This window comes from Vitis riparia, chromosome 3 (genome assembly GCF_004353265.1).
Source record: "Vitis riparia cultivar Riparia Gloire de Montpellier isolate 1030 chromosome 3, EGFV_Vit.rip_1.0, whole genome shotgun sequence".
Lineage (NCBI taxonomy): Eukaryota > Viridiplantae > Streptophyta > Magnoliopsida > Vitales > Vitaceae > Vitis > Vitis riparia.
In genome coordinates this window covers 8,378,318-8,450,406 of record NC_048433.1, presented here as the reverse complement: position 1 = coordinate 8,450,406, position 72,089 = coordinate 8,378,318, and the positions used below count along the sequence as shown (strand labels likewise).

General features: G+C 33.8%; 6 protein-coding genes and 1 pseudogene across 7 annotated transcripts; 6 read left to right on the top strand and 1 right to left on the bottom strand.

The window, feature by feature from the left end:
- The first annotated feature begins 9,301 nt into the window (after window positions 1-9,301).
- On the top strand, window positions 9,302-9,979 carry LOC117911512 (pathogenesis-related protein 1C-like). The gene has a single exon (XM_034825915.1). The coding sequence runs from the start codon at window positions 9,370-9,372 to the stop codon at window positions 9,898-9,900; it is 531 nt and encodes a 176-aa protein (XP_034681806.1). The 5' UTR covers window positions 9,302-9,369; the 3' UTR covers window positions 9,901-9,979.
- A 17,514-nt stretch (window positions 9,980-27,493) lies between these two features.
- Window positions 27,494-27,985, top strand: LOC117910916 (pathogenesis-related leaf protein 4-like). The gene has a single exon (XM_034825104.1). It carries the CDS (start codon window positions 27,494-27,496, stop codon window positions 27,983-27,985), a length of 492 nt encoding a protein of 163 aa, XP_034680995.1.
- A 5,997-nt stretch (window positions 27,986-33,982) lies between these two features.
- Window positions 33,983-34,693, top strand: LOC117911564 (basic form of pathogenesis-related protein 1-like). Its single transcript, XM_034825972.1, has one exon. The coding sequence runs from the start codon at window positions 33,991-33,993 to the stop codon at window positions 34,474-34,476; it is 486 nt and encodes a 161-aa protein (XP_034681863.1). The 5' UTR covers window positions 33,983-33,990; the 3' UTR covers window positions 34,477-34,693.
- Window positions 34,694-39,145: 4,452 nt separating this feature from the next.
- Window positions 39,146-39,881, top strand: LOC117911490 (pathogenesis-related leaf protein 6-like). Its single transcript, XM_034825890.1, has one exon. The coding sequence runs from the start codon at window positions 39,163-39,165 to the stop codon at window positions 39,646-39,648; it is 486 nt and encodes a 161-aa protein (XP_034681781.1). The 5' UTR covers window positions 39,146-39,162; the 3' UTR covers window positions 39,649-39,881.
- A 16,690-nt stretch (window positions 39,882-56,571) lies between these two features.
- LOC117910893 lies at window positions 56,572-57,057 on the top strand (annotated as a pseudogene).
- A 5,976-nt stretch (window positions 57,058-63,033) lies between these two features.
- On the top strand, window positions 63,034-63,777 carry LOC117911801 (pathogenesis-related protein PRB1-2-like). The gene has a single exon (XM_034826218.1). It carries the CDS (start codon window positions 63,088-63,090, stop codon window positions 63,577-63,579), a length of 492 nt encoding a protein of 163 aa, XP_034682109.1. The 5' UTR covers window positions 63,034-63,087; the 3' UTR covers window positions 63,580-63,777.
- A 4,256-nt stretch (window positions 63,778-68,033) lies between these two features.
- LOC117911754 lies at window positions 68,034-69,428 on the bottom strand. 2 transcript variants are annotated; one of them, XM_034826178.1, is made up of 4 exons: window positions 69,222-69,428; window positions 69,001-69,071; window positions 68,843-68,908; window positions 68,034-68,726 (listed from the first exon to the last, which is right to left on the bottom strand). In XM_034826178.1, the coding sequence occupies exons 1-4, from the start codon at window positions 69,262-69,264 to the stop codon at window positions 68,403-68,405; spliced, it is 504 nt and encodes a 167-aa protein (XP_034682069.1). In that variant the 5' UTR covers window positions 69,265-69,428; the 3' UTR covers window positions 68,034-68,402. The 2 variants fall into 2 exon arrangements, with proteins under 2 accessions (XP_034682069.1, XP_034682070.1); XM_034826179.1 differs by having other exon boundaries at window positions 69,240-69,427.
- Window positions 69,429-72,089: the final 2,661 nt, after the last annotated feature.

Sequence of the window (72,089 nt, the reverse complement as noted above, 5' to 3'; positions counted from 1 at the left end):
GAGCAGAGGTTCATTTTGATCAGATGATGTATGATTGATTGCACTCCTCTCATTGATGTTTGATTCGGAGATGCTTACACTGGGGCATAGCCCACTCATCGATGATGATTTTGGTGAGATGACAGTTTATGCCGGACACTTACTTTCCAGAGATCATCCTACATTGCGAGCTTACCCATTTTGAGATGATGCATTCATACTGGGGCATACCCACCTTGCTGACTTTGACATTGAGACTCCCTTTCGTGTTTATGATTGCTGCTTACGATGGATCATGGAGTCATTGACACCTTGGGCTCAGTCTCCTTAGCGTACCTAGTTTGATTTGGATATTCACTTATCTTTGTTACGCACCCATACATCCTCCATTGGACACCGTTACACCTGCTCCCATCTTATCAGAGCCTTACATCTTTTGAGCTTACATATTTCATCATCTTACCTGACTTTATCCCTTTCTCTTGATCCGAGGAAGATGTGGACCAGTCTTGAGCTTTCTGGTTGAGTTTTCACATGCCTTTGGACTTTAGGTTCAACATCTCCCATGATGATATGGCCTGTTATATTGTTGATGCATTTGTGATGATGTGCTCATATTGATAGTTGACATGTCGTGTCTTGATTTGCTTACATTTCAAACCTAGAGTTTTGGTCAGCATTTGTTTGATCCATTATTTTGGTTTTGCTTCGTCAGCATAGTTTCAGTGATGCTTGGACTTGTTTTAGCATTTGTTCATTGAGGCTTTGTATATGTTTTTTTTCATTACATCATCATTGAGCATATCCCAGAGTGTCTTGTTTGGTGACATTCTGTATCTTATGTTGGTTACTATCTTACACTGGGGCATACCCCCATCCTTGAGTTCATCAGATCTTGCGGATTTTCTCACTGCTTGATCTATTTCTTAATCTTTATGGGTTGTCATACTGGGGCATACCCCCATCCTTGAGTTCATTGATGTTTTGCAGATCTTTTCTCATTATTCGATCCACTTCTTAATCTTTGCGAGTCGTCACACTGGGGCATACCCCCTTTAGTGCTTTTCTACTGGGGCATACCCCCTCTCTTTGGGTTTACCGTGTCTCGTTTTGATTTCATGGTTGTCAGACCCATTTGTCGATCTTTACGAGTTATCACCTAGGGCATCCCCCTACCATCAGCTTGTTTAGGGCATCCCCTATTGTCATCTTATTTAGGGCATCCCCCTCTGTTTCAGATTCACCACCATGGATCAGACATCTATGGGCTTTGATTAGTTTTTCACCATCATAGATTTTCATCTATGAGCATTTGCTTCAGATTCACCACCATAGATCGGACATCTATGGGCTTTGATCAGTTTTTCACCATCATAGATTTTCATCTATGAGCATTTGCTTCAGATTCACCACCATAGATCGGACATCTATGGGCTTTGATCAGTTTTTCACCATCATAGATTTTCATCTATGAGCATTTGTTTCAAGATTATCACCACCATAGATCAGGCATCTATGGGCCTTTCAGATTTCACCACCATGGATTTTCATCCTTGGGTTTTCGAGATTATCACCACCATGGATTTTCATCTTTGGGCTTTTGAGATTATCACCACCATAGATCGGACATCTATGGGCATTTCAGTTATTTCACCACCATAGATCGTACATCTATGGGCATTTCAGTTATTTCACCACCATGGATTTTCATCCTTGGGCTTTCGAGATTATCACCACCATAGATCGGACATCTGTGGGCATTTCAGTTATTTCACCACCATAGATTTTTATCTGTGGGCGTTTGAGAGATTCACCACCATGGATTTTCATCCTTGGGCTTTCGAGATTATCACCACCATAGGTCTTCACCTATGGGCCTTCTAGTTTAGTGTTTAGAGTTAGCTTTTTGGTTTGGCTTCCAGAGCCATTATTTTTTCTCAGTTTAGCGTTTAGAGTCAGTCCTGTCATTCAGAGTCACAACTCTTGGCGTTCATATTCATTGGCTTTGCACATCTTACCTTCATGGTTTTGCATTCATCCTCGGTTTTCCTCACTTCGTTGCCCTGTGCTTATCGCATATTCATCTCGTAGTCCGCATAGGACGGTCTCTTTTGAGCGTGTTTTTGTCCGTACTCCAGGGTGGTTCGACCGTTACTCATCTTTGACATCGATCTTCGAGTCACTTTTGGAGACGTCTTAGAGGGGGTCTGGATCCTTAGTGTAGCTTCCGAGGCTCTCTGAGATATGTTTTTCTTTTAGGATTAGAGCCTTTGTGTTTGTCTGCTAGCCTGAGTTACTTTGCGTTTCATTAGCATCCCTATGGGGGTCTCCTTGGTTCTTCGGTAGAGTTCACTTCATTCCACTCACTATTCACACTTGCTTTTCACTCCAGCGTTCATGTTCCTTGCACTCGTGATCTCTACCGAAGAGGGGCATATTTGTAGACCCCCATTTGGGACTTTTTCTTTTGTATTTCTGCAGGTTACTCTTTTTTGACAGGTGTAAAGCTCTTAAGATGACAAGTGGAGAGTTCTCTATGAGCCAAATGCTGCCTCCTGATTGGTCATTGTGGAATCAGATATTGCTTTTTGAAGAGCTATCAGGAGGCGACACCTGGGGGAGGAGATGTAGAGGACGTTGAGAGTTTGTTAGAGGGGAGCGTCTTCTGCAGGTGAGAGGGTGCTTTTTCAAGGGGTGGCTGGCAGTTGCAGGGGGGCAAAGAGTGTTGCTTTTCAGAGGCTGCTTTTGAGGGGGAAAAAGAGAAAATTTTTGGGGAGCTTGAGGAAGCTACCGGGGAGAAACAGAGAGAGTGGGAAGACATTAGAGATTGAGGGGGGTTTTCACTGGAGAGAAACTTGCTGAAGATGAGATTTTGGCTATAGAGAGACGGTAAGGTTCCAGCAGGAAGCTTGTCAGGTATGAACCCTTTTCATTCTCTTCTCCATCTTGTTTCTGGATTATTGTTTGTCTTGGGGATGAGCATCAGATTGAATGTTTAGTTTTCACTAATCTCTGGTATGATTGTGGGTTTGTTGTCATTGTTTTATCCTTCTCTTCTTCTTGGCTTTGCTGAAGAGTAACTTGAATTTGTTTTTAGCTTCATTGTGAGATATTTTAGAATTTAATCCCCCTGTTTTTATATGAACCCGTAGTCTTTCAACAGTCCACCCTCTTGCAAGCCCATGGATGGAAAAATGAAATAGGGCTTCACTCATTGATTTTATGTCTTTACACTCTGTTTTTGTAAATGATCCTTTCACGTTTTCCTCTGTTCTTAATTGAATGGGTCATGAGAGTGGATCCAAACCTAGCTGTGAAGTCCTACAAAGATGCGCATTCTCAAAGTTAAGATGATACTGAATAAAGGAATGGGTCAGAGTTCAAGTAATTCAGCAACTTCAGCCTTGTCAATGACACCTCGAAATCATCCGTGGATGCTTCATCCTTGTTCTGTGGTTCCTGTTGCGATATGTGCTGAGGATAACTACTTTCCTGGGCTGTATGGTTCAAGCATCCTTGTATGTAGCAATCCAATAGACACTCCTGAAATGAAGTATGGTTGGTTTGCTGAGAAGATAACTGTGAGTGATTCACGGAGTTGGCTAGATGTTTCAAGTCCCATTCTCAGATGCTCTGAGAAGATTAGATCCCTGCTCTCATCTCCTCAATTCAGCACAATGAAGATTCCGGTCAAGGATGTTTCTGGTTGCCTCATAAAAGCTTCTCGCAAACCTTTTTTTTGAAGGTATATTTGTATCTTCCAACCCTAGAAGATGATGAGGATACTGGAGCATCATGTGGTCTCGACATCTTATCACATAATTCTTTCATGCCCATCATCAACGAATCACCCTCACTTCTAACCCTCTTCAGAATATATAAATCCGTCACCATACCATTAAACCCATTTCCACCTCTACACCCTTCTTCATGCCCACTCCCTCATACCCATTTCATAGTTCCTATCCACCATATTACCATGAAGACATCTCATCATTTTCCATCACCTTCATACCCACTGCCAACTATCTATTCCGTTCTCATACCCATATCTCATTCATTCTGCTATTCAAAACCTCTCTCACTATACCCCCATGTACCATTATCACACCTCATACACACCTTCCATACCCATTTTCCAATTCCACCATTCCACCCGTTCCTCTCACGATTTCACCATCTTTCTTATTTGCCCTCGTCATGCATAAATCCATACGTACCTATCTCCATAAGCCATCTCACCCACTGTTCTTTGTACCCACTTCTCTCTCTATGTTATCATCATTCCCACATCCGTTTCCTATCATCTCTACACCCTCACATTATCCCACTTACCCATGTTCAAAAGAATGCATGGCTGTAACACTGAGGATGTTAAGGAGTCCTGGAGAATGCCAAGATATCGGCGTAGACATTTCCATGCAGTGAACAGCCTGTAAGATGCCCATGAACGCAATGGTACATCCGTTTCAACAGTTTTGAAGTGGAGATGAGCCTCCACGATGTGAGCTTACTGCTTGGGCAAGGAAACATAATGGGGTGAAGTTTATGGGCTTGAATATCGCGTTCCTTTGTTGATGTGCCATTAGAAAGTGAAGTCCAAGAAGCCCATGAAGCCCAAAGTCTCTGTTGGTGACACGGCACCGAAGATAGATATTGATGTTCTCACTGTTGCTCTAACCTCCAATGAGGATAGCCAAGCTGGGTCTCCTTGTTACATCAGATAGAGAATCTTTCAGCATGCTATGGTCAAGGTTAAGGCCGTTTTGGTAATCAATCAGAAATCCTATTGATTGGTCCAGACTGGGAAATAAACATCGAGCTATGTGGAATTATTAACATGGGGTTCTGGGCAAGCAAAGGATGTCTTGAAGATATTTAAGGAGCTTTTGGGGAAATCTAAGGGAAGATATCTCTAGTACTATGCTGCAAATCCATACGGACGAACCAAGCTTGTTATTGAAGATATATGCCGTGATATTTACCGTTCAGATTCTGAATGGAAAATAGTGTCGCTGAGATACTTCAACCCGGCTGGTGCACATCCTAGTGGCCATATTGTTGAGGATCTTCGTGGCATCCCGAACAACCTTATACCCCTTTGCGCAGCAAGTTGCTGTTGGCAGGTGACCTGCACTTACAGTTTTTGGAAGTTCGTTCAGTGCATCGATGCTCTTGTAACTGCTGAGAGACACATGCCAGATTTTCAAGAAAGCCGAGGCTGCCAAGAGATGGGAAAGAAGCATGAGTAAGGTATGACTGCTGAACTTTCTAAGAATGATCAAGTGAATTTGCTGGAATTCTTTGAGGCTGCTGTTGATCAAGTGTCAAGTTGGAAAAGTAGTTGAGGTATGATTGATGAGGCGGACATCGACCATAACTGTTCTGGAGTAACTTGCACCTACCGCCAAATTGGAGATGTATTTATTTGTGAGAAGACCGGACGTGTTCATGTATGTGATGATACATGCAAAGTAGTTGTTACGTATACAGCCAACGATATTGTGGTTCGTACACTTTCTGGGCCAAGGATGAGACAATCATCGAGGCGCTGACGGACGACGATCTCCGGGTTATTGCAGATGGGTTCGGTTGTTTGCGCGTGTTTGGCTTGCAGCATTGCAGGGAAAGCTAACAGACAAGGGGTTGTCAGCAATTGCTGAGAGCTGTTGCGACCTAAGAAGCCTGCATCTTGCTGGCTGCAGGTCTGTCAATGAGAAAGTATTAGAAGCTCTTTCCCAGAACTGTCACAATCTGGAAGAGTTGGGTCTGCAAGGATGCACCTACATAATTGACTCAGGGCTTACATTTCTTGTTAAGGGATGTCAGTGAATGAAGTTCTTAGACATCAATAAATGCAGCAATATTAGCGATATTGGGGTTTGCAGTGTTTCAATCGCTTGTTCGTGTTCTCTTAAGACACTAAAGTTATTGGATTGCTACAAAGTCGGGGATGAATTGGTATTGTCCTTGGCCCAATTATGTAAAAATCTGGAGACTCTCATCATTGGTGGTTGCCGGGACATTTCTGATGAATCAATAAAATCATTGGCCATTGCTGCTTGTAGTCACAGCCTGAAGAACCTGCAAATGGACTGGTGTTTAAATATATCTGACCTGTCATTAAATTGCGTCTTCTGTAATTGTAAGAATCTAGAGGCTCTTGACATTGGATGCTGTGAGGGGGTGACAGATGTTGCTTTTCAAGGACTAAACAAAGGTGGAAGTAAATTGGGATAGAAAGTTTTGAAAGCCAGCAACTGTCTGAAAATAACAGTGGCAAGGATAGGCATGCTTTTGGACTCATGCAACTCTCTAGAATACCTTGATGTGAGGTCATGCCCGCATGTTACAAAGGCAGGTTGTGATCAAGCTGGATTACAGTTTCCTGAGTATTGTAAAGTGAGGGTAATTCCGCCAAAGTGTCATTGTGTGGAATTTAGGGGAAATGACTTGAGTCAATACCTGGGCAACTTACTGTTAATCCACCCTCACCCTATGCAAGTCTGGGCTCGTTTTTTAATGCTGAATATATTTGGGTCAATGGACGCCTCCAGGGTATTTTGATGTACCCATTAATGCGAGCTGATCATTCACTCAGAGTCTCGAGATGGCGGGTCAATTTCTGGAAAAGGTCATTGAAGAGAAAGCTTGTGTATATATGGACGGAATGGGACTCTGTTGCAAGGAAAGTTAATGAGGACGTATACGTTAAGTTCCTGGGGCTCAGAGAATTTGGAAACTTAAAGTTGTGAAGAGATGACACCCCCCATTTGCCAGCATTTTGAGACCAGAGGCACGAAGTCAAAACAGAATTGGAAAGTCTTTTATTGAAGCCCAAGTCAAGGACTGTTGACAGTTATTTGATATTCCGAGAAGCTTGGAATAGGGTTCTTCCCTCATGATCTTGAATGGGTATTTGACAGTAGCATCAGTCTTCAACCCCGAGGCACTCATACCCTGGACCCACTCTTCAAGCCTCTTAGTTGCATGGCCACCTTTGGCATGCAATTTTGGACCACTTGTCATTGCTCCATTCTTTCCCCTTTGATTTTAAAAATAATCTTCCTAGAATCAAATATCATCTTGAAAATATTTTTTCTCAAAATTCTGGTTTTCTAATAATCCCCATTTTCTCATCTTTCATCCTTAGAATTTTCAGGATCACCCAAGAGTCTTCATTTCAATAAAATTTGGCCGCCATTTTCTTTTCGGTGAGCCACTTTTCGAATTTTTCATAATTTTAAAATGATTTAAAATAAACATGAATTTAAATTCCGTAATTTCAAGTAATGGAGTTATTGGAATTAATTCATGCAAAATAAACGGGTTTTGGTGGGGGCCCAACATCAAATGAATTTTCTTTAAAATAAAAGTGAATTTTGAGTGAAGTGTCATGCATGCCTTTGATGATTTCGCATTCAATTTAGTGACATGTGAGCTATGTTATGCTATTTATTGTGCACTAACCTTTTTCCTTGATAGCGCATGATGATTCGTTGCCCAGGTACACGCTCACTCTCACTCTGGTTAATTCACATGCATTTTTCGACTCTCATACGTGCATGATTGATTCGAGTATTCATTGATTTTCACATTGATTGCCACATAAGCTTCATTTTATTAGTAGAGACCCGTCTTTAGGGACTTAGAGGGGTGCTACGGTCTTTACCGTACCTTCCCGATAAGTAACCTGACCCCCGAACCCGATCCGGTTTTTCGTAGATCACCTTTCCCAAAATAAGGAGTCACACTTAGGGTTTTTCTTTCTTATTTTGTTTACCCTTTAAAAAATAAAACAAAAATAAGTGGCGACTCCAAGTCATTTTTCAAACAATAAATAAAATCAATTTTTCAAAATAAAAATCGAGCTCGCCATCGAGTGGGAAACGCATTGAGCCGAAATGCGGGGTCCACAACAATGTAATTGCTATTTCAAGTGGAAAAAATTCTTAAAATTAGAAAATTGAAAATTTTGGAGGGTACGAAGAATATGAACCTCATATTCTTCATACCCTCCCTAATTTTGAAGCATTTTGAGTTTTTAAATTTCTATGTATAATTTCCATAAATTTAAAGTGTAATTAGTATGAATATACAATATCATTACTATTTCAAGTGGAAAAAAAAATCTTAAAATTCAAAAAAGTGAAAATTTTGGAGGGTATGAAGAATGTGAATATTATTTTCCCACATTCTTCTTACCCTCCAAATTTGCACTTGTTTTAATTTTAAGAATTTTTTTCTCTTAGTATTTATTCATACTAATTATACTTAAATTTGATCGAAATTATAAATAAAAAAATTTTAAAAGTAAAAAACTGCCAAATTGGAGAGGGTATGAATACTACAAACAAAAAAAATTTAAAAGTAGAAAAATTACAAAATTGGAGAGGTACAAAAAATGGGAGGAATAAACACTATTATTCCTCACATTCTCTATACTTTTCCCCATATTCTTTGTACCTCCAAATTTTCCATTTGTTTTAATTTTAACCAATTTTTGTCCACTTCAAATAGTACTAATAGTGCTTATTAATATTAATTATACTTACAATTGATAAAAATGATGAATAACACTTCTTCGTACCCTCCTACTTATCAAAAATCCTAATTGAAATTAGTATGAAAAAACAATTTAATTGGCATTTGAAGTTGAAAAAAAAAAATTCTTAAATTAAGTGAGGGTCAGAATTTTAATGTTTTTAATTTTTATTTTTTCCTCATGTTTTTTTATGAATTCTAAGTGAAATTATATGAATTAACAATTTTATTAATATTTAAAATAAAATAAAAAATAAAAAAAATCTATAGATTTTAAATAAATTTTGGAGGGCATTTGTAATTGGATAGTTGTATTTGCACTTTCCTATTATATTGAAGCATTGTAAGATTGATCAAACTATAGTAATAACTTTTACTTAAATATAATAATTGATTGAAATTTACTTTCTAAGATAATATTTGTTATAAATAGATAAAATAAATGTAGAATTAATAATTTAAAATTTTGAAATTGATGTTGACATGTGTGACAAAAATTGAGAGAGGGGAGATAGAGGGGGGCATATTTTCTGGCAACCTTTTGCACCCTTCTTTTGCATTTTTTATTTTAATCCATTTTCCATTTGGATGGTCTTGATTGGAATCTTTTGATCCAACGGCCAGGAATTTTGGAGGTACGTACCCACTTCTTAGAATTCTCCTTTTCTCAACGTCCTTCACACGTAACAGCCCATGGGCCCAGTTTTGGTGGCCTAAAGATTGCTTGTAAGCTTTATTAATGATGCTTTTGACTGACCAAATTGCAAGTTCTTCTCATTCCCTTCAAACCATATGTGCTCATTTCTCAACTCTCACTTTGCATTACACAGATTAAGAAACTAAAAGATGGGGTTGTGTAAGATCTCATCTTCACTAACTGTTGGTTTCATGGGGTTAGCCCTTGCTCACATCTCCTATGCCCAAAACTCTCCACAAGACTTCCTCGATGCTCACAATGCGGCGCGTGCAGAAGTTGGTGTTGAATCTATGACATGGAATGACACTGTAGCTGCCTACGCCCAGAACTATGCTAACCAGAGGATTGGCGATTGCGATTTAGTGCATTCAAGTGGGCCTTATGGTGAGAACATTGCCTGGGGCAGCCCTTCATTGACAGGCACCGATGCGGTGAACTTGTGGGTGGGGGAGAAGCCTAATTATGACTATAACTCCAACTCATGCGTTGCTGGGGAATGCGGGCACTATACTCAGGTTGTTTGGCGCAACTCAGTGCGTCTTGGGTGCGCTAGGGTTCAATGCGACAATGGAGGGTGGTTCGTCACATGCAACTACGATCCACCGGGCAACTATATCGGAGAGCGTCCTTTTCCGGAGAACTCTAACAGCAGTCATAGTTGTATAGTTGCTATTTACTGAGGAGATCGAGTTTTCTGCTAAAATTTCTTTAGAATAGTTTCTGAAAATGCCATATGAGTAATATATTTATTTTGATGCATTTTTCTTTTTTATGAAGAAAAATATCTCATGCCAACTTTTGTTCATACTAGTTTAGATGAATTTTATTTATACCACAGAGATCATTCAGTTGTTTTTGCTACGAGGGAATGTATGGATTTTAACTTACAAGAAATCACAAATTTCCAATTCAAAATGATTCCGTGTTTTAATTGTCCAAAATGATCAATCATCTCTTTATTACAATCATATACCTTTCTTCCTCAGTTTCTCTCCTTCAAAAGATTTTGGTTAAAGAAAAATTATTTTAAAAAATAAAGTTTCTAACTGCTAATTATTTTTTAAAATAATTCTAAAAATTAATTTTTAAAAATTATTATAAAATATTTTAAAAAATAAAAGTTTATTTGGGAACTTAAAATGTTTTTTACCCTATTTTTAATATTTTTAAATATGTTTTAAAAATAATTTTTATATCTAATATTTTATTTTTAATTATTTTATATATTTATATCATTTTTTAAAAATAAAAACAATAAAAAATAACTAATATTTATATTATAAAAATATAAAAATATATCTATGAAAACGATCGAATAAATAAAACTTATTTAATGCTTGTAATATAATATTTTATTTTAAATATAAAAAAAATCACCATGTACTTATTTTGTTCAGATTTATATTTATAATATTTATATTATTTCTCAGTAGACTTGGATTCCAATGTTGACCCAACAAACCGAGTCCATAGTAGTAAACGTGTTGTCCCCGGTCTGATTAGATGGTATACGCGCATTCATTAGAAACAGAGCCAAAAGTCAAGAATGGTGGCTGCGATTCATGCCCAGTTTCTTAGGAGACTGAATCTGTAGACCTTCACGACTTAAATCTGGCAAATGACTCGAGTCTTCGCTAAAAAGGTCTATGTCGTATGTAAAGGGAAAAGAGGATAAGGACAATTCTTTGTTCAGTCTATATTTTAAAAATCGGATCAAACCCGAATCCCGGACCTTAACCTGGTTCGGTTCACCTAATCGGGTGAATCGACGAACCTGCTTAAAAGGCATGGAAGGATGAGGAATGAGGATTTAATTGGGTCTTTATTGGGAAAAAGACAAGGGTGTATATAAATGTATTTAAAATATATGTAATATAATCTCATAACTTAAAAATAAATATAAAGATTTGTAATTTATCAAATATTATAGGATAATAAACATCAAAATAGTATAAATAAACAACTAATAATTTTGAAAATGATAAAATATATAACTATTAAAATTTAAACAGCTTTAAATAATAAAATATTATTTTAAAAAATAATTATTAGTTAAATATGTTTAATAACATTAGAAATACTAAAATTTTAATAAATCTTCATGTTATCCTATCATAATTTAATCTATCAGTATTAATGAGGAAATATGTTTAAAATTTTAATTTTTATATTTTAAAATTTAAAATGATATTTTTAATTCAATGCCGCCTAAAAACATTGAAAAAAAGAAACAAAACTTTATAGTTTGATAACTATTTCTAATTTTTTATTCTATTAAATAGAAATTTTTTTTCAAATTCAAAAAGAAGTTTGATAACTTTTTAATAAAAATTAGTGTTTTGAAAACCAGTTCCAAAAATAAGGTATTTTAAATATATATATATTTTTTAATTATTTTGGATTATTTTTAAAAATAATTGAAAAAATATGGAGAATGATTGAAAATAAGAATATTCTAATTATTTTTTAAAACATATTTTAATTATTTTTAAGAAAAAATTCAAAATACAAAAAACAAATTAAGAATATTTTAAGTTTTGAAATAGACTTTTATTCTAAAAAATATCATAAACATTTTCTGAAAACTATTTTCAATAATCATTTTTTTTCAAAATTGTTTTGAAAAATATTTCCAAATAAATCTAAATCACATTTAAAAAAAAAAAAAATCTTCAATACAAAATTAAAGTCTCATATGTATGCAACCATTTCACACAATCAACTTACCTAGAATACTATGTTCCTTTTGGCCAATCTTAAAATGTTATAGTTGATTGGAATATCAAAGCTTTATTCAAGTTGAAAAAACTTACTTTTGTTAAGTGCTCTTAAAAAGATGGTTTAATATTTAAATGCTCTCACATACTAAATAGGAAAAAAAAAAATCATGCATACATTGTTTGTAAAGAGGCTATAGAATTTAACTTTTTGGTTAAATTAAATCAAACAAGTTACAAAACAATTTTTAAAATGAAAATTTTAAAGTATAAAACATAATGGACCAAATTATTAAAAAAAAAAAAGGAAAAAATATTAAAATATAAGTTAGTTTTGCAGTAATCGATCATGACACGAAATAATAAAAAGTTTTTTTAGAATTTGGTTATGAAAGATCTAAATTATATTATCAAGAATATACAATCTTATTTGTATAAACAAACAAGTTCTTGTACCAAAAGGAAAATTATGAAAATACATCGAATACATATCATGATAACAACAGTAAAGAGAATAGAATCAACACATGCTACATTGAATTGTTTTTTATAATCTTGGTTGAATTGTCGATAAATGTGGTTATTGGTATGATTTGTCAATCATGTTCTTTCGTGAATACTAAGATTATCTTCATTAACACATCGCTCAAGCTAAGTGGGAATGCTAGTGCATGAAGACCCATCTTGCCTATTTCAACAAAACCTTGGTGAACGTTCAATTCAAATTCAAACTCTTTTAAATTGAAACTCAAGTTTTAGTTTCAAATGGCTTTAGCATATCCAAAAGTTTCAGTCATTTGTCACTTGTCCCTTGACTCATTCAAAGACCCTTGGTTGCTACTACCTTTTTACAACATGCAAATGCCCTTTTATCAAGGTCATTTATATATTCATAAGCAAGATAACTTTGTCTTTGCTATCACCGTAGGTGTTAGTTCAAAGGTTCTTCTAATTGAATTTTGGTGATTACAAAATAAGACTAAAGTTACTAATGATTTAGATCAAATTAAGTTTTCAGGTTTACTTACAAAAATTCAAAGAAAACCCAAAGAATACTGGAAGAAGATCAATACCGTGAAGATCAATACCCAAACCTAAACTCAACTTTCAAATGTCTAAATCATTTTCATGCACTTAAAAATTCAATTTCATCATTCCTTAGACTTAAAACAATCATTTTTACCAAAGCATTGGATAAATTTTTGTTTTAAATTAAAACCTTAAGACACATTCATTTTAAACTTATCTTTAAGAAGGTTTATATATTTACACAAGTTTCTAAAGGTTCCATACCTCAAATTGAGTCTCTTAAGCACTTCACATTGCAACCAATTGAGGGCCCAAGGAACTAGTTGAGCCAACTGGGCATTGACTAATCATGACGCACTTTGTGCACCCTTAACATACAATAGTTGTGGTGTAGCTAGTGGAAGTAGAGCCTCAACCAATTGAACCAATTGCTCAACCAGCAGAGGGTTTGAACCCTAAGGGTTTAAACCAATTTCTCTCTTTAGGGTTTCTCCAAAACTCTTATGTATGCCATTTTGAGAGATTTTTCCTTGGAACTCTATGTTTTTGCCTTTTATTTCTTGAATTGTGGTCGTTTTCCACTTTTCCCTTTGTTTTTTATTTTTTCACTTTCTTGGACTTTTCCCCTTATTCCGTGAATGTACTATAGTGTCATGGCTCCCCATAAAGTTACTACAACATCAAAGGTCTAAGCCAAGTGTCCTATATATAGAGAGTTTTAAGGTTGAGGCTAGGAGAAAAGCTTGATTTAACACCTAGAGCTTAGCATCCATGGAGGAGTACTACCAGTGATACACTCATTTGTTTGCAACCTAGATGGTGGTTCCGAGTTGTAATATTTATTTTGGCTAACTATCATATTTTCAATTTGAGGAGTTATTCGATCGTCAAGATGTGATAGCTATCTATGGTGACTTGCTGAGAGTTTTTTTGCCTGACCTTGGTACACATGTTATATTCAAACATGCGGTATGAGATGGGTGGCCCAATCATTTCACTAGTCAAAGGAGTTCATATAGAGCTACATTCTTCCAACCTTTATTAGATTCTAGATATCTAGTGGATAGGCCTTTGTCTCTTTAAGACGAAGGGGTGGTTGAGCCTAGATGACTTTGATGTTGGTAGAGCTATACAAAGGTGTTAGAAAAATTGGGCTAATCTAACCTAAAGTAATCACCTTAGAGGGGGTTTTTTTTTTTTTAAATTTAAATTATGTAAATGCAAGAGATAATTATATGCAAATATATAATAAAATAATATAAAGATAAATTGCATATAAAGTAAAAGAGTAGGGAAAAGAGAATGCAAACACAAGATTTTATAGTGGTTCGATGCAACTCAGTCCTCTACCTTCAATCCTAAGCTTGAGGTTCCACTAATTCAAGGCTTCCAAACCAAGCTTTCAAGCAATACGATTGAATTATGGTTCTAATCCACCCTCTTATACTTAGGCTCCAAGCACCCTTTTTAATCTTCAAGAGATACCTCACTCTTAAATAACCCCTCAAGTAATACCTTATACTTAGATTCTTCATTTCAAAGATTTACAAAGGAAGAAATAATCTCACAAAATCCCAGTACAAAACTTTAGGTTCAAATGTACAAGAAAAATTAGGATTGAATGGTGCACTAATGATATGCAAGTTTTAGAACAATAGTGCACTAAAAAAAACTCTCACAAGACTCAAATATATTAAAAAAATGTTTAGGAATGTTAAACTCTTGAAATAATGAAGATTTGAGCCTTTTTATAGAAGAAAAATGCCAAACTAGTCATTAGGGGTTCGTTTGGTCGAGTTTCGATTCGACCGGTTGACTAGTCATTAGCATTTAATGTTTGGTAGGAGACCGTTGGACCTCGATCGCCCCTTGACCGCCCCTCAATCAGTTGAGGTTCAACCTAAACCAATTAAGGTTCAACTTTGACTGGTTAAACAAGCATTCTGGAATAGAGAGAAGATTTTTTGTATCTCTCGACCGGACCTCGACCAGATAGGTGTAACCGATCTACCGGTACCCTAGCCAGTTGAGTTGATTGGTTAGTACTTCGATCAGTTTACCATTTTTGGCCCGAAAACCTATCTTTTTCTATTATTTTCTCTTCTAACACTTAGTCAAGGTCTTTAAGTAAATTATTATGTCAATTTTGAAATGATTTGCCTAAGGTTCGTTTGGTAAAACTCAGGTTTTGATGGAAATGTAACTTTAATGCAAAAACCGAGTTTTTAAAGATGCGTGAAAAGATATGAAAATCCTAAGTGCACCCATGAATTCATCTTACATATGTTTCTTATGATTAAAGGTCTTCAAATTTCCTTGATCTTGCATCCATTAGGTCATTTGATGAATTTTCAAACTAATACCTAAAATTCTTTATAATTCAAACCAATTAGCAACTTAACCATGGTTTGTTATAATCAAAACATGATTATTAGAATCCTTGGGCTAATAATCTCCCATTTTTTGTGATGAAAAACCTTGGTTATCTATGAAAAAAAGAATTTCCCCTCAAACCAATCATAGATCAACAATCAATATTTAAGAAATTAAAAACACGATGATCAAGACATGTTAGAAAGTATTACAACAAGGAACATCCAATGTAAGTCATCAAATATATAAGCATATCATATATCATGTCAAATGTATCAGTCAGTGCATCATATGTCCAACAAGCTAAAGTAATTAGAGATAAACAATATATGATCCAAACAAAAAATGATATGCATGTATCAGTATGAGTCTTCTATATATTCCCTCCTAGATCTTCCTAGATCCTAAAATATCTCACTCTTTGGCAACATAAAAAAAGAATAAGGGGGTTCCTAACTAGTCATCAAGGTTGAAGAGGGGGATATGGAAACATGATATGCAAGTAGGTCATCATCTCCTTATGCTGACGCTCCATGCGATCAATCCTCTACTAGAGATACTCAAACTGAGAAGTGAACCTAGTATGATACTAGTCCATTATATCCTTCATAAAGTAAAATTGTGTGTCATTGACCATTGCAAGCTCCTCCATACGAGTACTAAGGGAGTTAATCTGAGCCGATAAATCCATCCAAGGGGCATGGTTAGGTGCAGGAGGTGCCTGAGGAGGTGGTATCTCAATATAGGTGGGCTCGGTGAATATTGGTCCAAATAAGGAGGGCTCAGTGTATGATGATTGAGTAGATGGTCCTTCTATAAAATTAGGCTATGTCATCATCGGCTTAAAGAAAGTGGACTCAAATTGAAAACCCTTGGTCTGTGAAAAAATCTCCGTCTGAAGTGGGGGAATATCAAGCTCAGGTCCTCTCTACTGGTGGCCACTCTGAAGGTCTATGCCATCCCGAGGGTTTACTCCACCCTCCATCTATCTAATCTCTACCTCTTTCTCAACTCCAGAGTGTGTCTATTCCTATCCCCGTGATTATGTTCTTTCTTCTTTTCTAATCTAAGAACCATCTGAAGTCTTCTCAAATGTCATCTACCCCATAGACTGATCATCAATGTCTCATATGTATTGCGGACCTTAAAGTTTGTCTAATTCGTCCCCATTGCAGTCATGCCATTTGATTCTGGCTCAAACGGGTGTTATCAACAAAATTTATAAACCTAAATCATCGTACACTAGGGTAGCATAGCTAACATAGTATAGTGGCTCTAGGATCGTCCACAGGGATGGGTTTTCATCGTATAGTTGACTAAAATGAAAGAAATAAAATGATGTTTTTCTTATGAAAGTTAGTTTTTAAAGAAAATGGAATTATGGTTGGAAAGATTTATTTTTAAGTCAAGAAAAAACAATAAGTGAAATTAACTATAAAGAAAAGGTCTCTTGGAGCTTTAGGTCACTAGGATCGGGTTTCTTAGGCAAATGGGGAGATTCTGGATCTTCTCCTCGCGTTGGGGATAATAACATAAAGGATGGTTATCTCCCGAACCGGTTTTATATTTAGCAATTAAGATTTGATCCAAAGGTTTCATGGAAAATGATAGTTGATTCCCATTAATGGCTTCAAACACTAAATATTCTCACCTTGAACCACCTTCCAATGGCTCGTAAATGATAACTAATAGACATCCATGGATCTAGCAATAAGCATCCATGGAATCCGAAAAGCTTACCAAGTATTGGCCCTTCAAGGTGATCCTTACCTTGAACCACCTTCCAATGCCTCGTAAATGATAACTAATGGACATCCATGGATCTAGCAATAAGCATCCTTGGAATCTGAAAAGCTTACCAAGTATTGGTCATTCAAGGTGATTCTAAGGGATTTAAAGCTAAACCTTGAAATAAAAACCATTAATGGTTAACAACTACTTTCATTTAAAGCAAGGAAATCTCCCATCTTTGCATTCGGGTCCTTGCCCTAGCTTCCATCACTCCAAGAAACGTAAAACCTAGTCACTCATCCCTTGAGAAATCATCCTCAAAGGTTATTTGACTAGATAGAAAAGTGAAAACCAAATGAGAAGGAAAGGCAGAGCAAAAGCTCTGTATATTTCTTACTACAGGACTTTTACAAGTGTTTAATGAAAAACATCCATATTCTCTCTTCCTCTGTCTCTCTCCTTATATATGATGCTACCTAAAAGATACATAAAAAGATATAAAAGAAAATATCTAGGTTGGTTACAAGGAGAAACTAGGAAATTACACAAAATATCTTAAGATAAAAATCTAATGGAGTCGGTGCATAGGAAGATTTCGCATACCATACGAAATTTGGCATGGTGTGTGAAATCCTTGGCTACCTCACGTGGTTTTGCATGGAGTACGAAATTTCACACAGCCATGCGAAACTACTCGTTATTGGATTTCTTCTTTTGATTTCATCCCTTGCATCTCTGATTGGCTTGTCAAAAGGTTATGAAGTGCTCCAAAGCTTAAATTCTTCATGTATTTGAGCTTCAACTTGCATTGTCATTGATTTCCCAAAATTCTCCCTCTTCTTGGCTGGTTTCAATGATAAAAAAGCTACCAAAAACATCAAAACTTGCCAAAAACTTATTAGTAACCCTTGCTAGGTTCCTTAATGTGCCAATTGAGTTAAAAGGTATTAACTACTACTCAAAAGTGTTTAAAACAGTTAGTTTCAAGCTATAAAAGAGTACTTTTTGAGTAGTAATCATTGTCTCTCTACTAAGGTCAATGTTTCCATCCTTGAATACTTAAGAAAGGAAACGACCATAAGGGAATACTCGAGTTGTGTTCTCGCAACATGCAATCATGTGCATCATCATCAGATATCCCAAATGGATTTGTCTTCTAGTCAAAATGGAATCTATAAGGAATGCCTTGTAATAGGAGACCTCATCTCGGTGTCCACCCCATGGTAGGAAAATGAAGCATAGCATATGATGTAGCACTCTACTAATGGCTATCAAGTTGTGTGCCGATGGCTTGCCCATCCCATGGGCATTTAACAGTCCACAAGTCAGCTAAATAACCTTTATAGGCTCAAATCCTGGCATAGTGGGCCACATCTTGGACTCGTATACTCTAAGTTCAACATGAGCAGTATCAAAAATACTACAAATGCTCTCCAAGTCCAGACGAATCTCAACTCCTCTAACAGTGGATATGATTAGGCCACCCATGCCGTAAGTCACCCTTGAGTAGAATGCTTGTACTAGTGTCGAAAAAATTGGCTCAAAAATTATAACAGCCAACATCAGCCCATCCTAGTGAACAATCACTCAAATCCAAAGTGTTGAAGCTACAAAAAGTTGTTGTTTCTCCTCGGAACTACTCGTCTCTAAGCAAAATGCTGCTTGTACCGTTGGTACTCCTCCACAGTACTGAACAAAGTGGTTTCAAAACACACCTTTCGGCATGTCTCTGGCTGAGACGGCTCAGCTGGGTGTTTGCCCTGAGCTTTGGAAGCTATGATCTCTCGTTTGGGAGCCATGGAAGATGGAGCTAAAGCAAGGTAAAGAGGAGGAACTAGTAGAAGCTCACACTTGAAACCTTGATGAACAAAAATGGAGAGGAATCGATGCCGAAATTGGTTATGACACTTGAAACCCTAGCCTTCAAAGCCCTCAAATTTTCCCCAAAATCAGGTCAATCGGTTCGAAATGCACCAAAGGTCAATGCCCTTTGACTTTCCACTTTTGCGCACTTTTTCATTTTTTTAATCCTTTTTCAGTTGGGCTCCCCAATTTTTTTATGCCCAATGCCAAGGGAATTTTGATTTTTGGTCAAAAATTGACCATTTTCTAAGTATATGTTTATGTGATGTTTTATATGATGCAAATGTCATGAAATTCAAGTAATCAATAGGCATAGACATCAGGCATTCATAAGCAAACATTAAATCATAATGAAATCACCCCTAATTGTCTTCTAATGTCAACAAATTATTTTTCACTTAGAGGTTTTGTAAAAATATCAGCAAATTGATCTTTAGTGCTTACAATTTCAAGTGTTATGTCACCCTTTTCTGCATGATCTCTAGGAAAATGATGTCTAATCTCTATATGCTTTGTCCTAGAGTGTTGCATGAGATTTTTTGATATACTTATGACACTAATATTATCACATTTAATAAATACATGCTCAAAAGATAAACCAAAATCACTAAGTGTTTATTTCATCCAAAGAATTTGTACACAACATAAATCGACAACTATGTATTCAGCTTTCGCCATTGACAAAGCTATTGAATTTTGCTTCTTACTGTATCATGAAACAAGTGAGTGTCCTAAGAAATGACATGTGCCACTAGTGTTTTTTCTTTCAACCTTACAACTAGAAAAATCAGCATCTAAAAAACCAATTAATTCAAAGTTATCATCCTTAGGATACCATAAGTCTATGTCCATTGTTCCTTTCAAATATTTAAGAATTCTTTTTACAACACTTAAGTGAGACTCTTTAGGACAAGATTGAAATTTAGCACACAAGCATACACTATACATAATATCGGGTCTACTAGCGATCAAGTATAGAAAAGAACCCATCATGCCTTTATACATAGTAGAGTCAATGGATTTACTTTTCTCATCCTTATCAAGCTTGATGGATAAACTCATTGGAGTCTTCATTGTCTTGGCTTCCTCCATGTTGAACCTTTTGAGAAGATCTCTTATATACTTTGCTTGATTGATGAAGGTTCCTTCCTTTAGTTGTTTGATTTGAAGTTCAAGAAAGAAGATGAGTTTTCCCATCATGCTCATTTAAAACTCACTATGCATGCACTTAGCAAATTCTTCACAAAGAGAGACATTAGTAGAACAAAAAATGACATCATCAACATATATTTGAACTAAGAGCATATCATTTTCTTTGGTTTTTATGAAAAGGGTTATGTCCATTTTACCCATTTTAAAACCGTTTTTTAAAAAGAAATTTGCTCAATCTTTCATACCATGCTCTAGGTGCTTGTTTCAAACCATAAAGTGTCTTTTTAAGTTTAAAAACATGGTTAGGAAAATTAAAACTTTCAAATCCGGGGAGTTGTTCAACATACACTTCTTCATTTATAAAACCATTTAAAAATGCACTTTTTGACATCTATTTGATATAAAACAAAGTCTTTAAAACATGCAAAGACAAGTAGCATCCTAATGGCTTCCAACCTAGCTATAGGGACAAAGGTTTCTTCATGATCTATTCCTTCTTCTTGATTATAACCTTAGGCTAATAACCTTGCTTTGTTTCTAACAATTATGCCATTTTCATCAATTTTATTTCTAAAGACTCATCTAATTCTAATAACACTTTGATTTGAAGGTCTTGGTACTAATTCTCTTACTTTACTTCTTTCAAATTGATTTAATTTTTCTTGCATAGCAATCATCAAATTTTCATCATCTAAAACATCATTTATATTGTTAGGTTCAATTTAAAAGATAAAAGGTAGATTATTGAAAATATTTCTAAGAGAGGATCAAGTTCTTACCCCACTAGATGGATTACCTATGATTTAATCTTGTGGGTGATTGATGACAAACTTCCATTCTTTAGGAAGGTCTTGGTTTGATTCCCCTTACACTTGTTGAGGAGATGGTAGTGTCAATGGTAATCTTTCTTCCTTAGGATCCACTTCATTTTCTTCTTGTTTTCTTCTATCTTCAATTTCCAATCTTTCCATGTAAGTCTCCAAATCTAAATCATCATCAACACTATCTCTTTCTTAGAGAGAATTGTTAGATTCATAAAAAATAACATGAATGGACTCCTCTACAACTAGGGTTCTTTTGTTGAAAACTTTAAAAGTTTTACTTGAAGTTGAGTAACCAAGAAAAATTCCAACATTCGATTTTGCATCAAATTTTCCAAGATTATCTTTGGTGTTTAATATAAAACATTTGCATTCAAAAACTTTGAAATAGTTAATGTTGGGTTTCTTGTTTTTCCAAAGCTCATAGGAAGTTTTCTTAAGTATGAGCCTTAATAAAACTCTATTTAAAACATATCAAGAGGTGTTAACCATTTTGACCCAAAATATTTTGGTAGGTTGTTTTCATTTAGCATTGTTTTTGTCATATCTAGAATGGTTCTATTTTTCCTTTCAACTATCCTGTTTTGTTGAGGAGTTTTAGGAGCCAAAACATTGTGGTCAATTTCATGCTCATTGAAATAATTTTCAAATTCTCTCCCTTGATCACTTCTTATGCAAATAATTGTAAAACCTTTTTCATTTTGAACCTTATTGCAAAACTTTGAAAACTCATAAAATGCTTCAGTCTTTTGACTTAAAAACAAGAGTCATGTGTATCTAGAGAAGTCATCCACAATAACATAAGTATAAGACTTTTCTCCAAGACTTGGTGTCCTAGAGGGACCAAATAAATCCATATGCAATAACTCAAGTGGCATAGTTATGGAAATGAAGTTTTTGTTTTTAAAAGAGTTTTTTATTTGTTTTCCCACTTGACAAGCTTCACAAACTTTTATCTTTTTGAAAATTTATTTTGAGACGGCCTCTAACAAATTCATTTTTATTGAGTTGGGAAATGAGGTCCATGTTAGCATGTCCCAATCTCCTATGCCACAACCAACTTTGATCATGCATGCTTGAAAAACATCTATCATAACCATCATATTTTGAAATATTTATAGTGTAAACATTATCACATTTATGGCCCATGAAGATTATTGTCATTTTGAATATCCTTTGTAATGCAATGAGATGCTTCAAAAATCACTTTAAAACCTTTGTCACAAAGTTGACTAATATTTAAAAGATTATGTTTTAAATCATCTACTAGTAAAACATTTTCAATGAGGATGTGTCATTACCAATGTTGCCTTGACCAATGATTTTTCCTTTTTCATTGTCTCCAACGGTAACATATCCTCCTTTTTTCTTTGAAAGAAAAGAAAACTTGGATTCATCTCTGGTCATATGTCTTGAGCATTCACTATCCAAGAACCACTTATGCTTCTTTGAACTCTACAACACATAACTCAAGTTGATTTAGGTACCCATATCTTCTTGGGTCCTTGAGGGTTAATGACCTTGAATTTTTCAACCCAATTCTTTTTAGCTTTTGCATTTAAATTCTTTTAAGAACCATTTCTTAAAGGGCATGTGCTACTAATGTGTCATTCTTTTTCACAAAAGTTACAAGTAGTAGAAGGACTTGCACTTGTGGATTTCTTTACAAAATAGTTCTTAAAATACTTTTGATTTTTTGAAGATTTGTATCATAACTCTTGTTTGTCAAAATACATTTTTGGTTAGCTAGGATCATTTCAAAATATTTTTGTCCACAAGAAATATTGAAAGAGAGGAGGTCAACCATTCATTTTTCTTTCTTAAAATCTCATTCTCTTTTTCAAGACAAGTTTTAGAATCTTCAACATTTGAAAATTTTTCTTTTACTTCTCCAAGTTCTTTTTCAAGTTGTTGAACTTTCTTTTTTAGAGAAGCATTTTTCAAACCAAGTTTTTCAAAATCTTCATACAATTCTTCAAAAGCATCATGTATACCTTCATAGCTAATGTTAGAGTTTACCTCATCAAGTTCATTTATTGCCATGAAGCACATGTTTGCCACTTTTTTCTCATTTCTTCGAATGATTCATCTTCACTTTCACTCCAAGTGGTCATCATTGCCATATTCTTTCTCCTCTTGGCTTCACTTTTGTAGAAAAGACAATCATATTTAAAGTGTCTCAGTTTCTTGCACATGAAGAATACCAAGTCTCTTTTCTCCTCTCATCTCTCCTTATCACCATGGGATGAAGATTCCTTTTTAGAGGAGTCTCTTCTGGAAGTGAATTTTCTTCCTCTAAACTTTTCACCCCTCATGAACTTGTTAGACTTTCTTGTGATAAGGGTTAACTCTTCATCTTTTTCACTTTGTTTTTCTTCTTCAACTTCTTCTTCTTCCTTGGTTGTAACTTTGAGAGCTATATTCTCTATTTGTATATATATATTGCTTCTTTGCTTCTTGAATAACCATCACTTTTGTTTTCCATTTCTTTGGTAAAGACCTTAAGTTCTTCGATAAAGACCTTAAGTTCTTCATTACTTTCTCTACTTTGGTGTAGGTCTTTCCCAAGATTGAAAGTTCATTCACAATCACCATGAACCTAGAAAACATCTCTATAATAGATTCAAAATCCTTCTTAGAAAATAATTCATAATAATGCACAATGATGTTGATTATAAACTCTTTAACTTGGTTGGTTCCCTCATGAGTGATTTCTAATAGTCTCCAAATTTCTGTAGTTGACTTACATTATCAAACATGATTAAATTCATTTCTATCAATAGCACAATGTAAGATATAAACATATTTGGCATTTAATTGAACTTTCTTTTTATCAAGTTCGCCTAATTCTTGCTTATGTTTTGGAACCATCACTCAATTCTCTAATTTTGAAGGAATGTGAGGACCATCTTCAATGACATCCCATAGATCAAGATTAGTAGATTTTAAAAACCAAATCATTTTTTTTTTCCAATAGGAATAATTGGTTCCTATAAAAAATAGAGGTCTATTGGCTGCAAAACTTTCAATATGAGATGAACTTGATGGATTAGTCGTTTCCTCTTAGACTGTTAAGTCTTAAACAAGAGGCCTAACTCTAATACCACTTGTAGGACCTTCGGTACTACTAGCTCTCCTAAAAGCAATTGCTGTCAGGAAAGGAACATGCCCTAACCTTATAGTACATTCACCCAAGCGGCCACAACATTCAAATACAAGAGAAGTTGATGGACTTGACCAACCCTCTGATTTGCCAAAAAAAGGCTATGTACTCTTATGTTTGACACTACAACTACCAAGCCTCGTGTTCATGCTCTCACATTGATTAGTCGAGTCCTGGATCACATGATTAGTCATATATTTATTCTTAAAGGAGGACATCAAGATGAGGTATCCTATTATGAGCTTTTCTGATTGATTTCATCCTAGTCGATAAGAGAATCAATCTTGGATTCATTATTCTTTAGCACATAATTAAGTGTTGTGAGATTAAGTCCAAGATACTTTACTATGGATACCTACTGACTTAGATTTTGAAGGCATTCAATGTGAATTTAAGGACTAAGAAGGACATTCAACCTCTTAGAGCATATGATATTTACAATGCGAAATCCATAGGTCGTATGCACTTTGATTACCTTATTAATGGGTCCTAGGTTCACAAGAGGGGTGGACAGAAGGTTTGTAAGGACTGAGCTGGGGAGGAAATCAAGGACCTTGATATGGAGGGTAGAGAGTTCTCATAAGGCAATGGGACTAAGGAGATATAGATTGAGGAGCCTTTCCATACCGAGTAGCCAAAAACAACCTTTTAGACATTTCAACATGAGCCAACAATACTTACTAAGAAGACATTCCATTCTAATCTTGTCTTCACTAAGATGTGTCTAGCTTCAGTTGTTATGTTTACTACACCACACTCATCTCCATTAGTTGATTAGTAACTTTAGGTAGATATATCAACACAAATTAGTTCGTTCGGTACTTAGGTAGATGAGATACTCATGAATAGTACTTGTTTCTATTTGATTGAGGACCATATGGATCAGTATGAGATGACCTTAACTATTCAGTTAGATTAGTGTCAGGTACCTTTTACTACTCAACTTTAGGCTTAATACGATCAGATGATGAACTATTTTCGTTTGGTCTTTCCATCTCCACATCCCTAACTTTGATTTTGAGTTGCAGTGATTTCTCCTTTATACTTTATGTTACCAAATGGGGAGATATTCTCATATAGGCATTCTAGACATGTTTGATGTTACTCTAGATGTTGTATTTTAGACATCTTATTTTGCTACTATGTTGGATATGTTTTGTTTTTACCATTTCCATGTATTCCATTTACTACTACTTGATATATGCATATATGGCTTATAAATTATTCTCATGGATTATACATGCTATTCATGGGATTCTTGATCTTCTTAGCTAGCATTGGTCTATACTTAACTAATTTTGGAATGATCATTTCATTTAATTTAAGTATTTTTGTCTAGTTAGTTTTGAGTCTAATTAACTTAATATTCAATGCACCTATTGAGGGGGAGCTTTCTCCCTAGATAACTAACTGGAAATTTTTGTTGTAAATAAAATACTTAAGCATAAATATGTGGTAACTTTGCCCAAGAAAAGCTAGAGATAGTTACCACGGTTTTATAGTATTTAGGTTATCGTCCTCTAGGATCAACTCTAATGTGTTCGATTGTTTTTAGGTTAGAATGATTAATTATTTACTAAAGTTAATAAAACATCAAATTAAATAAATAATGATAAAATATGGATAAGGATTTCTTAAAATATTAGTGAAATAAAATAAAATAAAATAAAAACAAAAGAAATAATGTCCTAGAGAGTTTCACAATCTAGTGTCAAATCCTTAGAGAGAGAGAGAGAGCATTACAAAATCTAAGTTTTAGGATCAAAGTGAATCCATGGCTAAATTTAATCGTAAAATCAATATAGCATCCAAAACTTAGATTTTTCCTTTTTGAAATAGATTTCTAAAACCATCAAGTGAATGAGATTGATTACCAGTTCAAGGTTTGTTTTTTAACCCTTATTACTCCTTTTAGCTTTATTTTGAGACAGATAATGATAGGATAGATAAAAATAATTAATGATTAGGAGTTACAAAAAATCACTAGTATCGGGTAATAATCTATCATATCATTTCCTAAAACAACTCGCAATGATAGAACCAAAGATGCATAAATTGTAATGCAAGCCATTCATTAATCTCATTAAATTTTTATTTTTGAAACACAGATCTCTTAAACCAATTAAAAAATGATGGTTAATTTTGATTTTCAATTTTTTTCAATCAAAAAGCCTATATCTATCTTTGTAGATTTGATCATTAAATTCGCTAATAATAAGATTAAGCTATAGTAATAGTGATCAAGGTCTACCCAAGAATCACTAGTCTCTTGATAAGAATGCTTTGTAATTTATCTAGGGTGAACTAACATAGAAGATTTATTTCTACCAATTAAAACTTGAAAGCATAATCAAACCATTTAATACATTATCATTTCTTACTACTCTTCTTTGGATTTTTCACCTTCATGTTAGCATCTCTAGATCAATCAAGTTAGCCAAATATGGTGGAGGATTTCTCCTCACAACCCATGTTTCGTTACTAAGAAATAAAATAGAAAGATGGAAAAAGAAAGAAAAAAAAAACTAAAACTTTATTAAAGACTTTCAACAAGAGAGATCAATCCCTCTCTATGTTCCCTCTCTCATCCTCCATCCTTAAAACTAAAAGAGTTTATATAATAAATTCAATAACCTAACATGTGACACACTTCCATTGGTCACTTATTACAAAGAAAAGTCATCAACAACTTAAAAGACTCCAAATATTATGAGTTCCAAATGAGTATCATGCATTTTGACTTGGATGAAAACATTTAAAACTCGTTTTGACGTGTTTTAGGGCTCAAAACTCAAAACTCATCCATTTTTTATTTTTTACAAACAAATCATGAGAAAATTATTATTATTTTTTATTTTTTTTCTTTTTAGTTATTTCAGGGATACAAGAATAATAAACATTTTTTTCTTCCCTTAGGAAACAAACATAATGTAATTAATTATAGCTGAAAATTTATTTTGTGGTTGATGTTGCCAGTTTTCTTACATCAACAATCAAAGCAAAATATTTATGCATTAATTCGGGTATGAGAACTTCACAAATTGAAGAGCTCCTTAAAATTCATCAACCACAGTATTAAAAAAAAGAAATCGTGCCTAAGGAATAAAATAGATGTGAAGATGACTATCATCCCTTCTTAACATGCTGTAGTCATCTTCAAGAGAATTAATATCAATCCTTATCTCCTACTCGTGTAAATTCCCCCCCACCCCACCTTTTTTTTTTTTTTTCTATTAAGTTAATATTTTATAATTGCACTACAATTAATTGCTGAGCACTTTTTATTTGATTTCTTTGGATTATCTATCATAATGATTAATAGCTATATCAAGAAAGAACACCTTGCACCATTAAATTCTCTGCAACAAGTCAATACTCTTAACCATCAAAGGCTCTTGTCCTCCATCATAGAATCCTAGCCAAAATGGGCAAGACATCACTGGCCCTTCTATGCCTCCTTGGCTTAGCCCTAGCGCATCTCTCCCATGCCCAAAACACCCCACAAGACTACCTTACCGCCCACAACGCCGCGCGGGCAGAGGTTGGAGTCCAGCCCATGACATGGGACAAAAAGTTAGCTAACTACGCATCGCAATATATTAGTGAGAAACTGATTGGTGACTGCAATCTTGAACACTCAGGAGGGCCTTATGGTGAGAACCTGGCTGCAGGGGGTGCTGCTGACTTTGATGGCGGTGATGCAGTGAAGATGTGGGTGTCTGAGAAGCCTTATTATAACTATGACTCTAACTCATGCGTTGGAGGAGAGTGTGGACACTACACTCAGGTTGTGTGGAACACCTCAGTGAATGTGGGGTGTGCAAGAGTGTTGTGCAAGAATGGGGAATGGTGGATTGTTAGCTGCAACTACGACCCACCAGGCAACTATTTTGGAGAACGTCCTTATATTAAGTAAGGTTCTACATGAACTTTGATTAAAGACTTGTTGGAGTGGTCCCTAATAAATCAGTTCTGTACTAGAAGATTATAATGAAATAAAATGAAATGTTTATGCTTTTATATGGTAGATCATTTTGTTTGAGTTGTGTAACAAGCCCCACCCAAGCAACCACAAGTTTTTACTTCATATCTTTTGTCCACCTATGGAGAAAATGTACCATGTCTTCGTATTTCTATTGAAACTTATACGTGCAAAGTAACAATTGAAATATGATTTTTTTTTTTTTTTTCTAAAATTTCTTTTGATACATATAAGGAAAAAAAATTAATGTCCATAATCACAGTGAATACCAACCTAAGATCTCGGTAGATTTGTAAATTAAGTATTAATATAAATACTTTTTTTTTCTTGTTTGGGCTTAGCCACAAGAGTTTTGTTTTAAGCAATGATGAAAATTTCCTAAAATATCTGAAAATTTTGGTGAAATTTAGTTTGTCAAAGGTAGCAAACACAATAAATGGTGGAGAAATATCCACGATGCCCTTTTAATCAATTTTCACGATTTGTTGAATTTTTTTCTAATAATTTCGGATTTGTTGGGATTTTTGAGTGATATTTGGAGGGAAGCTAATTTCCTTCCATACATATGGAGGGTTTAGTTGGTTGGAGGGTAATATTTAAAACATGTGCATGAAAATGACTTTTTTGAGTTTTAAATTCATAAGTATGCATAGTATATGTTTATATAATTAGTAAAGGGTAAAAATGTTTTCTTTTTCTTCACACCTATTAAACCAAGCCTTGACCCTAGTTAGGAGCGGTTGGGTTCAGTTCTTAAGCTATACATTCATGTTTTGTTTTCTAGTTAATTGATTGAGTTTTTTTTGTAACATGAATTAAGTTGGAGTTCACCTTACCTTCTTTTGGTAGTTGTCCAAAAACTTAATCCAAACCTAAATTAATATTTATAATTTATATTATTATGTAATTTATAATATAAATTAAGTTTAAATTGGCCTTAAGCTAAAGTTTTGATGATTGTCAAGAAATTTAATTCATTTAATTTATATATTTCTAAAACAATTTTAAGAAAAATGGCTTCATATGATAATTGTTATACTATGTACTATTTCATTTTGTCCAAAGATACTATGAATATTTTAAAAATATTATCACATTTATTATTTAGATCCTCTTACAAATCTATAAAAATTGAAGTAAGAGAAACCGTTATAGATGGTTTGAATTCAATCTAATGTCACTTAATTCAAATTTGATCTTTACAAAAAATAAGGCAGTATGAAGCTTAAATAAAGCATTTTAAGAAGTATTTTTAGTTTTTAAATTTTGTTTTTCAAATGTTAAAAATGCTAGAAACTGTATTTAAAATCAACACATTCTAAAACTCGAGCAGAATGGATTTTATTTGAATGCATACCCATTCATAAAAAAACCCAACACAACTCAACCAATTGCTGGCTGATATTTGTAAAAGGGTCTTAATTGATCCGAGCACAATCCTTTATGGGTAAGAAAAAAGTCTCATTTCTATATGAACTATTACAATGGAGTAACTTACAAGTAAAATCGAAACCATTAACAATAATGTACTGTATACTCCTAATGAAACTAATCTAACACCTCATAATTTAAACCTTAATCACAGTAGAAAGGGTGCCTACATTACAAAAACTCTAACTAGAGTGTTTTGATAATGTGTTCCGTAATAAAAAGTAATTATTTTTGGAAGAAATTGACATATTAGGTTTATTTTGTCATGAAAAGTTTTTCAAGCCCATATTTAGACTCTTTTTTTTAAGCTAAAATATAAGGTGCAAGTAGGGTTTCTTTTGTGGATGCCCAAAAAACTAGAAGTGTCAGATGATATGGAAAAAAAATGGAGAAAACAATAAGGGTTGTTTTTCTAGGATTATTCTAGGGTTGTGAATGTGAGAGTTCCTTTATCAATCTTTTTGGGAAAGTTTCATTACTAAATCTCTTCACTCTTTTTTATTGAAGTGAAAGAAATTTTTTCGGTGGCTCATATGTATTAACTATTCCTATTTTATCGAGTTATTCTTTATTAATCAAATCACACAAATAAGTAGAAAATAAATGAAAAACACTAGAGTTTTAATGTGGTTCAACGACCAATGTGATCCTACGTCCATAAAATGTATCAACACTCAAAAAATCCACTAATTAAATAAGAAAGAAAAGTTACAACGATAAAACTTCCACACACCTTTCAATTGTAATCACACTCTCTAAAAAATCTCTAAATCATAATAAGATTAAATATACAATAAAGATAAACTCATTATTCATCACATAAAAAAATTTGTCTAGGAGGTGCTATCTCTTTCAATCTCAGTGAGCTGACACGATGGTTCAATCTCTACAAACTTAGTGAGGATTCTATAAGAAGTATAACAAAATTGATTCAAACTTCACAATCTAACATTCTTTATCTATTATTTACCCCTTATAAAAATATTTCTCAAGCATCCATTCAAAAATCATTTCAAGGAATTGTCAAATCGTTAGAGTTCATTTAACAATGATTTTAGAAAGCGTTTCTAACATTTTTAACACTTGAAAAATTTTATCATCCAAGTATTAGAAAAACTAGAAACGTTTTATAGAATAAATACCAAACATACTCTTAATTATTGCAATACAAACATTTTTAAATCTTAAAAATCTCATCTAATTTTACTAAAATTACTCCTACACAAACTCTTTATTGAACAGTAAAATACTTTTTTTATTTTTGACATATGAAAAAAAAAAGAGACAAAATTGACTACTGTTTAACCCCAAATTTTCAAAGCTATAACTTATAAGCTACTCCCAAGCTGGCACAATAGATCGAAGAGATTAGAAACTAAAACTAAACAATTTTTCTAAGCTGTCCAATCAAGCGGAGTCACAAATTAGAAAACTACTCCACACCATGTGAGCTCTGAAAATTCTTTAGCAAAATCCTTAGTCCAATGACATTATTCCTACAGCATTAATCTCCGGTCAAGTGAATTTTCCATCACAAGCTTATGTTTGTCCCGTGATTGACGCCTACCACCAGTGACCATAATGTCATTTTTCCTTATATAGGCCAAACTTCATCTAGATTCATACAAGAAATTCATCATTTTGACTTTTCCAAGCATTATAATTGGATACGTAATTCCCAAGTTGGGCTCTCTCAAGACTTCTACATAACCATTTAACCAATTTGTTTTGTATTTTTCTTAAAGTCTACCAAGACCCAATTAATTTGGCAAAGCTTTTAATCTGTCGTTATAATATATATGTTAACTTAGAGCATATGGCTGGTTGTGGAAAGTTTGAAGGAAAAAAAAGAAGACAAAGATAAAGAAAATTATAATTTATTTTGTTCTTGGATTCCTTGATATTTTTCATTCTTTTTTTTTTTCCATATTATTTAAACATAGGAAGATAGTTTTTTTTTTTTTTTTTTTTTTTTTTTTTTTTTTTTTTTGAGCTTTTGTTTTCCTCCTTCTAAACTTTTTAACCAAATAAAGAGTCTGTTTAATAATAATTTTAGGAAATGTTTTTAACCTAAAAAATGTTTTAAAACTAATATTAGTTGTTTGATAAAATTTATGAAATATTTTTAAAATTTTGAAAAATTACTTGTAGCATTAAAAAATTATTTGTAATGCTTTTTTAGAAAAACATTTCATAGGTGATTATCTTAAAAATATTTCGAAATAAAACACTCTCACTAAAAACACCTCTAAGAAGAAACAATCCGAAACACACTTGTAATATCCCATCTTAATATTTTTTAAACAAAGTAGTTTAGGATTTTGAGGTTTTTGGTATTATGAGAAGTTAAATGCTTACAATTTTTTTTAAAATTTAAAAATAGTTTTACAAAGCCCTACTATTTTTATTTATATTTATTTTCAATCTTTTCAATATAATTTATTTTTTAAGTTAAATTTTATTTTTAGATATTTTATCTAAATAAAAAGAGTTTAACTTTTATTTGAATTTTAAATGATATTTTTATATTAATTTGTATCAAGAATTGTATAAATAAAAACAAAAACATATCAAACAAATACCACTAGAGTTTCTGGTTTAGACTTAAATTATGTTAGTTAGTTATTATAATTGGATAAAGAATAGGATAACATATTTTATTTCATATTTGATTAAAGATGGATAAATTAATTATCTCAATGCTCATTGTATCTCATATTTAATCATACATACAATAGGATAACTCATCCAACTTCATATTTATATCATGAGATATAATAATTCTAAGTTGAGACATGATATATACGTATTCCATGTTTCTTGAATCTATTCATGTCATATATTTTCTTTATTTTAAAATTTTCTTTATATTACATATTTTATAAAATAAAATAAAAATTAAATTAGAAAAATTAAAATTAAAATTTGAAAAAACAATTAAAAAATATGGATACTACAACTTAAATATACTAATAGTAGATATTATGTGATATTTAAATATTAATTTTATTCATAAATGTTATAACAAATAAATAAAAATAATTACACAAATAATAAATTATAGAATGATTTTCAAATAGTAATAATAAACAAACGAACGATTTTATATTTGTTTAAAAACAAGCAATCAGATGCAATATATTTTTCAGTTCATTTATTCATTCTATAAATCACACATGAGCATTATTTAATATCTAATTAGATATAAATATAATATTCAAAGATGTTATATTTCATTAGAAGTCATGATATTCTCCTATTCTAGCATAACATATATAACCTTAAAATAGAAAAGAACTAAATCTAATACCATGGAAATTTTCACTCAAAATCATCATGATTTTGTCAATGCGTTCAGGAGCAATTCTTGTAAAAGCACTTTTAAATTTTTGTTGATAATATTTCTATCATAAAAACTTAATCGAGATTTAGTTCATGTTTGAATGTAATTTAAAAAATAAATTTGAAAATATTTCTAGTAATGGAATAGAATACATAACAAAAAATAATAATAATTTTTGGAATAAATATCATATCAAGTGATAATTCCAAATTTCTTAAATTTTTAATGCTTATCAAATACTTTATTTTTATAAAGAAAAATTTTCTAAATGTTAAAAAATGTTTCTAGTCTTTCAAGAATAACTCTACATCCACAATAATTTTTATTAAATTACGAGCTAAAAGTCCTCGTAACTTTTGTCTCCCTTTGCTACCAACAGTCCGCCAATCGTGATGTCACAAAAATAGCCAAGAATAAGAATAAGGAATAAACTCACAAAAATTAAATCACATGATGTGTAACACATTACTTGCTTGCTCAAATAATGTGTTACACGATAAATTATTCAACTTTCATGGTCTACCCACAAGTGTCTCTTAAGTCTTAACCAACTTTCCACAGAATCTCGAAATCTAACATTAAAAGACCAGACACCTTGTTTCAGTCGAGCATTCAAACCGGTTAGGATAATCTGTATCATGTATTAGCAGAATTTGAAGAACCACGAGTAAATTCGTCCGTGATCAAAGGTTTTAAAAGGGCTGTTTTTAATTTTTTTTTTTAATATAAGAAAAATATTGGCTGATCAGTGTCAAGAATATATGTGAAAATAATTTTGATTTCACATCAACACTATTTTCCCTTTTAATTCTTTATACATGTCCTTTTAGAAGAAAGTTCGCTAGTCTTGATCAAACTGGTCTGGCCGCCAGGTTTAACCCTAGAAGATTTCCAAAACATAGAAGAATTTTCAATAGTGTTGATTATTCCTTAGGAAAAATTTGAACATGCATGGAAGTCATTTTGATCTTAGTGCTAATTAACTATTTTTTCAGTTGTTGATCTTTTAAGCGTGAAGGCGACCACAACGACCATGCCCAAGGGGTAAGTTTGGGAGGGCATGACTTAGAGATTATGCTGCTTCTATATATCTCCCCTATAAATACCCTTCGAATCAAGCCTCATTTCTCATCAATAACCTCACTTCTCTTCAAAGAAACTAAAGATGGGGTTGTGTAAGATTTCATTGCCACTCCTTGTTGGTCTCATGGGGTTAGCTCTAGCTCACACCTGCTATGCCCAGAACTCTCCACAGGACTACGTCAATGCTCACAATACAGCGCGGGCACAAGTTGGTGTTGGGTCTATAACATGGGACGACACTGTGGCTACCTACGCCCAGAACTATGCTAACCAGAGGATTGGCGACTGCAATCTAGTGCATTCAGGTGGGCCTTACGGAGAGAACCTTGCCTGGGGCAGCCCTTCATTGACAGGCACCGATGCAGTGAACATGTGGGTGGCCGAGAAGCCTTATTATGACTACAACTCCAACTCATGCGTGGGTGGGGAATGCCTGCACTATACTCAGGTTGTTTGGAGCAACTCAGTGCGTCTTGGGTGCGCTAGGGTTCAATGCAACAGTGGAGGGTGGTTCGTCACATGCAACTACGATCCACCGGGCAACTATCAGGGACAACATCCTTATTAAACCTCTTGGAACTACCTCTAAGCAAAGTACTACATTTATGTAATATACTGATCAGGATATATACCATAGGTCAGTACAAATAAAACTTTGTGCGTTTAGTTGACTAAGGAAGACATAATTAAGGTGGCTTTTCAGTAAGATCTTGCTTTATTCTCCTTCTGTACTGAAGAGAGATGCTTAATTTCCAAGTACAATAAATTCATAGTTATACTTCAAAGCATGTTGGCTTCTCTTTTTTCTTTGTCTTAATTTCCAGGGTTATCCTGCTGATCTTATGAAAAAAGGACACAGTAGTATTATAAGAAATTTCAAGGAAATTGGGACTATAAACCATATTAATTAAAGTTAATACAAGGAACTGACAAAGAATTTAGGATATATATATATATATATATGGAAAAGGATTCAAATTTGATTAGCTGAGCCAACTTTGACACGTCATTGGGGGATATCATTGCAGGAACAAGTAGTGGGTGGACTAATGCGCCTAAATCTGGTTCATTGGATGGTCACCCAAATGAAAGGGTTGGTTGAGTTTCCCTCAATCCTCCTAGACTCGATGTACTTGAGACACCAAAATGCATATGGGAAGAGACATTTTTCCTCATTTATAACCTCAGAAGGTATGGAAGGGATCATCTCCCATCCAAGGTACGTGGGGGACATGCCTAACACAATGATTCATGCCGTGTCACATTCTCCAACTTCAGGTGATCGTGAGAATAAAAGACTAATTATTAAAAAAAATTACTTAAAACTTTCTTCTACCACCAAGTATCTTTAATAAACATTTATAATAGAATGTCACCCATACAATTCTCTTATTTCTCTCTCTTTATCCGTCGTAGAATATGTTTATTATAGAAAGTCAAGACCCTATCCTTGTCTATTATTAATTGGCTCGATACTTCCAAGGAAAAATGGCAGCAAGACCCTTAACTACAATGACTAATACAAAAACTTAATATTGTTGACCCAAATGCCAAAAGGGGGTATACTTGCTGATGCATAATCAACTACAATACGAGGATTCCCTAGTCTTGAGTAACATTTTTCTCCCAAGGCTGAAATATTATACAACCATGATAGCCCAATTGGAGGTCATTCCGTTGTCCACAAGACTTATCTCGTATCGAGCAAGCTTTTCATAATTCAAATAATTATTCTAAAATACTTTTTTATTTGATAATATTAAATAAAATTATTAAAACATTAATTTATCATTTTAATTTAATAACAATATTTTATAAATAAATATATTATAAATTTTATATTATATAATATGAGATACCAATCACGTAAAATAAATTTCTTGGATTGATAAATAAAATCTTTCAATTACATAATTAATAATAATTTTATATCCTGTAATATATAAATCCACTCATTTTCTCATTTTTTTTTTAATAAAATTTTATTAGTTCATATCCATAATAAAATAAAAAAATTAAAATACTTAAAATTTAAATACAATTAAAACCAAAAAACTTTAAAATTAAAAAAAAATAAAATATTGACTTTCATTATATTTCCAACTTTTTTCTTGATATTTATATTTTCTTTTAGTGTCCTTTACCAAAATGAAAGTTAATATTTTATTTTATATCTTTAGCTTTAAAGATTTTTTAGTTTTAATTTTAATTTTAAAATTTTCTTATTTTATTGAGGTTGGATCAATTCTTGTAAAAAAAAATCATTAATTGGTATTATTAACCTAATAAATACAAGGGTCATTTTAGAAACTAATTATTTGACTAATGAAAAAGTGTATGTATTTTAATATATTTTTAAATGAACAAAAATGAATCTAATTTATAAAATTTGAGGTTTTAAATTAGTAAGTTAAAACTCACTTTTCCTTTATTTTTTAAAACAATCATTAAAAAATAAGTAAGAATAACTAAAACATATTTTTTTACTTTTCTATTGTCAAATATGTTTTTCTATTTTCTATTTTTATTTTTTGAATAACTAAAAGGTGTTTTAAAAAAAAAATTCCAAATACAGCCTTAATCATTGTTTAAAAAATTCTCTTTATTGTGTAATGGGCAATCATCCTAAAAACTTCAATACTTCCTTCCACACTGCCATCAAGCTCATTCTATATAAAATAGATTATGGTAAGAGTTCATCTTCTCTGCCGATGTATGGGCGAGGTGACACCAAGGTGATTTCAATAGGCCAAGCGCTTAAGGATTGAAATGCATGCCATCTTACTACCATTGAAAGAAAATTTGGAGAAGGCTCAACACCATATGAATAGGCAAGCTAATCAACATCATATGGAAAGGTCTTTTGATGTGGCAGATACGGCGTAGTTGCACTTGTAGTCCTAATAATAAGGCTATGTGGCCTTTTGTCATTATTTTAATTATTTCGCAAAAGATGTTAGCTAGGAATATTAGCAAAGACTTATTAGTTGTTTTACTCACTTCAAACCTTGAGAACAAGGTTTTTTCAAGAAGAATGGACTGTTAAATACTTTCCTAAGTCTTAAATCGAATTTTGATTATCTCATCTAAAAATCAATTGGTTTTCAGATGAAATGATCAAGTTCAATCCAAAATTGATATGAAAGTCAATGCCATCGGATAGAGCCATGAAAGCCTTGTATTGGTGGAGGGATTGTTAGGGTCTAATCATGTCACTTTTAAGCCTAATGAATGGGTTACCCAAGTAAAGGTCATGTCATAAAAAACTTGGTATTAATTAATTTTTAGATGAGATGGTCTAAACTTGATCTAAGACTAAGTTATCAATATAAAAGGGGGAAATTTTAGGAAATGATTCAATAATAATATAGTTGGCTTACTTATAAGAAGCGTCATCAAATTGATGTAATTACAAAGCAATAGTAGGTTAGCTATTTTTTGTTCCATTTTTCATATTTAAGTGGAAGTTTATGTTGTTATCTTGCAACGGTATTTTCTTTGTTTCAAAAATAAAATCTCCTAACTCCCCTTTTCTTCCCTATTAGAGTCTAGAACTTGATAAAATTTACCTTACTCTATTTGGCTGCATATAACCCTTTCAAATAACTCCAAACTCAAAACTAGTTGGAATGGAGCTTGTGGACATGCTAATTGAGTTTTACTTATCTTGCATATTTACTCTTACTTCTGCGCGCACCCGCCCCCCTCTCAAAATGACCCTTATAACCTGTACTTGTGCTCACAAAGCTCATCATACTTTTAATAAACACTACAGAGCTTGAAAATTGTGAGAAAGTCTTGAATAGGAATGTAACATAAATTTGAGCTATTAGGGGCTATGATACACTCCAAAAATTTTCAAATGATAGAAAATATATACAGTATGAAACATTTTTTGATGTGCATCATCCAAAAATATTAGAATAAATTGTAATTTAGATTAGATTTAAGATATGAATTAGGTTAAATGAGTAATAATAGTATAAATTAAGTTGACACACACATTAACAAATAGAGCTTGTCCGCTTTTATATAAGACTCAACCCAATCCAGAACTTTAATTGGGCCCTAGACTGAGCTGAACTCTGGGTCTACCCCAATCCCTCACTACTGACTCCAGTCTTTGCCTTTATATGGAGAGCAGATGAGTAAGTTAAGGCAGTTAAGAGATTACACTAATGGAGGGTCTGGTGAATTTTCCATCACAAGCTCATGGCTGTCCCGGAATTGACGCCTACTACCAGTGACCATGATGTCATTCTTCCTTATATGTAGGCCAAACTTCATCTAGATTCATCCAACAAAGCCATCATTTGACTTTTCCAAGAATGACAATTGGAAACGTAATTCCTAAGTTGTAGCCTCATTATCAGGGGCGCTCTCAAGACTTCTATATCTATAACCATTTGATCAACTAATTTTGTATTTTGCTTATTTTTGTCCATATTATTTTAAAATAAAAAATAATTAGACTTTTTTTTTTTCCTTCTTGCATTTCCTAGGAACCAAATATAATATCACATGTTAAATATTTTTAATACTGAGAAATTTAGATCTAGAAGTTTTTCATATTATGGGAAGTTAAATGCTTAAAAAAAATTCAATTAAAAATAGTTTTACAAGCCTACTATTTTTTATTTATATTTATTTACAATCTTTTTAACATCATTTATTTTTTAAGTTAAATTTTATTTTTAGATATTTATCTGGATATAAAAAGTTTATTGATTTTAAATTATATTTAAATACCGACTTTTTGAATTGAAAAAATGTGATTCCATAGTGCTGTTTTATTTTGAATAATAAAAAAAAAAATACTAGCTGATCAATGTCAAGAATTTCAGCATCTAAGATTGTTAAAATAATTTTCATTTAACATCAACACTTGTTTTTCCCTTTTAATTCTTTATACGTGTTCTTTTAGAAGGAAGTTCACGAGTCTTGATCAAACTGGTCAGGCCGCCAGGGGTAAACCGTAGAAGATATCCAAAACATAAAAGAATTTTCAATATTGTTGATTACTCCTTAAGAAAAAATTGTACATGCATGGAAGTCATTTTGATCTTAGTGCTAACTATTTTTTCAGTCGTTGATCTTTACGTGTGAAGGCGACCACAAAGACTGTGTCCAAGGGGGAAGTTTGGGAGGGCATGACTTAGAGATTATGATGCTTCTGTCTCCCCTATAAATACCCTTCAAACCAAGCCTCATTTCTCATCAATAACCTCACTTCTCATCAAAGAAACTAAAAAAGATGGGGTTGTGTAAGATTTCATTGCCACTTCTTGTTGGTCTCATGGGATTAGCCCTAGCTCACGTCTGTTGTGCCCAGAACTCTCCACAGGACTACGTCAATGCTCACAATGCAGCACGGGCACAAGTTGGCGTTGGGTCTATGACATGGAACGACACTGTAGCTTCCTACGCCCAGAACTATGCTAACAAGAGGATTAGCGACTGCAATCTAGTGCACTCAGGTGGGCCTTATGGTGAGAACCTGGCCAAGGGCAGTGGTTCATTGACAGGCACCGATGCGGTGAACTTGTGGGTGGGGGAGAAGCCTAATTATGACTACAACTCCAACTCATGCGTTGGTGGGGAGTGCCTGCACTATACTCAGGTTGTTTGGAGCAACTCAGTTCGCCTTGGGTGCGCCAGGGTTCAGTGCAACAATGGGTGGTGGTTCGTCACATGCAACTACGATCCACCGGGCAACTATGTGGGACAACGGCCTTATTAAACATTATGAAACGACCTCTAAGCAAGTACTACATATATGTAATAAGCTGATCAGCATATATACAATGGGTCAGTGCAAATAAGATCAACTTTGTGCTTTTAGCTGACCAAGGAAGATATAATTGAGGTAGTTTTTCAGTAAGATCTTGTTTTATTCTCCTTCTGTACTCAAAAATACTCAAGAGAGATGCTTAATTTCCAAGTATAATAAATTCATAGTAGTACTTCAAAGCATGTCGGCTTCTTGTTTTCTTTGTCTTAATTTCCAGGGTTATCCTGCTGATCTTATGAAAAAAGGGACACAGTAGTATTATAAGAAATATGATTATTTGTTGTATATGTAGGTAATAATTTTCATTAACATTCATTGTTCAAGGAAATCGGGACTATAAATTAACCCTATTAATTAAAAGTCAATACAAAGGAATTGACAAAAAATTTAGGATATGGAAAAGGATTCAAATTTGATTAGCTAGCTCCCCTATGATCTAATATCACAGCACAATAAATCTGAGAGTCTAGATCAAGTAGTGGGATATGACCAACTTTGAAGACATCATTGTGGGATATCATTGCAGGAACAAGTACTGGGTGGACTAATGGGCCTAAATCTGGTTCATTGGATGATCACCTATTTGAAAGGCTTGGTTGAGTTTCAATCCTTCTAGAATTGATATATTTGAGATACAGAAAAGCATATGGGAAGAGACATTTTTCCTCATTTATAACCTGAGAAGGTATGGAAGGGATATCTCCCATCGAAGGCACGTGGGGGCCATGCCTAACACATTGATTCATGCCGTGTCACATGCTCCAACTTCAAGTGATTGTGAGAATAAAAGGATAATTTCTACCACCAAATATCTTTAATAATCATTTAAACCCTCATACAATTCTCTTATTTCTCTCTGGCTTTGTCCGTTATAGAGTATGTTTAATATTGAAAGTCATGACCCTATCCTTGTCTACTATTAATTGGCTTGATATACTTCCAAGGAAAAATAGCAGCAAGACCCTTAACTACAATAACTAATACAAAGACTTAATATTGTTGACCCAAATGCCAAATGCCAAATGGGGGTATTCTTGGCGATATTGCAAAATCAACTACAGTACAAGGGTTCCCTGGTCTTGAGTGGTACATTTTTCTCTCAAGGCTGCAATATTACATGACAACCATGAATTTTATCAATGGATGACTTCCTCGCTCACATGGGAAAGATGCCATTTTCCTCATGAAGGATATATTAAGAAAATACCATTACTTTATTGCTTTAAGACATCGATATTCAGCCAAGGAGGTTACTAAGATTTTTATCCAACATGTTGTTCACTTGTTGGACATGCCCACTACCATTGTTAGCAACAGAGATCCCATATATACTAGCATATTCTGGCAAGGTCTCTTTGAGCAGCACTCAACTTTATATGAGTTCATCATATCATCTACAATCTCATGGAAAAACTAAGGATTATGCTTTGTTTAGAAAGCGTTTTTAAAAGTAGTTCTAAAAAAACAATTTTTCATAAAATATAGAGTTTCAAGTGTTTGATAAAATTTGATATTTATTACTTAATTACTTAAGTTAACTTTAAATTAAATTATTCTTAAGTGATTGACTTAAAATTTATTACTTATTTTATTTAAGGGTATTTGATAAAGTTAACTTAAAGTTTATTTTAAATTATCAAATTAACATATTTACCCTTATTAATTTTAATAAATATTTATCTTCCTTGATTTCAACTCATATTTATTTTCAATAATTTTAAGTAATTTTTATTTAGACAATATTCATATTTAAAATATTGTAGATGGGTATGACAACCATAAAATATTTATTTTAAAAAAGAATCATAGATGTAAAATCATAATGTTAAAATATACTTTACGGTTAAATAAAACAAAAAAGATTTAAAATTAAGAATGAGTTAATTTTTTTTATTTAATATTTAAAGTTAAAAGTAATTTTAAGTTGTAATATTAAATTATTTTACTAAAGATATTTAATTTACTCAATGGCTTAAATTAAATCATTAAATCATATTAATTCATTAAGTTGTATAACAAAAGTCAATTTGGAATATGAAATATTCTTAACATATATGTTTTCTATATTTTTTTAAATATGTTTTAAAAATAAATTTTATGTCTAGTACTTTATTTTTAATTATTTTCTGTATTTATTATATAATTATTTTTTAAAACAAGTGAGAATAGTCCCAAAAAAAAAATTCTATTTTCCAGTTGTCAAATATTGTTTTCAATTTTTTTTTTTTTTTTCTGAAGAACCAAAAAGTGTTTTAAAAAACAATTTCTAAAAAGAGCCTTTATCATTGTTTGAAAAATTCTCTTATTGTGTCATGGGCAATCATCCTAAAAAGTGGTCTCCTTAGTTACCATTTGTTGAATGGTGGTTCAATACTTCCTTCCACACTGCCATCAGGCTCATTCTACATAAAATGGATTATGGTCAGAGTTCGTCATCTCTGCCCCATGTATGCACGAGGTGACACCAAGGCTAGCGCTTACGGATCGAAATGCATGCCATCTTACTACTATTGAAAGAAAATTTGGAGAAGGCTCAACGCCATATGAATCAGCAAGCTAATCAACATCATATAGAAAGGTCTTTTGATGTGAGAGGTATGGTGTGATTGCACCTATAACCATACTAATAAGCCTATGTGGCCTTTCCATGCATCAATTAGCTGTCTCTAAGGTTTTATAGGCCTTTTAGGGTGAAATTCCATATAGGAGTAGTTGCTTATTATTTGGAATTGCTTTCCCATTCAAAAATTCACTATCTTGTTTAAAGAAAAAGATCCACTGGCTAGAAAAAACACTGCAAAACTTGAGCTACCAGCCATTAATGATAAAGGACAGCTGTTGTTTGAACTAATCAGAATTCTTGATCAACATGCTATCAAACATGGGAACACTTCAAAGATCCAATTCTTGTTCATTATTTTAATTCTTTCCTAAAAGATGCTAGCTAGGGAGATTGGCATAAGCTTATTAGTCATTTTCCTTACTTCCAACCTTGAGGACAAGGTTTTTTTAAGGGGATGGAACTGATAAATACCTTTCTAAGTCTTGAATCAAGTTTTAATCATCTCATCTAAAAATCAATTGGTCTTCAAATAAGATGATCAAAGTTTGATCCACGAATTGGTATCAAAGTCAATGTCTTGAGTTAAAGTCGGGGAAGCATCATGTTGGTGGAGAGATTGTTGGGGTGTAACAACTTCGCTCTTAAGCCCAATGGATGGGTCACACAAATGATGGTGGTTGAATATTATAAAAGACTTAGTCCAACCTCAAGAAACCAATTAATTTTTAGATGAGATTATCGAAACTTGATCTAAAACTAAGTTATCAAAATAAAAGGGAGAGATTTCACTAGATGATCCAATAATAATAAAGTTGGCTCACTTATAGGAAAGTTAGTAAATTGATGTAATTAAAAAGCAAATATTAGATTAGCTATTTTTGTTCTGTTTTTTATATTTAAGTTGAAGTTTATGCTGCTATCTTGCAATGGTATTTTCTTTGTTTCAAAAATAAAATCTCTAACTCCCCTTTTCTTTCCTATTACAGCCTAGAAGTTGATAAAATTTACCACTCTATTAAGATGCATATAACCCTTTCAAATAAATCCAAACTCAAAACTAGTTGGAATCGAGCTTGTAAAGATGCTAATTGAGTTTTGCTTAGCTTGCTAATTTACTCTTACTATTGGGCTCCCCCTGTCCTTCCAAAACTCATAGAAGTTACTAAAAATGCTCAAAATGACCCTTATAACCCCTACTTGCGCTCACTAAGCTCATCATACTTTTAATAAAAGCACTACAAAACTTGAAAATTGTGAGAAAGTCTTGAATAGGGATGTAACATAAATTTGAGCTATTAAGAGCTATGATACACTCCAAAAATTTTCAAATTGATGTGCATCATCCAAAAATATTAGAATAAATTGTGATATAGATTAGATTTAAAATATGAATTAGGTTACATGAGTAGTAATAGTATAAATTAAGTTGACACAAAGATTAACAAATAGAGATTGTCACTTTTATACAAGACTCAACCCAATCTAGAACTTTAATTGGGCCCTAGGACTGAGCTGAACTCTGGGTCTATCCCAATGCCATACCACAGTCCAGTCTTTGCCTTTAAATGGAGAGAAGTTAAGGCAATTAAGAGATTACACTAATGGAGGGTGTACTGAATTTTCCAGCACAAGCTCATGGTTGTCCCGGAATTGACGCCTACCACCAGCGACCATGATGTTATTCTTCCTTATATGTAGGCCAAACTTCATCTAGATTCATCCAACAAAGCCATCATTTTGATTTTTCCAAGCATGGCAATTGGACACGTAATTCCTAAGTTGTAGCCTCATTATCAGGGCGCTATCAAGACTTATATATATATATATATGTAACCATCTGATCAATTTATTTTGTATTTTTAAAGTCTACCAAGACCCAATTTGGCAAAGCTTTTAAACTGCGTAGACAGATAAAATTTTTATAATTTATGCTTTCACTTAGACCATGTGGCTGGTTGTGGAAAGTTTGAAGAAAAAAACGCAAAATTAAAGAAAATTATAATTTTTTTCTGTACTTATTTCAGTTTTTCTTAGAAAAATAAGGAGGAAAATATTTAAATATTTTACCTTTTTTTCTTATTTTTGTCCATATAATTTAAACATAAAAAAAATAATTAGACTTTTTCTATTTTATTTATTTTTCCTTCTAGCCATTTTCTGGTAACTGGATATAATATTATGTTAAATATTTTTAAAACTAAGAAATTTAGATCTAAAATTTTTCATTTTATGGGAAGTTAAATGCTTAAAAAAATTTCAATTTAAAATAGTTTTACAAGGCCCTGCTTTTTTTATTTTTGATTATTTACAATCTTTTTAACATCATTTATTTTTTAAGTTAAATTTTATTTTTAGATATTTATCTAAATATAAAAAGTTTATTGATTTTAAATGATATGTTTATATCAATTTGTATGAATAAACCTAAGTTTATATATATATATATATATATATATATATATATTAATATTCTTAAAATATATTTAAAAAAAAAAAGTGGATAATAAATGAGGAAATTAAAATAGGTGTGAAACCAAAGTTTGATTAATTTCAATTTTGATGATAACAAAATAAGGTTTAGAATTAATGTTTTATGTTAAGTGTGTTTAGGTCAAAAGATTTTCAAAGTAGCAATTAAAGATATATTATATACAAGGGAAATCAAGAAAAAAAAATCTCAAAGAGAAAGATTGTCTAGGATCTCTTTGTAAGGTTATGGGTGCACTAGGTTTTTCATTCATTTCCTTTTTACTTAAGCACTAAAAATCATCCAGTAATAAATTGTTTTAAATTCTTTTATAATGGGATGATTTCACATTTTCATTCAAAACCTTGAACCAAATGAAATCATCCAAGTAATAAATTGTTTTAAATTCTTTTATAATGGGATGATTTCACATTTTCAATCAAAACCTTGAACCAAATGATTTCTAAAATATCTTTAAAAGTTTTTTAAATTTCTACAAAAGGTTTTGGAGGTTCTAGATCTCAAAAATGAGTTTTAAGCATTCTAGTGCAACCAATCGAGGGTTTAAGGCAACAATTGAGCCAATTGGACTCAATTGATCAAGGGGCATTTTGTGCACCCTTGATTTCCAATAGCTAAGGTGCAACCAATTGAGGCAAAACCAGCTTAGTTGAACTGGTTGCCTAACCAATTAAGGGCTTAAAATCCAATTATCATTTTCTAGAATATTAAATGCAAACAGTTAGTGAATTGGTCAAGTCGGTTACTCGACTAGCCAACCCTTAAACTTGTCTAACGGCTAGTTTGGGCTTCCAAACTCTATTTAAAGGCTCCATTTTTCTTTGATTTGGTGAGTAAGATTTATAAATTGAGTACACTTTGTTTTTAAACTTGCATATCCATTAATACACCTAATCTTTGTTTATTTTGTATCATTTACACCTAAATTTTATACCAGTATTTTGTGAAAATATTTCCTATCATATCTTGTAAACCTTTGAGAAGAAAAAAAAATCTAAGTGTGAGGTATCTCAAGTGTGGAGTATCACTTGAGAGATTATTAAGAGTAAGGTATCTCTTAAGGATTGTTATGGGTGCTTAGAACCATAATACAAGAAAGTACTTGGAGTCATAAATCCAAGAAGGTTGATTGGAACCATAATCCAATTGTAATGCTTAGAGGCTTGTGTTGAAAGTCTTGAAATAGTGGAACCCTCACTCAATTAGGAGCTTAATGTCACAAAATGCTTCAAATGACCCTCCCCATAGGGGTTATATAGAGGACAGGAAGCTTCTAGAGACTCTTGGAGCCATCTACACTAAGTCATTGGTGATAAGAGTATGGAAGGTTCTAGAGACGCCTAGAGATGTCCACACATCTCTACACTATGGTAGAAAGCATGAGAGGAGTCCAAGGCTTTCTAGAGAATTCTAGGAATCTCTTGTATATTCTTGTACATAGGTTTGTACATAGAATTGTGTGTAGAAGGTTCTCGATTATTCTTGAGTTGTAAGGAACCCTCCAAGGTTCCAGAGAGTTCCATTGGTGCCTATAAATAGGTGAAACCCTCATTTGGCCAAGGCACCACCCAAGAACTTAACCAACCAAACAAGTGAGTTCCCAAAGCACTTGTAAAGCTTCCTTTGAGTAATAAAAGTTTCCATTCTTTAAGAATCACCTACTACGCCTTCTAAAGCTTCCGAGTCGTGAGCATCTTAGCCTAGAAAACTAAGCATTGAGGGTTGACTTAGCACGATCAAGTGTCTTGACTTGTCTAAGTGACGCACAAGCTTAGAAAAAGACTATGTCCGTGACAAGTGGTATCAAAGCGCTGCTATGAAGGGGCATAGTAAAGGAAGCATGTCGGGCTCCAACTTGGATGAGACTAGTGAGCAAACCCATGGGAAGGAGATCGAGCCTGATGCACGTGGCAGGGGCAAGAAGAATAATTCTCGTGATGTCGTTTGCAACATGGAGGCAAGGTTAGCTAAGGTGGAGCTAGTCATGGCAGACACTCGGGAGAGGTTGGATTTGATTGAGCAAGGTATGAAGAAAGGCTTAGAGGATCTAAGAGAGTAGATCCAAGACCTTCGTGAGGGGGTGCTAGTCTCATAGGTTCAGCCAATGTCACATGAGGAGTTTGTGTCCTTCCAAAAAAAGGTCTTGAGCATGCTTGCTAGCATGGAGTCAAGGATAGAGGCCTTGGCCACTCAAATAGAGTCTCGAGACTAGGAGGTTAGGTTGGAGTTGGCTATCTATAAGGCTGTTGTGTTGGCACGAGTCATGGCCACACAAGAGGCATCTAAGGTGGAGGTGCTAAAGCCACAAGGGTTTAGTGGCAAACGGGATGCCAAGGAGTTGGACAAGTTCTTATGGCATATGGAGCGATACTTCGAGGCTATCGCATTGATTAATGAGGCGGTTAAGGTAAGGACTGCAACCCTCTACCTTACTCACACAATTACTTTATGGTGGCGTCGGAGGTTCGCCAATATGGAGAAAGGCATTTGTACCATAGAGACGTGGGAGGACTTCAAAAGGCAGTTCTTCCTCGAGAATGTGGCTTACTTAGCTAGGAAAAACATGAGGCATCTCAAGCACACAGGCTCAATACACGACTATGTCAAGGAATTCTCTTCTCTCATGCTTGAGATTCCTAACATGACTGAGGAGGAGTTGCTATTCAACTTCATGGATAACCTACAAGGGTGGGCTGAGCAGGAATTAAGGCGCCGAGGCGTTCAAGACTTAGCCATTGTTATGGCAATAGTAGAGTCTTTAACGAATTACAAGAGAGGAGACTCCTTCAAGGTTGAGTCTTTGGAGGATAACCACGCCACAGGTGGGAGAGACGAGGTTTCAAGGGACCAAAATGCTCCTAGAATGGGATCAGGCAAGACACTTAACGTCCAGGAAGGAAGGGGTAAGGCGAAAAAGAAAGAGTTTACACCTAAAATCAAATGCTTCCTATGTGACGGTCCACATTGGGCATGGGATTATCCAAAGAAGAAGGCGTTCAATGGTATGATCGAGAAGAGGGAGTAGGAACACGAAGCACATATGGGCTCGATGCAGCTACTAGGTGTCCTCCAAGTCAACCCAAAGCCTAGTACACCTAAGATCTCCTTACTATCAGAGGTGCAAGTAAATGAGGCAAAAAGAGAGCGAGCTGAGGTAGCCCGCACACACATGGACAACGTCAACAAGGGAAAGGTGAATTTGATGGGTAAGAGGAAGCAGCACTCCAAGCATCAAAAGTGCAGGGGTCTGCATCCATCGAGATCCCACGGGAAAAGGAGGTGAAAAATATCTTGGTTGAACGGGTTACCAGGAGACAAGGGGTCTCTCTTGTGATAGAGTATCTAGTCCTACGGAAAGGACTACCTAAGAGGCAGGTAAACTGGGAACATGCGGATTCCTTTAGAAGGTTCTGGAAACACATCGAGAGGTTTCAAGAAGTGGCAACAATGAGGACGTTGGCGGCATAGGTGGGGGAGAGTGTCACAAGATGTTTCAAATGACCCTCCCCATAGGGGTTATATAAAGGGCAAAAAGCTTTTGGAGACTTCTGGAGCCATTTATACTAAGCCATTGGTGAGAAGAGTATGGAAGGTTCTAGAGACGCCTAGAGATGTCCACACATCTCTACACTATGGTGGAAGGCATGAGAGGAGTCCAAGGCTTTCTAGAGAATTCTAGGAATCTCTTGTATATTCTTATACATAGGTTTGTACATAGAATTGTGTAAGAAGTTCTAGATTATTCTTAAGTTGTAAGGAACCCTCCAAGGTTCCAGAGAGTTCCATTGATGCCTATAAATAGGTAAGGCCCTCATTTGGCTAAGGCACCATCTAAGAACCTAACCAACCAAGCAAGTGAGTTCCCAAAGCACTTGTAAAGTTTCCTTTGAGTAACAAAAGCTTTCATTCTTTAAGCATCGCCTACTACGCCTTTTAAAGCTTCAGAGTCGTGAGCATCTTAGCCTAGAAAGCTAAGCATTGGGAGTAAGGCTGACTTAGTAAGATCAAGTGTCTTGACTTGTCTAAGTGTCGCACGAGCTTAGGAAAAGACTAAGTCCATGACATTAAGGAGAGCGAACATAGGTTGAGTTACTCCAAACCACTATAAAAATCTTAAGTTTGCAATCTCTTTTCCTTATCTTTTTACTTTATATGCAATTACTTTTCATTATATTTATTATTTAATTGGATATACTTGTCACTTGCTTTCATATAGTTTAATTTTTTTCAAAAAGTGACCATCATCCTCTTCATCCCTCCCATCCTCCAAGGTGATTGCCTTACAAGGCAAGGTCTCAAATAGGATATTTGTTTACCTATGGTAATACTACAATATTATGGTGATCAATAAAACTTATAATAGTAGTTATTCAAATCATTTAGAAATATGTGCAATCCATGAAGAAAGTCAAGAATGTGTGTGGTTGAGATTTGTAATCCAATATACTCAAGAATCGTACGGACCATCTTCCATTAAAGACAATTCGACAATGTTACATGATATTAATATTGCATGCATTGCTCAAATTAAAGAATTATGCATTCAAGGTGATGGAACTAAGTTTATAACACTCAAATTCATTTACACTTATAAGCTCTAGAAGAGTGGTGAAATGATTGTTCAATGAGTAAAATCTAATGACAATTTAGTAGACCTATTCACAAACGCATTGTCAACTACAACACTCAAGAAGCTCATATATAACTGTGGACCCCGCATTTCGGCTCAATGCGTTTCCCACTCAATGGCGAGCTCGATTTTTATTTGAGAATTTGATTTTTATTGATTATTTGAAAATGACTTGGAGTCGCCACTTATTTTTGTTTTATTTTTAAAGGGTAAACAAAATAAGAAAGAAAAACCCTAAGTGTGACTCCTTATTTTTGGAAAAGGTGGTCTTCGAAAAAACCAGATCGGGTTCGGGGGTCAGGTTACTTATCGGGAAGGTACGGTAAAGACCATAGCACCCCTCTAAGTCCCTAAAGTCGGGTCTCTACTAATAATATGAAGCTGACATGGCAACCAATGAAAAAAGTCAATGAATACTCAAATCGATCATGCACGTATGAGAATTAGAAACAAGCATAAGGAGTGACCATGATGCGAGAAAGTACGTACCTGGGTGGCGAACCAATATGCGCTATCAAAAGGAGGGTTAGTGCATAATTAAGAAATAATTTCGAGCATGTCATAGAGTAGGATAAATCAATCATGTATCATAATCAAATCAAATCAATCAGTCAATCAATCAATAAGTCACATATGTGGGGCCCCCACCAAAGCCCGTTTATTTTTTAGCAAATTAATTTCATAAATTCTATAATTAAGAATTACGAAAATAAATTCACAATTATTTTAAAACATTTTAAAACAAAGAAGATGTGGAAATTTGGAAATTATTAAAAATCAAAAGAAAAAGTTTGCCAAAAATAAACATGGCAATCAATTTTATTTCTAAAAAAAAAGAAAATATTTAAAGTCAAGAAAAGAAAAGAGAAAGAGAAGATAATAATAATAATAATAATAAAAATAAGAATAATAATAATAAAAATAATAAAAAAAATAAAAATAAAAACGAAAATATGAATAAAAGTAAAATAAATAAATAAATAAATAAAGTAAAAGATGCATGATTAGTGGAAAATGATTAGAATCAATTTTTGAAAACAAATGCATGGGAATACAGGGGTGTGGCACGTGGGTTTAAGCAGTGGCCCACCAAAGGTGGCCATGCATGTCGGGCGAGAAAGAGAGAATGGGTTTCAAAGGTGCCACAAAGCCTCATTGCTACTTCACGCACCGGAAACACCATGCGGATTCGGTCATAATCAGATTTTTCAATTATCCCCATGTTTAATGCATAACCCGTATATGCCTTAAGAGTGTTCTGCAAGATACTCTATAGTCTTCGCACCCGGTTCCTCATCTTTGTTATAAAAGAAACCTCCAAGAAAAGCACCCGAGCACCTATCCCATGGTGGATCTCAACACCCCAAACCTCAGGGCTTTGAGATTGATATGAACCCTAAAGGCCTCGTCCACATCCTTACTGTTGAGGAGATTGATGGCGAGCTTCAGGCCCTGAGCTACCAAGGAGGAGAAGAGGAAGAAACTGGAGGATACAACCTTACACACCAGCAGCCGCCTGCGCCACATCCCAGGTTTGGGCTTGTGAAAGGAGTCCTTGTCTGAATTGGAAACTAGCTGCCGCTTTGCAGTTAATGGAGACATCAGAATATCAAGGTTTCTGGAATGGTTCAGTTCTCCTCCAACAGCATCTGCTCCTAATGCATTAACAACACCAAGCATCCTACCAAAATGGATAATAGGAGGATATGGATTAGAGTAGCTTTTTCTCAACAATTCCGATAAACCTTTTACGAATTCAACTTCCAAAGGGTGCACCCCTTCATTCAAAATGCATGCAAGGAGGCTTCCCACTCCAGTGCAGGACGCCATCAGCGAACTCTCGTGACAGGTTCCAGATTTTGAATGTGGTGATAAATAATTTTTGCTGATCAACCCGGGATGTGAAGAGAAAAAGAGCTCCTCATTGAAAGCAGCCTGGTACTGCTGCTACTGCTGGAGCCGGTCGCTGCGGTGGTGGTGATGGCGAAGGCGTTTCGCCGCCGGCGGCAAGCCGCCGGCGTCGTTTGAGGACAGCTTTGCCTGCAACCAAACTTCCCAATCTAAATTACTATAACTGCAAGTTACTAGGATCAAAATGTTGGAAAGTACAGCAACCTGAAGCAAATAAATCAGCACCAAAAGGACTTCTCTTCTTAGCATCTGCAGAATTTCCATCACCATGCTCCCTCGAACCCCCAAACCAGGCTTCACAAGTACCACCAATAATTCCAGATTGTTTAACGCCGTTCCCATGCAGATTGATTCTTTTTTAACCATGACCACGATCTTCTCTTCCTTGGCTATGGTGGATTCTTGATAGCTTTTGCAAGGGCGGCATGAATATTATCATGGCCAGTATTTTCATTCTTTAATTCAACAAATCATTGGCCATAGGAATACCATTAGTTGTTGATGTGGAAAGCTTCTCTGCAATACCCTGAACCCCAAATTTGTCCACCTGAAGGAGCACCATGTTCAGCAGCATTAGTAGCAGGATTAGTGTTAATGCTCTCCAATTCATGTTTCCATCACATCGGCAGTCAGATTGATTAAAAATTTAAGAGCACAATGAGGCAGTCCTTACACCCGCTTTTTGATCAAGTATCATGCTTGCAATGCCCCTTGAGCTATAAGAATTAATAGGTACCGAAACTGCAGATTGGGGGAGATTTGAAGTACTGAAACTTATCCAACTGAATTGCATATCTGCCTACAGTTTCCCTTGTCTGATTCTTTCCTTATCACCTTTTAACCTCTAACTCTGAAGATGAAGATCTAGCATTGGAGCATTTATCTCAAGTTTAAGCATAGAAACCTTTGCCCAGAGCATTATCTGGCCGGAAAGACGAACCATATTGGGCAGCCTTGTTTGCAGGTTTAAATTGATTGTACGTGCTGTGAACTGATGGTGATGAGCTGCCTTCGAAGTCTGAATAATTCTGATTGCCAAGAACAGTTGAAGGAAGAGAATAGAACTGCAGAAATTAGTGATCTCATGACTCTCGGCCAAATAACTGTCCACAACATTCTTTGTGAGAAAAAGTCAATGCTCTGCATCATTTTTGTCTAGGCCAACAACACCAAACTGGCTCAAATGGTTCTGAAGAAGTCTGGTGACTGCAAGAACATCATGAAGCCTCATTTGCCTGAACATCATGGCTCAAATAGTCCATTGTTCCACTGTTGTCAATGTCAGCTGCACCCAATGTTGTGTCATCCTTGAAACAAAAGTCTCCAATACAGACAGTGGTGATTAAATCTTACGGATTGGTGAGTGAACCAGCAACAGAAAGCAATGTGAGCTAAGAACTTGAGCTGCCATGCATTTCCTGTTTATCTGTAATCAAGTCTCAAAGGGCATTTCTAATTACGTTCTTCCTCTATTTGCTTATTTTTCTTCATCTGTCCCATATGTTCTCACAGCAGGGTTCCATTTTCAATTCTTCCTGTAACCACCAATCCCCATTTTCCTTCATAAACCACTTGGGATTCTCATGCCAAATTCTCACAACGTTAACCAGCAGTCAGAGTGATGAAAACCCATCTTCTTCACCAAACAAAAAGCCCTCAACAATACCCCAATGAAAAACAACTAGGCCCAACATGATGCTACACGGAACCCACATGAAATCACCCAGCCGTATCAAATAGGTTGCAGCAGTTCACCCATGGTCTAAGAACACACCCCTTACATGGTTTTATCTCTTCGAACAGAGATAGAAAATTTGTCGCATGCCGCGGAGGGATACCAGAAAACAGAAGAATATGGAGAAACAGAGTATAGATGAAAGCAAATAAATAAAGAAAATCCCAGAAAATCCACTTCATGAATCATCCATGGATCTTCTGAGTGAGTGAGTAAGCCACATCAAATGTATTCACAGGCACGAATCTTAAGCATTCCATAATCACAGTAGGATCAGAGCAAGTTGGAATGGACAATGGCAAACACAAATGTAGGGTCATACTTCAACAAGCAAACTGGTGGCCTTCATTATCCACCCCAAACAGACCAAGGAGTATTCAAATATTCACAAGAGATGTAAAAGAGTGATAATCATACCTGAATGCTTCTTCTCCAACTAGGCGTCCCTGGCTACAACTCACTGCTCTGTTTTTGGGTAAGTGCTCAACCCAAAATCCCCCTCAAATGGTAGCCCAAACAGCTTCAGGACCTCATCTCCACGACAGAGATAGCACACTCTATCCAACAGCAATGGAATCCTCAGAAAAAATCCCTCTACCTCAGCTTCCTCTCCAAAAGCTCTCACTGAATCTCTCTAACCGCAGCCCCCCCTGGACCCCCTCTCCACAGCTTTTCTTTTCTTTTCTTTCTCCTCTCTCCCGGATTTGCCCTCCTAACAGCCTCTGCAGCAACAGCCACCCCAAAAGCACCACTAATCTGCAGAATCACTTTTCTCTCTCCCGGATTTGCCCCTCTAACAGCCTTCAGAACCTCATGCCACCTGTCAACCTTCCATTGGCACTTCAAAAACACCATGTGATTCTGCACTGTCCTCTCAAAAGAAGACACGTGGTTGAGCAAGGCTCTTCCACGTGGCAAAATTTGCAACTGCAAGAAAGGCCCCTAAATGGGGGTCTACAATAACATTGAAATACGTCAACTCAAAGATCTCGATATTGAGTTACAAGAGAAAATATAATCATACCAACATGAGTGGAAACAAATTGATAAGGATATCACTACATTATATGTTTTTTTCCCTTCATCCAGATTTTATCTCACTAGGTTTTCTTGGCAAGATTTTTAATAAGGCAATCGTAATAATTCTAAAGAATATTGTACTCTTTTTACTTTACGAAGGTTTTTCTCATAAGATTTTTTCTAGGAAGGTTTAAGGAGGTATATTATTCTTATGATCATCTATGGGGGAGTGTTATAAAATATGAGAATTTGTCTGATTGTGACAACTTATGGATGATTATCCATATTGATACAAATCTCTTCCTAACTCTCTATAAAAGGAGGAGACCTGCTAATGAAATAATATTCTATTTTTCTCTGAGTATTCATATTTATTCCATCCTCTTTTTTTCTTCTCATTTTTTTATTTTACAACAATCTCATATTTATTTAAAAACAAACATTAGGAATCAATATAATTTTTATTTTAGAAAAAATATTGAACATTAAAATGCAATAAATTTTTCTCATCAGGATTCTCTTAGTAAGATTTTAACAAGACATATTATTATAATCATCCAAGAAAGAATGTTATAAAATATAAGAATTTATAAGATTGTGAGAGTACTTATGAATGATCATTCATATTTTTATATAAATCACTTCCTAACTTTCTATAAAACAAGAAGGCCTACTAATGAAATAATATTCTATTTTTTTTGTAAGTATTCCTATTTATTCTCTCCTCTTTTTTTCTTCTCATTCTTTTATTTTACAATAAATTGATATTTATTTAAAAATGGACATTGGGAAGCAATATACTTTTTATTTTAGAAAAACTATTGAACATTAAAATACAATATATTATTCATTCCATTTATTCATTCTTAGACTAAATATGAGCATAACATAACATATCTTATTCAATATACTATCTTAAGATACCATTTTCATCTAATATATATAATATCTAAATATCATATTTCATTATAAATCATGATATCTTTCTATCGATCCCATCTTCTCCCATCAAACAATATAATATATACAACTTTAGATGAGAAAATAATTAAATATGACATTACATAAATTTTCACCAAAAACCATCAGGATTTTGTTAATGTGTTTCAGAGTAATTATTATAAAAACACTTATAATTTATAAGACCGTTCTCAATAGCATGTCTACCATAAACCCTTTCATGGAGAATCCGATAATGTTTGAATGTAATTTTTTTAAAAAAAACCTAAAGTTTTGAAAATGTTTCTAATAATGGAATATATATATATATATATATATATAAGAAAAAATATTAACTTTTGGAATAAGCATTCTAAGTTCATAAAATAAAAAAAAAATGTTTTGAAAATGTTTTTAATAATGCTCATATGATAAAAAAAATAAATAAAAATTAAATTAAATATTAACTTTTGGAATAAGCATCCTATCAAGTAACCTTTTTCTTTCTTTTCTACCATTAGTCCAAACCACTCACGATACCTATGATAATAGCCTAGCATAAGCATAAAGAAGAAAATCATATTGAATATTTTACCATTTCAAACTCATATATATATTTATTTTGGATTTGAGGTTGACAACGAGCATAAAAAATCACATACGCCATCAACTTCTTTGCTCAAATAATGTGTTAGATTATTCAACTTTCATTGCCCACCCAAAACTGTCTCTTAACCAATTTTCCACGATATCTCAAAATCTAACATTAAAATACCAAAGCACCTTGTTTCATTCAAATAAGCAAACCAATTAGGATAACTTGTATGTATTTGCAGGATTTTAATAAGTATGTATGTGTCTAAAAGAGCGTTTGATAGTGATTTCAGAAATTATTTCAAATCTTTTTAATATTGGATTAATAAAAAATTTCAAATGTTCGAAAGATTAAAAATATTTTTTAAAATTACTATTAAATGGACTCTAATCATAGATGTTCGCATGACTTGTCATGTGAACATTTAAAAAAAAAAAAAATTGATTAAAGTTTGACATTTTCAAATTACATTTGATATAAACAAAAAAAGAATGCACTTTAAAATTGCTTATTTCTATAAACATAGAGGTTGATGTAATTTTAAAATTTTTTATATTTTTGCATCTACTCCCAAAACCCATTTAAAAAAATATGCATTTTAAGGTGTTTTTGTCTTTTGAATTGTATAAAGGTCGAATTTTCTAATTGAAGTTTTTAGAGTAAATTTTTTAAAATAAATATTAATTAATAAATATCAATTTTTTGAACTGCAAAACTATGATTTCAAAGTGCTGTTTTATTTTGAATAAAAAAAAAAACGTGCATGGAAGTTATTTTCAATATTGTTGATTACTCCTTAGGAAAAAATTGAAGTCATTTTGATCTTAGTGCTAACTATTTTATCAGTTGTTGATCTTTACGTGTGAAGGCCGCCACACAGACTGTATCAAAGGGGGAAGTTGGGAGCAAGACTTGGAGAGTATGATGCTTTTATTTTCCCCTCTAAATACCCTTCAACCCAGCCCTCACTTGTCATCAAAGAAACTAAAAGATGGGGTTGTATAAGATTTCACTGGCACTCCTTGTTGGTCTCATGGGGTTGGCCCTAGCTCACACCTGTTGTGCCCAGAACTCTCCATAGGACTACGTCGATCCTCACAATGCAGCGCGGGCCCAAGTTGGCGTCGGCCCTATAACATGGAACGACACTGTAGCTGCCTACGCCCAGAACTATGCTAACCAGAGGATTGGCAACTGCAATCTAGTGCATTCAGGTGGGCCTTATGGTGAGAACATTGCCTGGGGCAGCCCTTCATTGACAGGCACCGATGCGGTGAACATGTGGGTGGGGGAGAAGCCTAATTATGACTACAACTCCAACTCATGCGTTGGTGGGGAATGCGGGCACTATACTCAGGTTGTGTGGCGCAACTCAGTGCGTCTTGGGTGCGCTAGGGTTCAATGCGACAATGGAGGGTGGTTCATCACATGCAACTACGATCCACCGGGCAACTATATGGGACAGCGTCCTTATTAAACAATATGGAACTACCTCTAAGCAAGTACTTCATATATGTAATAAGCTGATTAGCATATATAGCATAGATCAGTAGAAATAAAACTTTGTGCTTTTAGCTGACCAAGGAAGACATATATTGTTTTATTCTTGTGTCAAGGGACGTGCATAATTTTAATTTCCAAGTACAATAAATCATGGTTATGCTTGAAAGCATGTTTTCTTCTTCTTTTCTTTGTCTTCATTTCCAGGGTTATCGTACTGATTTTAATTATGAAGAAAAAAAAAACAAAAAAAGAAAGGGACATAGTAGTGATTTTAATCATATTTATATTAATTACAGTTACAAAATAACATTAATATGTGTAATTAATGTTATTTTGTAACTATAATAAATATATTTGATTGAAAAAACTTAAAAAACGTATAAAATAAGTAATAATACACATATTAATGTTATTTTGTAACTGTAATTAATATAAGTGTGATTAAAAATAATATTTAAGAATTTTTTTAAAAAAATAGCTTAAATTCATTTAATGTATTTATATTTATTTATTTTAAAATAAAAATTAAATCATATTTATATAAAATATTTTATTCAATATTTAATTTCTAAAATTTTATTATAAATTTACAGTGACAATTTTTTGCTATTAAATTATTAAAAATTATATTAATAATTCATCTTATCAAATTAATTTTAATTTATAAAATATTAGAACTTCATTAAAAAAATTTATATTTTAACAATTTTTAAATAAATTTATATTTTTCATATTTTACAAATGAAGTGATAGTAATTTTTTAAAATAGGATAAATAAGATAAATATGTAAAACAATTAAAAATAAAAGCATAATAAAAAATAAAAAATTAATATAAATTTAAAATAAAAGATAATTTAAGAAAACAAAAAACACAGATTTGATTTTTCATCAAAAATCTGCCTCCAAAGCACGTGTTCTCTACTTCCGATGTTTTGTTAAAAAATCGGTTATTGACTGATGAGTGATATTTCACCAAAATTTCTTTCAGTCGATAATCGATGACAGATTTCATATCAACCACTCTGATATTTTGCTGATATTTATCCCGATTTTTCAATCCCCAGATCACTTATGATCTAATTTCAGACCACAACAAAGCTTGAGTGTTTAGAACAAGTAGTGGGATATGGCTGGATGATCACCTACCTCAAAGGCTTGGGTGAGTTTCTTTCAATCCTTACATAATTAATTGTTTTGTGATGGACATATTGGAGATACAAAAAGCATATGGGAAGAGACATTATTCCTCATTTATAACCTCAGAAGGCATGGAAGGGATATCTCCCATCTAAGGCAGGTGAGGAGTCAAGGGTCTCCAAAAAGCCTACGGCCCGTGGCCCGCTTTAGGCCCGGCCCGGCCCGACGGGCTAAAGCCCAGCCCAAGCCCGCCGGGCCCAAGCCCGGCCCGAGCCCGTTTTTGGGCAGGCCGGGCCGCGGGCCTAAGTTTAGGCCCGGCCCGGCCCGCCCGTAGGCCCGCCCCTTTAAAAAAAATTACAAAATAAAAATTATTAAAAAAATATTCATTTCAAAATTTTATTCATTGAATATATAATTACATTTGAAAATGTGGGAAAAGTTTACATCACTACAAAATAAATATATCCCAACTAGGTTGGCACCTATTTATTTGTCAATCATCTGTATTTTTCAACCACAAAAAATAAAAATAAAAATATAATATACATTTAGTCATTATTTTCTGGCGGTGATGGCGAACTATCATGCATCCATGAAGATCTTGATAATTTTAAAGATTCCATATCGGCAAGCATCTCTGTTTCTCGAATGGAATCATACATCCTTTTATCTGCTATTTCCCAATCTTTCACACATATCCCTGCTTCAATAACATCTGGCGCTAAGTTGCATCGTTTTTTACTAACTACTCTTCCACTTGCACTAAAAGCAGCTTCTGATGCAACTGTACTCACAGGAATTGTTAGTACATCACGAGCAATTATAGAAAGCACAGGATATTTGTGTTAATGTGATTTCCACCATATTAAAATATCAAAATCTTCTTGATCTTCAAATAAAATTGTATCAGTATTAAGATATTTATCTAAATCAGATGTATTATTTGGAGAACTATTTGTTGTCTTTTTTCGACTTTTCAACATTTCTAGAGCTCCTTTATAAAAAGATGAGTTTGTAGATGTAGGTGGTAATTTAATAGTATTAATATCATTACCATATTTTTCTTTATAATAGTTATATAAATTATATAATAATGAATTTATTTCATTTTTAATTTCTTCAATTTTTATTTGGTCATTAAAATAAATAACTTTTAACCATTCATCCAAAGCTTCAAATTTCAATCTAGGGTCCACAATTAAAGCAATATAAAAAATTAAAGGTATTTCTCCCCAATATTTTCTAAATTTTTCTATCATTGCAAATATTGTATCATTAAATATTTCAAAACTTAAATATTTTTTAAATACAAGAAAAATATTAGTTATTTGCGTAATAACTCGATTTGAAGTTGGATAATATACACCACAAAAAATGTTTGTTGAAATATCAAAAACTTCAAAAAGATCTCTTAAAAGATCCGCAATATGCCAATCATAATCATTTAATGCATAAATATCTGCTTCACAATCATTATTAATTAATTGTATTTCATATAATTCAACTACTTTTCTATATTTTGTAATATTTTGTAAAAGTTTATATGTGGAATTCCATCTAATGGCCATATCCAAATTTATATTTTTTCTTTTCATATTTAACATTTTGCAACAATGAAAAAATAATTCATGTTTTGCTTGAGAACTATTAATACTATATGCAATGCCTCTAATTTTTTCCAATGTACTATCAACATTTTTTAATCCATCCTTTACAATTAAATTTAAAATATGTGCACAACAACGCACATGAAATATTTTAGCATGATCTTCTTTTACTTGCCAATATAGTTTTAGTCTATGTATTGTTGCATCATTATTAGCAGCATTATCTAATGTTATTGTCAATATTTTATCACGAATGCCTAAATCTATAATTTCATCATTTATTAAAGATGCTATATTTTTACCACTATGTGGAGCATTTATTAATTTAAATGAAATTATTATTTTATTTAATTTCCATTCATTATCAATGTAGTGAGCAGTTATACATAAAAAACCAGTGTGAGTTAAAGATGTCCAAATATCAGATGTTAAACAAATATTTCCTTCAAAATTTGCAAAAAAAAAATTTTTAATTTCTTTTTGTGTATAAAATTTTTTCATAATATATCTTTTAACTGTATTTCCAGACCAACCTTTAAATTGAGGATTAATACCTCGTTGAATTGTTCCTACAAAATCATGAGTTTCCATCATGTTGAAAGGTTGTTCTGCTCTTATTATATAATCAATCATTTCTTCACGACAGTTAGATTCATCATAAGAAAATGTTTTTAAATTTCCACTTTCATTTTTACCTAATTGCATATAATTTCTAACATCTACATTATTTTTAGTTTTGCAATTTTCATGATGTCTTTTTAAATGACTTGTGCCTGCATTTGAGCCACCAGTAAGAAATTTATTACAAATTTTACATTTTGCTTTTATTTCTTTTTTATTATTTTCTAAAATTATTTCTATTCTATCAAAAAAATTTCATATATTTGAAGTAAATTTTTTGTTTGATGATATTTCATCACATGGACTAGATGAAGAAGCACTTGTCATATTATAATTATTGATAAAATATTATGCCAAAAATAATAAAGTAATAAATATTAAAAAAAAATGTAACAAAAAAATAAAGTAGTAGGGGTGAAGTATGTTACTCAATTAGAGAACCGATGCAGAAATTCCTAGCAAATTTGAACTCTTGGAGCCACCAATGCTTGTTTTGCACCACCAACAATATTGTATAATTTGATGGAAAAATAAAAGAATTTGAAATATTGTAGAATGTGAGAGAAATAGAGAGAATTTGATGAAAAAATGAAAAGGAAGAAGATGTATTTATAGGAAGATTTAAAAAAAAAAAAAAAAAAAAAATTGACATGTGACCGTTGGAGCCTTTAATTTTTTTAAAAAAAATAATATACTGTATTTTTATATACATATAACTAAGTCTATTAATAAATATAAAAAGTTTGTAGCTTAGTTGGTTAAAGCTTCAAATTTTAACCATGAGGGGAGGGGTTCGAATCCCCCCCTCTCCCTTCCCTTGTTTCATTTTGGTTTTAATAAAAAAGCCCGCCCGGCCCGGCCCGCCAACCCGCGGGCTCATAGGCCGGGCCGCGGGCCTACCATTCTTGCATGGCCCGGCCCGGCCCGTTGACTGGTCAACGGGCCCATAGGCTCGGCCCGAGATGGGCCGCGGGCCTCTTATTTCAGGCCCGGCCCGGCCCGGCCGTTGGAGACCCCTAGAGGACCATGTCATGCCCTCTCACAGTCTCCAACTTCAGGTGATTGCCAGAATAAATAAATAAAAATCACTTAAAACTTAAATCCGTATGCTCTCTTGTCTCTCTGGGTTTGTCCTAATGGAGTACGTTTATAATCGAAAGTATGAAAATCAAAGCCTGACCCAATTCAATTCACCTCATCAAGCCGGAAATATGTTGAATCGGCACTAAACCGGTTCACCCAACGATTAAACCGTTGAATTATTTAATTGACTTAAAAATGCATTTCAAAGTGATTTTAAGAAATATTTTTAATACTTAAAAAAATAAATAAATAAATAAACGATAAAAATATCAAAAACACTTTTTTAAATCACTATTAAACACACCTCTAACTGATTCACTGTTGTCCTATTTTTATCTTTCAAAACTCCACTCTAGCGTTCAAGCTATGCGCTCAAGCCACGCCTATAATTTATAGGATACTTTAGCTTTTTTCAAGACAAAAAAATGCCATACAGGTGGGTTGTAAAGAAAGGTATTTGAAAACTACATCTGCATTGTTGAAAATTTTTAATGAATATAAATGTTTATGACTTATATATATATATATAAAAACTAATAATTTTGAATATAGTAAAATATATAATTATTGAAATCCAAATAAATATTTTAAATGATAAAATATTTTTTTATCTTAATAATTAAAAGTTACATATTTAATAAAATTAAAATTATTAATAATTTAATAAATCTTTGTGTTATTCTTATCATAATTTAAGCTATCAATATTAATGATAATAAAATAATAAAATGTGTTTAAACTTTTTAATTATTTATATATTTTCTCATTTTTTTTATATTTATTTTTAATTTTAATAATATATAAATTATATATTTATGATATCTCAAATTTAACCAATCTTACCATTAAACCATGAGCAAAATCTCATTATTAACCAATCTTATTTATTCTTAATTTGGGGCAAAGATGAAAATATAGGTAATCATGGATGTATCAGTACTTCGATTTTACGATGTATTGGATATATCGGAAATATATCAAAGGATATTTAAAAAAAAATATACATTGATAGGGTTAAACTCTGAGCCTAAATCTGGGTCTACCCGGATCCCATAAAACTGAATCCAGTCCTTACCTTCAAATGGAGAGCAGTTGAGGAAGTTAAGGCAGTTAAGAGATTACAGTGTTACAGTGCTGCTGGTGGGTTTAATGAGGCCATTCAATGCCCAATCTGAAAATGCAGAATCCGGCAATCAATATAAACTTGAACGGACCTTCTATTATTGTGAAAACTTGTACATACCTGCACCCAAGAAAAAATGAATTACCCAATTAAAGTCACATTTATAAACGAATAGTACTAGCATTTGCAATATCTTAAATTTTTACACTGAATTTCTAACAGCCTCTTGCCCAATCCTAACACTTGATATTTCTCGAACCAATTTGTTTTCAAAAGCAATGGTACCATTGACAGTGGTTTTATATTATTAGACGAGGATCTATGGTTTAATTGATTTGAATGGAGAGAGGTAGTCTCACTGTATATATGTGTGTGTGTAGCATTGTAGCCGAGTGTCCAGAACCAGCAAGCTAGAGCAAAGCGCAGAGGCAATGGACTCATCAGTACTGGAAACCCTGGTCATTGCCTGCGTCTTCCTCATGCTACCAAGCGTTTTCCTAGCTCAGAACTCGCCGGACGACTTTGTGAACGCGCACAACGACGTGAGGGGCACGGTGGGGCTGCCATGTCTGGTTTGGAACACCACTCTGCAGGAGTATGCCCAGTCATATGCGAATAAGCGGAGTTTGGACTGCCTACTTAGGCGGTCTGGCGCTCCAGGTTACGGGGAAAACTTGTTTATTGGTACACCGAACAACTACAGCGCCCGGGATGCTGTAAACGCATGGGCTGCCGAGAGGCCGTACTACAACTACGACACCAACACATGTATGACGGGGCGGGTTTGTGGGCATTACACTCAACTAGTCTGGAACACAACAACTAGTGTGGGGTGTGCGAGGGTGCCATGCGTGAATGGCTCGGTTTTCATGACCTGCAACTATTATCTTGCTGGTAATGTGATAGGGCGGCGCCCATATTAGTAGCTAAGTATGCAATGCATTCATGGGGTCGAATAAGTTGAACGCTCTCTCTATTTGTCTCTCTAGCTAAGTAACTGAAAATTGATGCTCTTGGGGTCTTGATGGTTTTACTACTACTACTACTACTCCATGTTTTGTTCTTGTTGAAGCCTCTCCACAAGTGCAGTTTCTATTACCCTTTTAGCATATTACTCCGAATTTGGTTTTTTTTCAGCCTAATTCAACATAGTCTATCAATTAAATAATTGATATAACTAAAAACAAAATTGTGCATTAGAAAGCGTTTTTAACATATATAAAAAGTGATTTTAAAGGAATAAGCATATGGAGAAGTACTTGATAGGTAATCCTCCTAAAAACGCTTCAAGGAAAATATTTCAAATAAGAACACTCCTAAACAAAATTTTAGTTTTGGATAACAAGCCATAGCTTAATTCCCTATGAAAAATGAATTTTTGACTTCATGAATTTTTTTTAAACTTCTATCTGGTCAGGTCGAGCAAATCCACAAAAATGTTGTAAGATCATTCAATAATCATATTGACCAAGCAAAATAAACATAAGAGGAAAAAACAAAATTACACATAAGAAAAATAAAACCAAAAATCCAATCACTATGATCTACAAACACACAATATAGAAATGGACCTAATAATAAGGCTAATTCAATGAGCTTGATCGATATATTGTGATTTCACCATAAAGGCAAAGGTCCATGACTATAGGGTTAGCTTTAGGCGAGGGAGAGGATTGCAGTCAAGCATAGATGATTAAACATCAAATTAGAGAGCTATCCAAATTAAGGATAAAAATATCAATTTTGACAGATATATCGATAACTTGATTTTACAAATATATCTATAGATAGAATAAAAATATATCAAAATTCATGAAAATATTGAAAAACTTCTTAAAACTAATATAAGAAGTAATAATATATATATATATATGTATGTATATTATATATTATTATTGATATATGAAGAAACTGATATATGAATTATGTAATTTGTAACATTTTATAATAATAGGTGGTATTTAAAAATTCATTTAATACTAAAATAATAATTTATCAAAATTGAAAATAAATTTAATATTAAAATGATGATTTACCTACTTTATAATATATGCATAATTATTATATTTGTATTTAATTTTTGATTTTTATGCTTTCAATAATAAATAAATAGGATTTGAAAATAAATAATTAAAGTCAATATATTTACTAAAACTTTATTTTAATATTTTATTTAAATATATATTTATATAATTTATGCATAAACATAAAATACATTTTATATATAAAATTTAGGCGTTCATGTAAAATATATAAAATGTAGGACACATTAATAAACAATGGCATGGTCGGCCTAGTAGCATAAGGACTGCTTTTTTAAACCTGGAGAACCAAGTTTGAGTCCACATGTCGCAATACAAAATCAGATTTTACTCTCTTTGGTCTTAAGAATAAGTGATTGTCCTTCTCCGGCCCTTACTGCCCAACTTGAGAACGAACATTCCACTTATTGAATAAGGTTCTATGGTCGGTCCACAACCCCTAGATGCCACAAGCGCCCTTGGGTGATCTTGTAGTTCCTTCAAGGTGGAGACGATGGGGTTAATCCATGGATTTTCCTTCTTTTTGTTGCATTTCGCTTAAAGGGTTTAAGGGAGATAATGCATCAAGTTGTTCGCAAGGGCCAACTTGATCCTCTTCCCTAAGGATCCAAAATGAGGGAACCCTAGGAGACCCGCCGACTCCAACTACTATCCATATACAATCCATACTAGATCTGACCAACTGCCCATCCTACCTCCTCTATGTTCTTAATAACCCATCTTTGTCTCAATTAAGTCTTTCAATGGCATGTTTTGGTCCTCTTCCCCATTACTTCGAAAAAGTGAGCTATTGGTTCAGGTACAAGTCCAACCATAACCACAACGACCCAATTGCAAGAGCAGAGCTCTACCAACTAAGCTTTAATTGTCAAAAAACCGGGACAATCCCGATATATTAGTCAAAAAAAGGTGGAAATACCAAAAATCATAATAAATGAGGAAAAAATCTAGAAATATCAAGTTTGGATATATCCACCTAGATTTTGTGTATCTCCTCATATTTTTAGCCTTGTGTACGCACAAATTTCGTAAAAGTCCTGCGATATAAGTAAAATAATGCAAACAAAATATTTATTGAAATTTAAAATATTGTGGGTACAATCTCAAAAACAATATTATTTCTAAAAGAATATTTTCCCTCTGATTTTTTTGCCTTGATCACACTTTGGAAGACAATGATGACTTTTCCTTGATTTTGAAGATCAATCAAGGGCCACAAGTGGCTTATTCCCGAATAAACTCATTAAATGGAGAAGAACATGTGTAGCAGTTCTGCAGGCAGATTTGATGAAGCTATTTCTTTTATTGTGAAACCTCTTTTTTTGTATGAAGTTGTCTTTGGATTTTCTCCTTAGGATTTTTCTTCCTGAATTTTTCTGATTTCTCAATTTCTGATTTCTGAATTCCCCCATCCCCCATCCCCCTTCTTGAAAGAAGAGACTTCTATTTATAGGTGAAGATAGGGATTTTGAATTTTGAATTCTCGGAGTTTAGTTGATTAATTCAAGGGATTTGGTTCCTTAATTTTAGCACATTTTCTTCTCCCGGAAGGTTTTACCAACAAGATAATAATAATAATAATTTTCTTATTATTATTATTATCTTTTTTAATAGTTGGAGATTAGGAAAACTTATCTTGGAGGTTGATAACCCACAAACATACATAGGTTATCAATCCTCTAAGTGTAAGGTTTAGAGTACGTGAGCATACTCTATGAGGGGTCCACCGTACTATGCTCTAATGGTGTTAGTTATCATGTCTTGAAGTTGTTGGACAGATAATGACACCACTATGGCAGATTCCGTCATTTGTCTCTCGACTTGCACTGTCCTATACACATGTGGTGCATCATCGAGAGGAGATGCAACATTCAGAAGGTGGTTGAGTCCTTGACTTGACTCACTCGTATTTTGTACTTGTGCCTCGACCTTGTTTATGAGGAAGGCTATTTGCATATCTTTCTCCTCGACCGTCTTGGTGAGTTTGGTGATGGCATGAGCTATCTTTGCTAATTGTTCCTCCACAAATGTAGTGTCAGTTGTCATTACCAATATGGTCATCGAGAAGGGAGAAGTAAAAGAGTTGGAACAATTTGAATAATTTTCCTTCTTTGACATTCCAGTTGGCGATCTGGAGTGTGAGTCAGTGCTGGAGTTGGCATCGGTAACAGAGTAAGGAGATTTATCCCCAAAATCCTTTAGTATTGAAGGGAGTTTTCCCCTACTACGAGGACTATAGCTCTTTACCCCCAGAGAGACCAAAGTGATGAGTGGTTGGTATTCATCACGCATTCTTATCGGTTTTAGCAAACAAGTAGACTCACTTGTTTGTTTTGTTGAGAGTGAAGATGTTGATTTTGTTTTGCTATGAGTCATGGGACCCGTAGCGTTGTCGTGTGTCGATTGCGCAATGATGATCTTGTCATTGCCCTTGTTGGCATGCACAACTTGAGTTCTTTTAGGTGTCATCAACGTAGTAGAGATCAATCTTTTAATCAAAAGAGATGAAAGATGAGATGTCCCATCAAGCGTGCCAGAAATTTGTAAGCACAGATTTCGTAAAAGTCTTACAAAATTAGAAAAAAAAAATAGGAAAATAATGCGAACAAAATATTTATTAAAATTTAAAATATTGTGGGTACAATATCAAAAATAATATTTTTTTTCCAAAATAATATTTTTATCTGATTCTTTTGCCTTGATCACACATTGCTAGACGACGATGACGTTTTCTTGATTTTGAAGATCAATCGAGGGCCACAAGTGGTTTATTCCCAAATGAACTCTTTAAATGGCGAAGAACGCATGTAATAGTTATGATGTTTACCGAACTTGCAAAAAGATTTGATGAAACTTTTTCTTTTGTTGTGAAGCCTCTTTTTCCATACGAAGTTGCCTTTGGATTTTCTCCTTAGGATTTTCCTTTTTGGATTTTTCTTATTTCTCAATTTTTGATTTCTGAATTTACCCCTCTTCTTGAAAAAGACCTCTATTTATAGGTAAATCTAATTTTCGAATTCCGAAGTTTAATTGTTTAATTCAAGGGATTTAATTTCTTGATTTTAGCACATTTTTTCTCCTGAGAGGTTTTACCAACAAGATAATAATAATAATAATAATTTTCTTATTATTATTATTATCCTTTCTATAATTGGAGATAAGAAAAACTTATCCATAAGAGGATATCTATTATTATTATTATTTTATTTATTTATTCATTTGAAGACCAAATTAGTGGTAATTTAATTCACGGTCCAAATTTCATACATTAGTCCAAAATGAGGCTGCACAAAGACATTTCTGCACCTCTCAATGAACTGGTATATGGAAAGGCATTGGGAATATAATGGAATGGAAAATTTAATTACCAAACTGAAATGTAGAAAATTTAATGACGACAACAGATTTGGGAGAATAAAAACATCACAAAGCTTCCACGACATTCAAAATTTGAAGGGTACTCATAGGACTGTTTTCTCCATTGGCTGTCCGGTATGGCATATGCCCTGATAGACAATAATGAAGAAGCAAAAATCCCACTGCTGCATAAATTACAGCCTCATCAGACATTCAGAAAGCTCCCTCCTTCCTGCAGAGAAAGGTCTTTCATACTTGCTGCAACCCTTATAATCCTAATGGTTTCCCTCTCATTTCTAGAAAACAATCCCCATGAGTAGATTTCACTGTCCTTCTAATTAAGATTCTCACGAGAGCTCAACAATCTTTGGCCGCTTTTTTGAACCCCCATTTTTTTGGGGCACTTCCATGGAAGAATCCCCATGAGCAGACTTTGATCTTTTATGTTTCACAACAGAGCATGCTTTATTATTATTTTTGTCATCATTTTTATCACCATCGCTGTCCTCATCATCGTCATTATCACTATCATCATAATCAGAGCTATCTTCAGATTCTGTTCCACTACTGCAACCAGCTAGAGGAGCCACTGGTTGAAAACCTGCAATAGAAGATTCAGCTGCTGCCACAGCCTCAGGAGTCTGCAGATCAGCAATACCCAGCATCAAATCCTGTGATCGGATGCATCCAACAATTGCAACCCATTAGCAACTAGTTAGTCTAAAAAACAAACAAACAAACAAACAAACAAACAAAATAAAGCAAAAACGAAACAAATTTCATATACCATTTCAATGTATTCAGATTCATTCCCCGTGAGCACCTCAATATCATAGTCCTTACCGGAATCGTCCTACATTTACATTATAATCTTAGAAATAAAGAGAACATGAATGGAAACCAGGCACACAATTTACTCTTTCCTCATCAGATTCATATGCATACCTTTGCATCAAGCTCCAGCTTTTTATTAGCTTCTGATATGACTCCTAGGAAATCTTTCACTTTTCCCAGAACTGCAGTAAAGTGAGGAAATTGGGCATCAAATTCTGGGGAAAAGCATATTCTATAATTCCTTTTTTCTTTTTTTGGGTAGAAGCATCAATTTCCCTCAAAGATTGTTGGTAATTTTGATAACAATACAGAAATGCTAAGTAAAACCAAACCGTGTACACCATCAGCACCTTCTAGAAAATCTAATGCCGTCATCTGCAAGAAATCTGATCTGTATTCATCTCCAAAAGAGCTGATCGTTCCCAATATGCGTGTGGAGCCTTAAAAAATTAATGGTGTCTTTGTGATTTTCTTGCGAAAGAATCTGCTCCCCAATCTCCATGGAGCGTGTCCAGAATGCCTGCTGGTTGTGTGATCCCTTCCGTGATGATGGATTTTTCTTTATGGATGACGATCGGTGTGGACTGATGGTGTGTTTTTGGATGTGTGGTCCCCTAAAAAAATAAAATAAAATAAAATAGAAAAGGTATAGGCTCTCTAGATCTCCATGGTGAGTGCGTGTGGGCCGCCATACCTTCCCACGGAGTGGTGCATTGTGTCATGCTGAATCCGCGCACTCACAATTTGTATCACATGCAATCTCCATCATCCATGGAAGAAACATAGCAATCCGCATGTGGAAGCTCATTAGAAATCCCTTTATGGTAGCTTTTATTATTCTCTTCAAAGTTTCCCATGGATCCCTTTTTCTTTTCTGCAGCCCCGCAATCTGCCCCTCCGCAGTGCATGTGGACTAATTATATATATATATATATATATATATATATATATATATATATATATATATATATATATATATATATATTATGGTTGTGGAGAATATCCGAAGAATCAAATCAAAATCCAAGAATGAATATGGGAATATGGGGATGTGGTTTTGCATGGACAATCTCTGTGCATGACTCTTTCCTTTTTCAATAGTGTGCCTCCCCTACGCGTGTGGCTGTCCTTCCATTTTTATAGCAGCCCATGCCCATTGCTGATTCAAAATCCTTTCATACATGCGTGCTTATTGAAAATCTTTTCCAAAAACAAAAGCCAAATGAATCTCTTCATCCAAAAATATCTCCAAAGTGTCCTAATCTCCTTCCTATTTGTGGAAGCCGTGTACACCAAGGGATCCTCTCCAATTTGCAGTACTCTAGTCCCATGCAAAACAAAATAAAGATTAAAATAAAAAGCATGCAATTGCAAATTAAAAATCAAAGTTATGTAATTAAAAAAAATTAATATGTCAATCACATGCATATTTAAAATCAATTATTAATCACACACAGGCAAAAAATCGAAGTACCAAACTCATGCAAAAATAAAATAAAATAAAAATTAGAAATCATGTAATTTAAAATGAAAGTAAACAAAACCAATCACATGGACACATAAGAGAATAAAAATATTACTTCATACAACTTAAAAAGAATAGAATCTTCAATCTCATGTTATTTTCTAAATCAAGCCAAACCTTGCTTAAACTCAAAATGAAGCAATCAAACTCAAAAACTAACCAAGTGATCTAGGCCTATAGAAGCATCTAAGTGAAACCTATCCTTAAAAAGATATAAGTGAGATCTAAGTTTAGCCCTAAATAAGAAGCCCTTGAAGGTGACTCAGAAAAATTAGGTCAAATGAGTGTCGATGGACCACTAAGGGATGATAATGAATCAAGAGAGAAGTATAGGAAGACACCTAGAGTTACATGTGCTAAGAGGACAAAATTGAATATTTACAAGTTAGATTCAATCAATTAAGAAAATATTGTAGGAAAACACTTGTTATCAATGAAGACACAACTTGCAAGCTCAACTTCAAGATGTCTTTTAATTTCCAAGTAGAAATTAGGCTTAGGAAATTGATACCAAGTGATATTTGTAGGAATGCTTATGCTATAATTTTTGTTTTATAGCATAATAACTCATTGTCGATGGACCACTAAGGGATGATAATGAATCAAGAGAGAAGTATAGGAAGACACCTAGAGTCACATGTGCTAAGAGGACAAAATTGAAGATTTACAAGTTAGCTTCAATCAATTAAGAAAATATTATAGGAAAACACTGTCGGGTTTTGTGGAGTCTAGTTTTGTTTGATCTAGTTTGGTGACCCAACCCGAATAATATTGCATGGCTTTTTAATAGGAGATTTACTGAGGCTTGTTGGGCCCGTTTAGCCCATTGTGGAACCCCCTTTTGTAATTAAGGTTTTTTAGTGTGGTGTGGTTGTCGTGTTATATATAGAGAGAAAATATTGTAGCCACTGGGGTTGTACTCTGTATTCTTCCTTGATAATAGTGATATCTCTACAACTCCGTAGATGTAGGCAAATTGTCGAACCACATAAATACTGTCTTGTGCGTGTGATTGTTTTTTCTTTGACGTGTGTTTTCTCTATTTTTTTGTTTTCTCATAGGTTGGAAATTTGGCTTAATTCCCTACAACTGGTATCAGAGCTTGGGTTGAAGATTTCTGGAAGAGTAAAAGATCACAAAGCACACAAGATGAAAAACAAAAGGAATTTTCACTGAAGGTGGAGTCGATTGCTCTTTCGTGGTGATATGATACAAAACGGTTTGTGTCATGGAGAGATTGAAGATTAACTTTATGTAATTTGGTCAAAGGTGGAGATTGTTAGGAAGTGTCCCAAATTCCTAATTAGTATAGATTTCTTTTTTGTAAAGAATATTATATAGAATATTTCTAGGTTGATATATTATTGTAATATTAGACTTCCTTATAGAATAAGGAATGTTGTTGGAAATATCTTTATAAATATTCTAGGTCATGAGGGGAAAAGTTATGAGATGGAAATGGGCTTGTAGAGACTATACGAGGTGGATAGAGATGTGAGGAAGAACGGGAGGTACCTGGTGGAGCGAAAGGGCTCGTAGTAAGGTATGGATACAAGGAGTGGGGAAACATGAGATGTTTTGGGAACCCAATAGTTGTATATGGTTCTGTCCTCTATAATATTCTCTATTGTATAGTGGAATCATTCTCTCTCATCAGTGGACGTAGGCATGGTTG

Coding starts and splice junctions, on each gene's coding strand:
- LOC117911512 (XM_034825915.1), top strand. CDS start 9,370: ATGGGGTTGTGTAAGATCTCATCTTCACTAACTGTTGGTTTCATGGGG.
- LOC117910916 (XM_034825104.1), top strand. CDS start 27,494: ATGGGCAAGACATCACTGGCCCTTCTATGCCTCCTTGGCTTAGCCCTA.
- LOC117911564 (XM_034825972.1), top strand. CDS start 33,991: ATGGGGTTGTGTAAGATTTCATTGCCACTCCTTGTTGGTCTCATGGGG.
- LOC117911490 (XM_034825890.1), top strand. CDS start 39,163: ATGGGGTTGTGTAAGATTTCATTGCCACTTCTTGTTGGTCTCATGGGA.
- LOC117911801 (XM_034826218.1), top strand. CDS start 63,088: ATGGACTCATCAGTACTGGAAACCCTGGTCATTGCCTGCGTCTTCCTC.
- LOC117911754 (XM_034826178.1), bottom strand. CDS start 69,264: ATGACGGCATTAGATTTTCTAGAAGGTGCTGATGGTGTACACG. Junction 69,072..69,221: donor AGGTGCTGATGGTGTACACG/GTTTGGTTTTAC, acceptor ACTTTACTGCAG/TTCTGGGAAAAGTGAAAGAT. Junction 68,909..69,000: donor AGCTGGAGCTTGATGCAAAG/GTATGCATATGA, acceptor ATGTAAATGTAG/GACGATTCCGGTAAGGACTA.